The sequence below is a fragment of the Asparagus officinalis genome, chromosome 7 (assembly GCF_001876935.1).
Source record: "Asparagus officinalis chromosome 7, Aspof.V1, whole genome shotgun sequence".
NCBI lineage: Eukaryota > Viridiplantae > Streptophyta > Magnoliopsida > Asparagales > Asparagaceae > Asparagus > Asparagus officinalis.
Genome location: NC_033800.1, coordinates 86767223 through 86839311, shown reverse-complemented (window position 1 = coordinate 86839311; position 72089 = coordinate 86767223). Strand labels below are relative to the sequence as shown.

The window sequence follows — 72089 nt, the reverse complement described above, 5'->3', positions numbered from 1 at the left end:
AAATATAATGTGTGTGTATATTTAAGCTTATAGAATTAACACACATTATATAATTCTATACTAAGTATACCAGAAAAGAATCTTCTGAAGCTTGGACTTGGATTGATTGACTTGATATGCATAGCTCTAATATATCTTGTTTAGCTCGATTTCCTGTATATACTAAACAACACAAAAAAAATACTAAAAATAATATTAGTTGTAAATTATTTGTAAATCATTATCAAAACAAGGAGACCCAACAATCTCCTCCTTTTTTATGATGATAAACAATTTACCAATATGCATAAAAAGTCAAGAAACCAATTGAAAATGAATACTATATACTCATAATTTTCTCCCCCTTTGACAACATCAAAAATGGGGAAAATATATTGAGAGCTAGAAGCTCCCCCTACACATAAGCACAGGTGAGAAATATAGAAAATAGGGATTCTTCCCCAAATTTAAAAGCCTGTAAGAATGGTTATATATATATAAGCAAAATTTAGAGTTTACAACACTCACATGTTCAAACACCAGCCAAGCTTACACAAACAAAAAACAACTTAAACAACCAAAACAACTAAACATTTAAGTGACATACAAACACAAATTAAACTTCATAACAGAAGTCACTACATCAAAATGTTTTTCAAACCATAAAACAAGTATATAACAAAAATTACTACGGGAGAGTAAATGCAATAAAAAAGAACTTAACACAACTCCCCCTATCAAAATGCCATAAACAATATATGCAATAAAAATCATGGCAACCATGTGAGTAAGCATAAATGTAAGATATGCTAAACACAACTCACATACGAAGATAGACCAAGTGAACACATATACATGTATCATGAAGATAAGGTGTCAAAAGAGTCTAAAACATAAAAGCCAAAAAAAATTAAAAATAAATTAAAATCAAACATCAAATGAAAAAAATCTATAAAATATCAATCATAAATTATGTTTGATTTAGAACACGTATAGATAAATGATGTCTCAATACATAAACAATATGAAAACTCATGAAAAACACAAATTTTGTTCATGAAGAAACAATCATGAGAATTCATGAATAAATGAGACCAAAAGAGAATTCAAGTGAAAGTTCATGGGAAAAAATATAAAATATTATTTTAATGAAGAAATGATCAAGAAAATATTTGAGTTCAAAAGACAAGAGTACTCAATCATTCTTATAAACAATCTCTTGGCAAAAAGTTTAGTTAAAGATGTCCACTAAGAGATATTTTGTATCAATTTGAATATGAGAAACATCTTTACTATATGCACAATCATGCCAAAGATAATGTCAAACAATTTTCGATTGCAATAGGTGCAATGAAAAGGTTAAAAATATTTGTGTTGACCAATTTATTGTGCATAAAAAACATTTGCAAAGATAGATTTATCTTTAAAATTGTTTTGCAAATGGGAAGTTCTTCTCAAATCGAAACAAAACTTGGTCAAATGACCAAAACGACCATAAAAATATACTTATACACATGAGCATGTTTATGATTATCACTATGTGTGTGTACATGTGTATGAGAAGAGGAAGCTTGATGGGATGCACAAATATGATTTGGCTTATTAGGCTTTGTGCATTATTACAAAATTTAGCAATATGGCATTTTCAGCCGCAAATAGAATACTTGTAAATTTTGTTATACATGTGTGCATAGTGAATAGATTTCTTAGAAACATTTTCATGAGACTTTACATACAAGTCCATAAGCTTGTTGCTATTAACAATGCAAGTTTTTAATGTTGAATCTAAAGATGATATTTTACTTTTAATATGATTCAACTCATTATTATCCACACAAGCATTGTTGTTAGAAGTAGAATATGTATGATCAATTTTGAAAGAATTAAACTCTTTTCTAATATTCTCAACTTCTAACATAGCATCACATTTAGCATGAAACAAACTAAAATTTTCAAATTTTAATTTTTATTTGCATTCTTTAATATTTATATTTTCATTTGCAATGAGATCAAACTTAGTGGCTAGTATTTCATGAGAGGATTTTATTTCGACATGCTTGCTTTTTAAGTTAATGTAGCTATGTTGCAATTTCTTATAATCATGCATCAATAATTCATAGCCATGTGCGAGTTCATCAATAGTAAGATCATATTCGTTATCAGACTCGCATACCTCACTAGGGCTATCGCCTAGTGGCCGTGTGCATGATGAGGCTCATTGTGAACTTGAAGAGGGAACCGTCAAAGATCGTCGGATCACCTCCAAGTTCCCTTGATGTACTTCATAATTTCTAAATTGTATAAGCACTATCAAAATAAGCAAAATCGTTAGAAATACATGGACCTAAAGCATTATGCATAAATTCTAACACTAACTTGTTCATTGTAAATATTTTCTTATCATATTTGCTCCACTTGGATTTCTTTAAAGTGGGGACAATATAAGCATTGTTAATAACTTCCCATAAATGTATATTTTCAGATTCAACAAAAATTTTGAATCTACACCACCATTGTTCATAAGGGAAGTTACTATATCTAGGAGCAACATTTATATTGTAGCCTACACCGAACATATCCATAATATATGAGCAAGCGAATTTAAATAATACCAAAACAAGATTAGCAATAATATTAAAGCTTGGACCGTTAACTCAAGGTGATTAAACCTTAAATCAAGAGCACCAAGCTCTGATACCAATTAAAAGTACCATATCTTATTAGATATTAAATATCGATTAAAACTTATTAACAAATTATTCTTACAAGATAGATATATAATATGATATGATCAAGAATATAAACACAAGTGAAAAACAAACAAGAGTGATAGTGTAATGTAAACAATGAGCAAATGCGAATAGACTAAGCAATAGGCACAAATGATACGCCAATGCAAACTCTAACACACAAAGATGACCATGGAGTTTGGACTATCTGTACTACGTCTCAGCTCCCCACTCCCTGGGAGAAATCCACATTCACAACCGGGTTTTCTATGATCACCCGAATAACGTTTACACCTCACAACTCGGTTTTTTAGTTCACCGAAAACTTTACACCTTACACAATTGCAATTACACTTCACACCCTCTAAGTGTTGGCCTAGCCCGTGTTACTTTCATCAAGTGTTCAGAATTACCACCTCTCACTAGGCTTTACTACCGACCCCACTCCTCTTGGAATCGATCTCATCTCTCACCAACCACTTTTCTCGGTGTCTAAGTGTAATACAATGTGCAACTCACAATAAAACTCAATTACAATAAAATGTTCTCTAATTGGATGAGAACTCAATGTAAGCTCAATCTCACAAATCACAAACTACAATAAAATGTTCTCTAATTGGATGAGAACTCAATGTAAGCTCAATCTCACAAATCACAAACCCATAACCCAATATATGATGTATGAAATCGATGAGAACTCAATGTAAGCTCAATCTCACAAATCACAAACCCATAACCCAATATATGATGTATGAAATCCTACAAGCTCAAATGGGGTGTTTGTGATAAAATGAGTGTAAATGAAACCTAACTCGATTAGCAAACTAGCAATAATAATAATATGAAAATCAATAATAAATTGCTAGGGAAAAGAGTTAGAAAAACTTCTCTATAAACACAATAGAGGATGAAGAAGATTGAGGATGAATTCCTCAATTGAAAGAGCAAGCCACCTCTTTGTAAACTCAAACTTAAACACTTAAACAATCTTTTAAGCACTTTTAAACTCTTGTTAAAACCCTCTTGAATAGTTCTTCTATTGAGAACAATAGGGGTTTATATATGAAGAAAAATTAAGGCACAAAACCCAATGAAAACCAACAATAACGTTAAAATACTCAAGGTTGGAAAAATAGTCATTATGGCTTATTAGTAGACTGACGGAAATCATCAGTCGACTGATGAGCTGACCGTAGTAGGCGTCAGACAGCTCATCAGTCGACTGACTGTCTTTATCAGTCGACTGATAGATCATCAGTCGATTGGTCAGTCGACCAAAACAAAACAGAAACTTTTGAAGATTACAGGCACATTCTTCAGTCGACTGATCAGTCGACTGATATCATCAGTCGACTGATCAGTCGACTGATAACAGGTTATCAGCTTGAAACAATTTTTGAATATGAGTTTTTAGGCTCTATTAAAAATAGTAAATAAATTCTAAAAAATGTAAAACTTTGTGAAAAGTTTATAATCATGAATATGAACATGTTGGAAAAGGAATTTTTCAAATTGCTCTTACCACTTGTGAAAACTCAGAAATATTCAAAAGTGCTAAAATACATGTTTTCAAATATGTTGTTTTTGTCATTTTAGCTCAAATCAAGTTCTGAAAACTTGTGTAATCTTTTTATGGACATAATAAAAAATGTTAACATAGTTTGTATAGTCTAAAATATATTTGAATGTATTTTTCATAAAAACACTTATTTTCATGAAAATTCATAAATGTAATGTGTGTGTATATTTGAACTTATAGAATTAACACACATTATATAATCCTATACTAAGTATACCAGAAAGAATCTTCTGAAGCTTGAACTTGGTTTGATTGACTTGATATGCATAGCTCCAATATATCTTGTTTAGCTCGATTTCCTGTATATACTAAACAACACAAAACAAAATACTAAAAATAATATTAGTTATAAATTGTTTGTAAATCATTATGAAAACAAGAGGACCCAACAACTACCACTTCCAGATAACGGGGAAGTTTAGGCTAATCATTGGCCTTCTAGATTTGTATAAAGACTGGAAGGAAAATTTCGTCTGGGTCGTAGGGGATGACCTGGAGTTGGGCTGCGCCGACTGGCCCGAAATAAGGAGGAATGCTCTCATGGGCCAACTGTTTGCTAATGAGAAGATTGGGCTTGATCAAATTAAGGCGTATACTGGCTCTAGGCGATTCGAAGATTTGCTCGACAAGTTAGTTTTGCGGGTCACCGGGGTATCGTTCGTGTCTTTCACCGACCGAGATTATGATAGAACCTCAACTCTCATTGTAGGGTCAAGGGAGGCGACAACAGCGCCTACGGCTCCTTTGGCTGATCCGCGGAAGGAGTCATCTACTAGACCGGCCAAGCGTCTTTGTCGAGACGTTCCTCCCATGGAGGCCTAGGTAGCCAAGGAGGAGGCCGCTCCCCTCCTCGTCCATAGAATGAGGAACAGGAGGTACAGGCGACGACTAAGCCTGTCAAGGCCGACATCATCCATTTGGACGAGTCATCTTCTGGAGGGAAATCTGAGGCTTCCCAGGGAGAGGGAGCCGAGACCAGAGCTACTTGAGAGGCAGAGTCGTCTGGTCATCATCATGAGTCAACTCGTTGGGGAAGGAGCCGGTCGAGGAAGGGATGTTGGCCTTCTTGTTTTGATGGTGATTTAGCAAACAATTTATATCTAATATTGTTTGTCTAGTGTTTGTGTTTTCGTATTTATTCTAGGCAAACAACGTGTTGGAGGATGGATGAAATAGCGCTTCAACGATAATATCAAATGGAGGTTGGCGGAATTGTTGGGTGAAGATTATGCAATTCAAGTTCAAGATCCAAGTTCAGCTTTATCCGTATAGTGTACCAAGTCAAGCTTATTGAAGATCAAGATTGCTTGGGTATATTAGTTTAGATTTATATTATGTGTGTTAGATACTCTAAGCTCAATATCATATACACACACATTTTATTGGTTTCCTTGTATATATATGTAGTCATATATATATATACAACACAAGTTTTGGTTTTTATGTTTATAAATATGAAATTACATATTTCATATTTATTATTGTGATTTGGTTTAACTACTTAGATATGAAACAAATATATTTTCATATACATACTCATATGTTTCATTTTCTATTGTATTTGTAAAAATATTGTACTCTTACTTTTTGGAATTAATAATAATCATATACATATTTTATTAAGTCTACATAATCATTGTGCAAAGTTTCAAAACATGGTTTAGCCAAAATGTTAAAATTCACATGTTTACATTTTCATGTTTTAGCCTATTTTGTAAAATGATGATATTTTTCATTTGGAAAGTTCTTTTTGGAAACCAGTCATTGTAGCATGTTTATTATCATGTCTACAATCATTCCCCAAAGTTTTACATTTTTTAGAATTTATTTGATATTTTTAAACATTGTTTTTAAATCAGCAAACTATTTTCAAAACCTGGATTTTCATATATCAGTTCACGATCGACCGCCACGATCGACCGCGCCTGAGTTCTTTCGTCAGTGGGCAGCAGAGACTTTTACGGTCGACCGCCATGGTCGACCGTGAGCTCGAGATTTCCCACGGTCGACCGCCACGGTCGACCGCCACGGTCTCTGGAGCTTTTCCTGTTGTTTTTGTTGCTCGCGGTCGACCGCCGTTTATCCCAACGGCTCTTCTGGTACAGAATCAAATTTCTGATTCATGGGCTGTTTGGTCTTTTCCCTTGGGGTTTTTGTTGTTGTTTCCTCTTCCTATATAAACCCCCAAACCCCCTTTTATTTCAGCAACCAATGGGATATTTTAAACAAGTTTAAAAGAGTTTTAACTGGGGTTTAAGTTTGGTTTAAAGCTGTTTTAGTTGGTTCACAAGTGGAGGAGATCATCTACATTGTTTGAACTTCCTTTTAATCCATCTCTCCATCTTGTTTTTCAAAGAAGAATTCCTAAACTCTATCTCTAGCTATTTATTATTTTATTCATAATTTCTATATGCTAGATTTTGTTTGAGTTTAGTTGTTTTGATTCACTCATTGTTTACACATACCCACTTAAGCTTATTGTATTTGCATATATTGTATATTTGGGTTGGTGAGAGCTGTAACAATTGAGTGTGAGCTTTCATTATGTTCTCATCCATAGTAGAGAACAAACATTTATTGTATTGAGCCTAATTGTGAGGATACACTTTATAATACACTTGTACACCGAGAGGAGTATGTGGTGAGAGTCGGGGATCGTCCCAAGAGGAGTGGCGTCGGTTGACGAACCTAGAGAGAGGTTGTAACCGAGCACTTGAGGGAGACACGGCTAGGTCCAACACTTGTGAGGGTGTAGAGTGGGTTTGCAAGAGTGTGAGTTGTAGAGTTTTCGGTTAGCTAGAAAACCAAGTGTGTAGAAGTTTCGGCTTCCAAACCGGATTGTGATAGTGGATTTCTCCCCGGGAGTGGGGAGCGAAGACGTAGGACGGAAGGTCCGAACTCTGTGATCATTTGATTGTGTTTGAGTGTGCTTTGGCGTTTATTCTTATTTGTGCTCATTGCTCATATCGCCAACAGGGCACAGTGCCTCCTCCCGAGCTAGAATATCCTTTTCCTCATAGCTTGGCTGACGTCGGAGATGAGGAAATATCTCATCGGTCTCATTGGGGTCGGTGCTTGACACAGTCAAGAGTCTGACCTAAAATATCACTTCAACCCTGATCAACACCTTAACATCAGGAGGACTGTCTTGGGCTCACACCGGGTCTAGCAGAGGGCGGTAGAGCAATTTTTGCTTTCCTAGGACGATGAGTACTTACAAGGGGCCTCGGATATCGGCCTCCATCATATCCTCCGAAGCTATTTCATTCGAGGTGCTTTGGTTGAAACAGAGTTATATTGCCGGATGGATAAGGTCTGGAACGCTGAGCATAGGCTCCTTGGGGAAGTTACTTCCTTAAGGGTCGAGAAAGGAGTCGGCTCAAAGCAGGCTGCTGAGGCATCAGCCCCAGGGGCTCCCGAGGTCGACAAGCTCAAGCAGGAGTTGGAGGAGAACCAAAAGAAGGCTAAAAGAATGGAAGAGGTCCTTCAAGAGAGGGATCGTGCTGAGGTGAGGGCCAACATGGAGAAAGATGTGGCGGTGCATGCGAGGTGTCGACTGGGCGAGGAGCATGCAATGCTTGTCAAGCTCTAAGAAGAGGTCACTCACCTTAAGTCTGAACCTTACCGACAGGAGATCATTGATAAATATCGCTAAAGTTTAACTAGGAAAACCGAAGTCGCGATAGCCTACAAAGACGTGTATGATTACTTGGCGGCTCAGCTTCTGGCCAAGATGAAGAATCCGCCTGATCACTTTCGCTATCCTCCTCTGGTTGTCAACTGCTTGGATGAGCTGAAGGAGGTGGAAGGTGAGGACTTGATCTGGATGAGGATGAGGATGACTCAGATGAAGGAGGAGACTGCTCGACTCCTCCGCCGACTGCACCCAGGAGCTCCCGGCCTCTGACTCCAGGAGCTGGAATGGACTTCCCTTAGGACTCTTAGGAGTCTCTTCTACTCTCATGTTTGTTGTATATATTGTATATTTGGTAATCTTGTAAGATACTTTATCAATGAATAAAAAAGTACCCTCCTTCTTCTTGAACTTGGAATTGCATTTTCTATATTGCAAAATTTCAAAGTGTTTGCTAAATGACTTAGCTTCTTCATGGACTTGAAAATTCCATCTGGTAACTCGAGGCCCGACTCTCCTTCTGTTAAAAAGACATGTCTCGAACGCGAGTAATCATCTGATGCTTTAGTTTTTAGTTTAAGTATAGGACTAGTAAAACCAATTGGGTCGACCGCTTGCTAGTCGGCGTTTGAACGTCTTGAGACGAGTGCCTAAGCTAGGCTTCTTGGTGAGCGAGTTGGCCAACTCATTGCTCTGCAGGCTAGATACGCGTGCGGACATGGCGATTGCACTCCCTGGGTCATTGACCTCTAGTCTCTTTGCCTGAAATATTTTTAAGTAGGCTCGGAGACTCTCTTCTGGTCCTTGCATCATCTGGATTAACACATGAGCGGGGAGCTTCTACTTGGTGTCAGCCAGGAAGTGGTGGATAAACTTTCAGCTGAGTTGTTAGAAGTTGCTGATGGACTTCTTCTCAAAGGCATTCCACCAGAGCTTGGCATTCCCTGAAATAGTGATGGGGAAGCATCGACAGATGATAGCTTCCGATGCTTGGAACATGCTCAACACATCATAATAATTTTGAACATGCTCGGAGGGGTTTCCCTTTCCTTTGTACTTCTCCATATGAGGCATCTTGAATTTCTTACATTGGGTATTCATAAGGTCATCGGAAAGAGGTGTACTCCCCCTATGGCGTCTGTGACATGTTTGTACACTCGGTCATATCTGGAAGCTCCTATGCTAGCTGAAGGAGGTGGAGAGGTGTGATGATGGGAAGCCTTGGAGACTACTCCCTTAGCACGCCCCCTTGTGCTGGCTTGGGTCAGCACGAGCCTCTCCTCATTATTTATCTTTGCCGCACTTCTGTTTATGTTTATTTCACCCTTGTGTTAATTTGTTATAATCCTTGCAATATATCCATAGTTATACTCATTGCTAGGATATAACTCATTGTTCATATTGCATATTCTTGCTCATATCATATTGTATATCTATCTTGCAAGAAATAATATTTGAATTAGTTTTAATTAGCATAAATTAGATTAGATTAGCATAGAGACCCTAAGTCACCCCCCCCCCCTCTAGGTCGCAAAAGCCGATCGATGAGGCGGAGGGGATGCGCACTCAATGTGATCCCTCATTTGTTTGACAATACCATGAGGAGTCCGAGGTTGGACTGCTCATTAGGCCCTGGCAAGAGAATGAGTCTCCGACCGCCGATCTCCAAAAGGTGGAGGGAGAGCTGAGGTAGCTCGTTGTGACTGTGGAAGTCGACTGAGAAGTTTGTCTGTAAGGATGGAAAATTTCTCTATGAAAGACTGAGAGAGCTTGTGAGTTGTTTCCTCAAGTTGATCTCGAGTAATGTAGCTCTAATGTCGTTCTACGGGGTGATGTTGATCAGACCCTTGTTTAGAACTTGACATGTTTTCTCAAAAAAGAAAAGATGTCCCATGGTGGATGCCAAACTGTTGATGTTCTAATGATCACACAGTCAATTATGTCCGTGTTTGGACGAATTTATTGAGGATTGATGAAGGGGCCACTTTCTTTCTTGATTTTATGTCTAGTTCTTGATTTGGGGTTGTTTGGGTCAAAAATCGTTGTTTTTATCGTGATTGAATCTATTACAACTTTAATCGTTTACAATAAACTCAAATAAAAAGGTTAATCTTTTTATAAGATCTCCTTATATAATGAAAATATAAAAGATACGACTCTTGTCAAACAGCGTAACGGACGTTTATCACCCGCTACTTGTGTGGAAACTTTGCCTGTACCAGGGACGTTAATATCCGTGGACTGCCACAGATCAGATCCGATTGACAGATTGATGATCAAAGCTCTTACTTCGCGAAGGAAGTAATCACTGCAGCGATGATCTCGACCAAGCGAGATCACGGCTCTTCTCGAGATTTAAGACCAAGCTTAAATCCGGAGGAATAGGGGACGGGTCTCAGATCTCTCGAATTCCACTCTTTATACACAGGAGATCACCAAGATCTGCTAACCCTTGCTGTAAATTCGTGGCTCCACTCTCCAATTCGGTAGCGTTTCGCCCTCTTGATGTCCAGCCCTCGAGAAATGAGCACCCGAGCTCATATTTATAAGCTTCGGAAGTGGATATTTTGATAAGAACGAGGGATTCTTTCTTATCTTCTGTTAATAACTGAATAACCACAGTATCAGATCAGTTAGGATGCTTAGGAATAAACAAATTCTAAGAAAAACCGTCAAAACCGAAAAATCATCAAATCTGACCGAACCGTCACCCGGTGGCTCGGCCTTGCCGGGCCACCAAATGGTGGCCACCGTTTGGTGACCTAGTTATGGGCTGAACCACTGGTTCGGCCGAGTCGGTTTGATGTGACTCGACCGCTAGCGGCTTTTATTGGTTTTTCGGGTTTTGACTTGTTCCGTCGTTAAGCGTATTTCGTCGTTTCATTGACTTATACGCTTTCCCGATTCGTTTCGCGAACGCATGGATAGCTTGACGGTGGCCGACAGGCGTGAGGCCTCTTGGTTCGCTGTTTAGCTGGCCGATGAGCACGCGGGCCACTTGGTTCGCCGATTTGGTGGCTGATGGGTGTGCGGGCCACTGGATGGTGGCCGGTGAGCACGTGGGCCACTTGGTTTGCCGGTTTGGTGGATGATAGGCGTGCGGGCTACTGGATGTGGCCGTGAGGCAGCGGCCCTCCTGGTTCTCGCCCGATTTGTGCCGATGAGCACGCCACTGGATGGTGGCCGGTGAGCACGCGGGCCGCTTGGTTCGCCGATTTGGGGGCCGATGAGCACGCGAGCCACTTGGTGGTGGCCGGTGAGCGTGCAGGCCACGTCATCCATAGTTCGTTGATTCGCTAGTCGGCGTCGGATAATCCTCTTTGACTTAGATAATGACGTTCATCACTTTCTCTCTGTCTCGAGCTGTATTCGGGGACCGTAATTTTTGATGCCTACAGGGGTATCTGAAAAATCTGTACAAGTAGAAATTCGTAAGAGGGTGGGGTTTAGTTCCCCTATTGTACCTTCGACGATCAAGTAAGATGATAAACTTGAGTGGGGGTAAATAAGAACTAAGAGTTCTTGTGCATGTGATTGCTTAAGGATTAGATTTGAAAATTAAGATTCCAGCCCCTTGTAAGGTAGAATAGTACATGTATATATACTTAGGATGTAAGGGTAAATTGGTCACCTTGACCGGGAGCAGAGAGGCGGTGGTGAAGTATGGGACTGGCTGCCTCGTCAGTACTTTCTTTACAGGTATCGCGGATAGCAGAGTGGAGGAAAGGTCGCTTCGGCATTAAATGACCGGCGACATGGCAGGGCTCACGTGGCCTGATGAGTCATGAAGACTATCTGGGCTAGAGTCATGATAGCACCTATCATGCATTAAATGCGATGTTGACACGTTGTCATAGAGGGAAAGGCTCGAGATGAAAATAGTCCTTTAGCTTCGTCGAGAAGTAACACCTTTCGAGTCGACTTTGCAAGGCGTCTGATAAGTGGTCGAGTGGACTCGTGGCGAGTTGTCTTCAATAGAAGGGAGTCGACTAGCACCGCCTTTCGTGTCGACAAGCACCACCTTTCGTGTCGACACTAAGGTGTATCGTCTCGTTAGGTCGGCTGAGTTGTCATCCCCAATTGTCTCTAGCCGCCAAGTTGATTAGGGCATAACATGTAGAAGTACACTTATCAGCTACTTGGTATTGAGTTGTATTTTGGCGAAAATGGGAACACTATAACAAATATTTTATATCATAAAATACTACAATAATATTTTTATTCTAACTAATAAAATATATACTAAATAATATAAAGTAATATTATAATAATATAATACTAATATTATAATAATATAATACTAATATTATAATATATAAAATATTATTAACCAATATGTAATAATGATATATAATAATATTATAATAGATAATATTATATAATAGTTTATTAAGAATTTTATAATATAAAATAATTAAGATATATTATATTATAATACAATTAATATATATTAGATATTTAATAAATTAGTGCTTCAAAATTATCTCACTTTCCTCATGATTGTCCCAAAGTTAAGAATGAAATAATTTTTGGAAGTTGGGACAAAAAGTTTGTATAGAAGTGGGATAATTTTAGGAAAAGTGTGGGTAATTGCCCCAATGAATAACATATTAAAGTGAAATCTCAATCTCATTGTCCCAATGAATAACACCATAAAGTAAAGTCCCAAAAAGCATCCCACCTAACCCAAAATTACACCAACCAATAACCAAAATAGTAGAATAGCTTTTCAAGATCGTTCAATTAGTTTGCACTTCCCGATATTGGACTAACATCTGCCTCTCCTATTATCAAATGTGAAAAATATTTTTTATATTTAAGTATGGTGTGCATGTTTGATATTGAATCCAATTGAAGACTAAGGAATATTCATATTTTTCTTTAACCAGAAGATAAAGCTCAAAAATGTAATACTGTGCTAATAGTGTGTTAAGAAATACTTCTTAGAGCTAAGAAACTAGTTCTTGAGATAAGAAATTAGAGAGATAAAATAACAAGAGGGAACTCTCTTTATTCACTTGTCTCTTTGCTTCGTGCGTTACAACTGATACCTTTGTAACACTCTTCTTAGTTTTTGCGGATGTGAAAGGAAAATCTTGTCACACGTTCCTCAAGTCCAGCCACAATAGTCCAACCTTAAAGTACCTATCATTTTGAATTTTTTAGAAAATTAATGTTAAAATAAAAATATCATAATTTGCACCACCACCCCCGATGTCCATGTGGAATCTAGAGACCAAGCTGGCTATCGGCCAAAAAACGACAAATGATGTTTTTTTTTTCACCCCAAGCACTCGTGCTTGTCAATTTCCCTTCTCGCATAGATTTTATATACGATGGTAGTCAACTTAGAAGTTTTAGAACAAGATAATTACAGGAATTAAGATTAAATAATTAAAATAAAACAGATCTCAAGATGATTTTTCGTAATTGGTGGTGGATTCTGTCGTTTGTTGGAGGCGGGAGGGTCTATAGAATATATAGGGTGAGAATAGTCCAGATTTGAAGATACTTTCCCCTCTCTTTTTATTTGCAATGTTCATCCATTGCTGTTGGCATTACTAATTTAAGGAATCTCTTTAAAGAAAAAATATATGGTCCCAAAAGGCCTTTTATCTATAAGCTACAAGAAACATTTTTCATCCATATTATGTTTTTTCAGAATTTTAAGAAAAACAAAAAGCTTCGTCTATAATAGTAATTTTCACTTGTACATAAGGTTGGACATGAGACGGTTCGAACCGTGGTCTGAACCAGCCCAACCTGGTTTGGGTCTAAACCCGGCCCGACCCACATTGGTGATGGTTCATGGGCCGAGCTGGGTTTTAATCTAGACTCAGGACCAAAGAAGTAGACCCAACCCACCATAGGCTCAGGCCACTGATGACCTAGCCTAGCACAACCCTGCCCGGCTCAGCCTCGCCCTGCCCGACCAGACTTTAATTATAAACATTTAGTTTTTTAGCAAAAGATAAATGGGCCTCACGTAGCTCAGTGTTCCTTCGAAGTCCAAACTATATATATCTTTGCGTTTGCGATATTTTTCTTTATGATGTTTATCTTTGTAGAGCATGTGTGTGTGAGTGTGTGTGTAAATATACATGCATACATATATATAGTAAAACTCCTATAAATTTTAGTGGATTGAGATATTTCTCCACTAACTTTTTTATCAATTATATTTGCTTTGAGTATTTGTGAAAAAATATAAAGGATATATTCGAGATATTGCATGTACCATATGCTAGCATAAATCTCAAAGCAAATTTAATGGATAAAAAAATTAGTGGACAAGTGCTTCTATCCACTTAAGTTTATAGGAGCTTCTCTCTCTCTCTCTCTCTCTCTCTCTCTCTCTCTCTATATATATATATATATTTTAGTATTATATAATTATATATTGATATATTATATATTATAATATATATATATATTATAATATATATATATATATATATATATAAATATATAATTATAGTTTTTATATATATAATTAGTATATAATTTAGCACTTTAATAAGATTTGATATAGTCAAAAATAAATAAATATAATTTTATAATAGAATACAAGATTAAATAGTTAAAGTGAAAATAAACAGTCGAAGAAATTCATTGTCGAACATGATCATGACGTTGGTCGGGCTCGACCGGCGAACCTAGGTGGTTCATTGGCTTAGGTGATCAAACCTCGACTACATTAGAGATAGGTTGCCACCTGACACTTGTGCTGACAGGGGTCAACCCTGTCCTGAGCTTGAACTGATGGTCGGTCACACGAGCTCAACGACCCAACCACGCCACCTCTTGTACAACATCTACAAACTAGAATACGTCAACAATAGTGTTTTTAAAGTTTTTACGTGAAAATTGCAATTCAATAACTTAAAAATAGAATTGTAGGGCAGAACAAAGAGGGTTAAAAATCAAGAGATATTTGAGAATTGAAAAGGAATGAATTGTGAAAATGCTAGTTCTTGGAAATGAGAAAATAGAAGTTCAAGTTCTATCACTAACATAGAATCCATCCAATTTGGATAAAAATTAATAATGTTATTTTCTTTATAAATATTAAGAGACTACCTTTTAATTCATTTAAATAGGTGAAGTGGTAGATCTCTCGTTTAGAGGAATTTTGTTATTTTGACGTAAAACACACTACGGTTATATTCATGGAGAAACTAGACCGTCAGAAGCCTAAATGCGGGTCAGGCAGAAGAAAATGGCTTGCAACAAAAATCACGTATTTTTTCGAGACAGGGTCAACGAAAACAGATTGGTGTTCGATGTTAGAGTTTTTTTCAGTTTTTAACCATTTTGAGTCATGTTTTAGGAGACTATTTTGATTAGGAAATAAATCCGATTTGATTTTAAATTTGATCGATTTATTTCCTTAAAAGACTCTTCTAATAAAAATTTTATTATTTCTACTTTTGGTAAAAACTCTAACATCGAACACTTTGGTATAAAAATAGATCACTATAAATGTAAAGTTAAACTTTGGTTTAAGTTAAAATTTCCGAAATTACCCTTATTGGTGATTTATTCATTTTTCAGCATGGAATAAAAAATATTACTATATATGTAAAGTTTCCTTGCACATAAGCAGTATCAGGAAATTGGGTCAAAATATAATTATTCAAAGCACACGAATCACATATTTAAAGTACAGGGCATCTTCCTGTCACGCCAAATCGGCCTCACGTGGTAGGGAACAGCCAGAATGCCAACGGCTATCCGGACACGACGCAACGACTCGCTATGGGTGCATTAGTTTATCATGCAGGCGTGAAATTTAATCTCGGATCTCGCGCCCGGATCCAGATTCAAGTGTCATGTCATGTAATCGTCCCAAAATCAAAATATGTTTGCATTTCATTAAGCCCACACTAAAGTTTAGATGTATTGAATTAAAACCCCAATATTTTTGAAACTTATCACTAAAACCCTGATGACTTTTTTGATAGAAAACTCTTGAAATTAATATGATTAGCTCATGTCTAGTCAACTCATTAAAATTTGACAGAAAAGCCCCAAACTAGTTTTACATTTTATAGTTTTCAAATTTTTTAAGAGGGTTGTTTGTGATTATTAGATTTTTTTTAAGTCGTTATTTTTCATTTTTGGATTTTAAAATGGGGTTATTTCAAATTATTATTTTTTATAATTTTGAAAACACTTGGGATATTTTAGTAAAATTTTAGGGTTTCTTTCTAAGGTCTTTGCAACTTTTAGATTTTTAAGGGGTGATTGCAATTTCAAATTTTTTAGGGTGTTGATCAATTTTTTATTTTTATGGGTTTCTTCTATCATTTTCATATTTGTAGGTATTTGTTTTAAATTTTTTTAAAGAAGTTGTTTGTAATTTTTAAAAATTTTAAGGGGTCATTTATAATTTATAATCTTTAGATTTTAAGGGATTTTTTTGTAATTTTTAGATTTTTTTTTAAATGGCTATAACATTTATTTTTGAGGGATTTGTGTTGTAATCTCCTGATTTTTTAGGATTGTTTGAAATTTATAGGCTAACTCATAAGTAGGAATGATCTGAGAGGAATTTATCGGTCTTGAGGGTTAAGTTTGAACGATGTAAAATTATGAGATAATGCCATTATGAAGATTAAGTGAAAAACCATAACATGTTGGGGTGTTTCTTTTCGCTAAAACTCTCAAATCTGTTGTGGGGTTTAATGAGAGTTACAAATTTTTGGGGTTTAGTCCTAAGTGCCCCAAGTTACTAGAGGTTTTGTGAACTTTACCCTGTAAAAAATATGGAAGACCATGTGAGATTTTTTTTAAAAAAATGCAATATTAATTAAAAATGTAAGAAAAGGAAAATAGTGGAAGAAATTGAAGGAAAAGAGAATTAAAAATGATTATTAACTTTTATATTTTAAAAAATGGATGGTTGTAATTTGATTAGGATTAACAAGTATTTGATTATTATATTTTTAAATTATGGATAAGAATAGTTTTAATTTGACAAGAATTCAGGTGAAGATAGAATTACTCATAATACTTTCTAATAGGATAAGGTGACACATGTCAACTTTTTATTTGAGCATTTGGCATGTGATATTTGTACATGCGGAGTTTTTTAGTGTCTTTAAGAATAGTTCACCAATTCCTCTTAGTGTTGTGAAGTTTCACAAGCTATCTTTAACTTTTGGTTAATAAAAATTTCACTGGAAACTCCCCAAAAATTAGGGAATTTTTCTTTATTTTCAGGATATTTGATCTTGAACTCTTTAACAATTTGAAATGGGTCCCTCAAATTAGTAAATTACTATTAGAGACTCCAATTCTTTTACCGTGTTATGACTACTCTTGATCGGAGAGAGTACATTATTATTTAAAACAAGCATAATAAACTGGGGGCTTAATAGGAATTTTAGTCGTCAAAGGGACTACTCTTAAACAAAACTAGTTTCAGGCCCGTGCGATGCACGAATTTATTTAATATACAAATAATGATAATATATAGTTTGAAAAATATAAATGTGTAAAAACGGTATTCAGAAATATGGTGGGAGTTATTTTATTATTTATAAGGTAGAAAAAATTTAAAATTAAAGTGAAATGTTAAAAAAGTACCAATAATGGGTAAACTTATAAAAAAATTGAAAAAAATGAAAACACGGGAAAATAATATTTGAACATTTTGTGCGAGTCATGTCAATATTTAAACCGTTGATAACTTTCCAAAGAAATTGGTAAAATAAAAGTGAAATATCAAAAAACAAAGAAAATATAATACCTATTATATAAGGGGTGTATGACTTCCACTTGACGAAAAAAAGAGACAATGTAATACCTAAATCACATAAAGTCAGTGTAAGAAAAATTGTATATGATTGCAATTTAAGAACATCATCAAACCATAAGAATACGGCATAAGAAGTACTCAATTAGTTAAATAAAATACAACTTTCACATACTCCATATTAACATAAGAAAGAACAAAAGTATTGAAGTGAAATGCATTGTCATTGGAGAAAAATAACAAAATATAATATAAGAGAAATACATTCTAGTAAGATTATTCATAATTGAAGTGAAATGCATTTCTTCACCCAACAGATTTAAGTCTTGTGCATCAAAGCGTTCAATCCAACAACAACGTTAAAAACTCCGAATCTTTATCTTGCAAACAACAATAAAAACACAAAATCAAATCATCATTTATTGATATTCATAATTAAATAAACAAATAACTAAAAAAAGCATCTCATAAAATGACAAAGAAAGAAAATACAAAAGCAACCAATAACTTATCAGCCCAAAAATTAGGGAACTTTTCTTTATTTTTTGGATATTTGATCTTGAACTCTTTAACAATTTGAAATGGATCCCTCAAATTAGTAAATTACTATTAGAGACTCCAATTCTTATACCGTGTTATGACTACTCTTGATCGGAGAGGGTACATTACTATTTAAAACAAGCATAATAATCTGGGGGTTTAATAGGAATTTTAGTCGTCAAAGGGACTACTCTTTAAACAAAATATAACCTTTGGAGGGCCTAACGCCACTATCAGTAGCTTGACAGACACTTCTAGACATTGAATACTTAAGGGACTGATACTAAAAAATCTATAATTTTTATGGATTGATGTAAATCAATCCAAAATTGAGGGGGTTGCTATAATTTACCCATTGAAAAGACGCATTAATGCCCCTATAAATCTCTCCTTTCTAGCGTCAAGTGACAGTGGACTAGAGAGAGGGAGGTGGGGAGTGAATCTCTCTCTCAATTTAATTTTCCCGTTGGAGGTAAGAAATCAGTGCTTCACACACTTCAAAGTATGAATATTTTATATATTTTATACATTCAATGTCAGATTTCACTACAATTTTCATCTATTTTTGTCTGATCAAGAATTTGAGAAAACGAGGAGCTTTTGTTTGTTTTCGAAACCCTAGCTCACGTTATTTTGTATCATACTTTATATTGAAATCAAAAGTTAGTTTCTTTTGATTGATCCGATTGGAGTTGAGCTCCTTTTTGTGGTGGGTGAGTATAATTTTTGAAGTGCCAAGTCCGTTGAGCTGAAAGTTTTGGGGGCGTTTACTTTTAAAGATGTGTTCTTTTATATTTTTGGAGAAGTTTTGTTAAATTATTAGTTTGTTCTTCCTTTTTAAGTACTTGATTTGGCTTTTGATGGGCTTTTGAGCTTAAATGTAAATAGCCTATTACAGATCTGCGACTGTGTAGATTAAGATTTCTTTTATGATCATTTTTGAGATTTTTTTCTGACATTATTGGTCTGTTTGAAGTTTGTTGAGTAGTTTCTTAATCTGTTTTTAGCTGTTTACTATTACTTTTTCCTAATTTTAAGATTTTAAATTTGCTTCATAATGGTGAATTAGGTACTTGTCGGACTTATTATTATTTTATTTATTTATTTATTTATTTATTTTTGTATTTGAAGCATTGAGATCGTTTCAGAACTGCATTTTAGCTGCTTGTTTCATGCTTCTCATGCCAATGTAATTGTGTCAATGGTCCACAATTGACACTAGTATCCATCTTTGCAGCAAGATTGTTATGCATCTGTGGGGTTTTAGTGGGTGTAGTGTGGCCAAACTAATTGGAGGGATTTTGTGTAACTAAGCACCTTAATTTTTTTAAACAAAAACAATGAATGTATATATATATATAGGGAATTGTTACACGGGAAGATGTAAAGTTTTGCAAGTAGATTCTGGTTTACAGGGGTTTGTAAGAAAGGAGCTTTAATAGAAGGTACAGAGCAAAGCTATTCAAGTTCGTTTTTAGTTGCAGACAACATGGATGGATATAAGTAAAACGAAGAGCAGTGCATGTTATATCGGTCCTAGATCTGTATTTATTTTTGTTTCTTCTAGAGGGCTTATTGCAATCTAGCATGGTAACATTTACCTTGTTGTATAGAGTAGAGATATTCAGGGGATAGTGGAGTATTCATCTGTACCTAGCTTCATGAAGAAGATCCATCGAGTGCACAACCGTAGGAGAGTATCCACACTTCTAAGTGGCAACTAAATTGTTATTGACCTTTTAAGCTTGAGGTAGTGGACATGTGTATAAATAACTCAAGTTTTTTTTATCCTTAGTGTTTATACTTTTAAGTTCATACAAAGAGATTCTACATCTAAGGTCAATATTCTCTCCAAGCATAGAAGTTTTGTCTGATCTGCAAAATTCTTTGATACTACTAGGTGAGCTTTTCTTACTCAAATAATGTAGAGGATGTAGAAGATGCCCATCCTTTAATCGAGTATGTTACTGGTTCTCAAGGTGCCTGCAGGCCTTTTTTTTCACCCTCCAAAGTAAATTTGATGTTAAAGATATACGATTATAGATCTTTCTTAGTAAATAATCTTCAGATAGGACACTTGTTGGAGCAATTCATGGTATTTGATTCAAAATTCATGATTTTCATCGGAATTAAACTTAAGTTTGTTACTCTTTTTCCTTGCTGGGTGAGTGATTGCATGCACATTTCTGTATTCACTCTACGAAGTTACCGGGTTTCATTATTTGACCTTAATCCTGGATATAAAAGCATTATGCACGCATATTTCTACTGCTCCTATTCATAAATTACCTTGCCTTTGTACGGAGTATTGTCTGGTGGGTGAGAATAGGAAAAAGTATTATATTCTTAAGGTATATACTGGTTAATCCTCTTTTTTTTTTCTTCCTCTCAAAGTAGTTGATTTTACCTCAGTTCAGAAAACTGAGAATGAGTCTGGTAACTTTACAGCATATAACGGCGCCTATAGCTTGCAAAAACCAGATAATGGTTTTATGTCTTTTATACTCTCTGATCTTTTTATTATTTTCATTTCAAACAGCATGTGGAAAATTTTTAGCCATGTAGGTTTTTATTATCACTTTTCTTTTTGTTAGTCGTCCTTGCCACTACACCAAAACTCCAAAGTTATTAGGAGGGTTGAGGGTTTAATTTAATTATACTCTAACATAACATACCCCTACTGGTTGAACTCCCTTTTTATGGGCCTAACCTAAACTCACGCAACGGTTTTTATTTTTATTTTTTTATTTTTTTTGTAAAGCCCACTCTAAATTCGTGGCCTGTGGGATTTAAACTTGGGTTGCTTTGGTACCCGTCAAAGGCCCCCGCCACTACACCAACTCCAAAGTTATGGTGAGGGTAGAGGGTTATAGTTTATAGTCAACACTTTCATATAGCGAACGTTATTAAGGGGGATACTGGCTTAACCATTTGTTAATTGAGTTTGGGAGTCAAAGATTGTGCAACAAGAATTATATAATTTCCAAAAAAAGACTCTCCTTCCCATGTTGTATTTGTCATGGTGTTTGCTGATCCACCTCATTCACCCATTGGTAAAAAACTGGTGGACTGCAGCTTTAGCAGATGGTCCATCTACGTAGTTGCCAAGCACCACCTATTTCTAGTGTATTTTCTGGTGCATTCCCTTTAAAAGTACTGTTTTTTTTTTGGTTTTTGAGTTGCTGTGCAGTTCATTTATATTAGTCTACCTCTTAGGAGCTAATGGCTCATGCACGCTATAGAGACATGCATCCCTGTAGATAGTACAAAGTTGTATTGTGGTTATCAACTCCAAGTCTGCATTCAACCCTTATGTTTTAAATTTGTATAGACTTGTTGGTGCCCATCTTCTACAAATGTAGTACCTCAAGGAGGTCTATCCTATTCATCTGATCTAGCATAACTAGTTTTGGTACATTGTGTTATCTTGCATTTTCCCCTGAGACATATCTCGCCAGAATAAATCTAAGATGTGCAGAACCTATTTCTTGTTAGCTTATAGTTACATATAAAATCTACCTATAAGTATTAGAGCAATGTATGAGTTCGCATATAGATGAACAAGTGCAATAACTTTCTTTAATGTGATTAGTATATTTCATGTTAACCCATCTAGCTTATATTCTCTCAGCTTATTACTATACATAACCTTTTTGTGGATTGTTCTAATTATTATACTTGTTCAGCCATTTGCATTAAATCTTTTCAGTTATGATCTGTATCTGAAGTCATTGCCCTTTTTTTTAATTCCTCTCGGAGAAAATGTCTGATACATTGTATATTAGCCCAGCAGCTAAAATGTTTGTACTCACGCATCATATTTAGCTTCCTCTATCATAGAGAACTTTTATCTGTTCCCCGAAAATGAAATCAGTTATTGTTTATATTATAGCTGTTCTCTTACGATAATGTTTCTTTCCTCTTTGTTTCAGAATTCAAGTTACAACCATGTCAGATCTGCAAACGCCTCTTCGTCCCAAAAGGAAGAAAGACCTAGTGGACTACCTTGTCAATTTCCGATGGATACTCGTTATCTTTGTTGTCCTACCCGTCTCTTTCACAATCTACTTCCTCATATACTTGGGTGATGTGAAATCTGCAATGAAGTCAGAAAAGCGACGACAAAAGGAACACGACGAGAATGTGAAAAAAGTCGTGAATCGTCTCAAACAAAGAAATCCAAAGAAAGATGGCCTTGTGTGCACAGCCAGGAAACCATACATTGCTGTTGGTATGCGCAATGTTGATTATAAACGTGCTAGGCATTTTGAGGTCGATCTCTCGGCATTTAGACACATCCTTGAGATTGACAAAGAGAGAATGGTCGCGAAGGTTGAGCCTCTTGTTAATATGGGTCAAATTACTAGGGCTACAGTTCCTATGAACCTTGCACTTGCTGTGGTTGCAGAGCTGGATGATCTCACAGTTGGTGGTCTCATTAACGGCTACGGCATTGAAGGAAGCTCACATATATATGGCCTTTTCTCAGACACAGTTGTTGCGCTTGAACTTGTACTAGCAGATGGACGTGTTGTTAGAGCGACTAAGGATAATGAGTACTCAGACCTCTTTTATGCCGTTCCATGGTCTCAAGGAACAATTGGATTCCTAGTTTCTGCGGAGATAAAGCTCATACCTGTTAAGGAGTACATGAAGCTAACTTATACACCAGCAAGAGGGAATCTCAGGGATCTTGCACAAGCTTACGCCGATTCTTTTGCACCCAGAGATGGGGATTCGGCGAAAGTGCCAGATTTTGTTGAAGGAATGATATATAACCCAAATGAAGGTGTTATGATGACGGGTAGGTATGCATCTAAAGAAGAAGCAAAGCAAAAGGGGAATGTTATCAATAGTGTTGGGTGGTGGTTTAAACCTTGGTTTTATCAGCATGCACATAAAGCTCTAACTAAGGGTGAGTTTGTTGAATACATTCCCACGAGAGACTACTATCACAGGCACACCAGGTGCTTATATTGGGAGGGGAAGCTGATATTGCCATTTGGAGACCAGTGGTGGTTTAGGTGGTGCTTTGGATGGCTGATGCCACCAAAGGTTTCATTGCTTAAAGCTACCCAGGGTGAAGCTATCAGGAATTATTATCATGATAGGCATGTGATCCAGGATCTCTTGGTTCCTCTATATAAAGTTGGTGAGGCGCTCGAGTTTGTTCACCGTGAAATGGAGGTAGTTCTCTTTCCCATATTTGAGTGATAGCTGGATTGTTCTCTACTTCAGTGTTTCCATTCATTGGAGTTTTCTTTTCTTGCAACCTTTTTGTCATTGTCCTTGTGAGAAAAATAAAATATGAATGTTTGGCTTATATTCTTGCCAACATCATATGAGAGAGTGATTTTCAGGCCTTCTTTGGCTTGAAAAGTTAAGTAGTTTAGATGTTATCGAGGTTAGGCATTCTTGAGAGAGAGTGTTTTAGGGTCAGACTGAAGGTCACATGCCACTCTTAAGTTGCGGTAATAACGCCAAAGCTCGTCCTGTTAAGATGAGGACAACTTGCGTGTATATTTTCAAACTATGCCTAGAGTACCCCTGACAGAAAAGCAATTGCGTTTTCTATTGTTTATTTTTAGGCATTTGGCAAATTTTGTAGGTTTTACAGGTGCTACTACTTGCAAACTTTTTTTCCTTCTTTCTGCCTAAAATAGTTGGTCCTCTCCAAACTTATGTTTAATTACGCTTACCATTATGTGGTTACATAAATGGGTTTGAATTTATTGCGAAGTGCACCCTGCAAGGTGATCAGTGACTGTGTCTAACTCAGTCCTAAAACATCTTATTAGAGAAATTTCAAGTAGTTAAAAACCTATTTAGTTCGTTATACTTTATTTCGGGTCTACATGAATCAGATTCTTCCGTTCCTTTCTGTTACGGCTATCTCCTCCATTAACTATTATCACATCCTCATTAATTGCTTCCTAGCAAGTTCTCTTAGGCATACATCTAGCCCTCCTTGCCCATTAACTGTAATCCTATCACTTCTCCTGACCCTGGTGCATTTAGTGGTCTCGGTTGTACATTAACCAGACCTTCTGAGTTGATTCTTTCTCGTTTTATGCTCAATGGGAGTAACATCTAACTTTCAGTTTTGTCCCATCTCATATCTCATCTCTTAGTCTAGATCTACAAGTCAGCTGTGACATTCTTATCTTTATCACTCGATTTATTGTACTTGTAGTTCTCTATATTGAAAGGAAGGTTTTATTTGTTTGTATTGATACTGATACTTCCTCTTCTGCTTTTATTTGCGTGTATTGATACTGATACTTCCTCTTCTGCTTCAGGTGTATCCTATCTGGCTCTGCCCGCACCGTATCTTCAAGCTCCCCATCCGAACAATGATCTACCCGGAACCTGGTTTCGAGCACCACCAAAGGCAAGGCGACACGAGCTACGCCCAAATGTACACTGACATCGGCGTCTACTACGCCCCCGGCCCCGTTCTCCGAGGTGAGGAATTTGACGGAGTCGAGGCTGTCCGTCGCCTTGAAGACTGGCTGATCAAGAACCACAGTTTCCAACCACAGTACGCCGTCTCTGAGCTCAACGAGAAGAATTTCTGGAGGATGTTTGATGGTGGTCTCTATGAGCAGTGCAGGAAGAAGTATGGAGCTGTTGGGACTTTTATGAGCGTTTACTACAAGTCTAAGAAAGGGAGGAAGACTGAGAAGGAAGTGCAGGAGGCTGAGCAGGCTATTGCTGAGCCTGCTTATGCCGAGGAGAGTTGAGGTGGAATGACGAGTAGGTGTGTTTTAGATTTGCGGCTGCTTGTTTTATGTTTTAGGATCAAACTGTTAGTTAAATTTGGATCACGGTAAGGATCTACAGTTTGATGGAGCAGGTATTTTATGCCCAGTTTGAGGTTGTGGGCCTCTTTGTATCACAATCTGCGTGACTTGTTCCTGTGCTATTTATGTGCTTGGATGTTTTTTTTTTATTCCTCCTCTTTTTTCCCTCTTTCGTTACAAAGTAGTTTTATATAGGGTTAATTGCAATTAGACACCTGTATTATCTTGATTTCGTATAGATTGGCCAGATAGATCCCATGAATGTTTTTCTTCTCTCTCCTTGTTTTTATTCTTTTACCTTCAACAGCTTTATTTGTCAAAAAAAAAAAAGGATTTCCATCTGTAACTGGCCGATTGTACAGGGTGTCCATCCACAATTTACCCTCTTATATAAGCATAAAATTAGAATTTTCTTATATATGAACATGAAAAGATATATATTTTTATATACACTAAAAAACTGCAAAATCTTTTTTGATTCTTGCATCACTCTAATGATCACATGTTTTTGCAGAAGCAAACACACAAAAATCTTATTATCCCAAAAAACAACTAAACTTGTGATGAAGATAAATCACATTTATCTGAATTATTTATGAGCACGCATGTTGGTAAATTTCCGCGTATTTTCGTCCATCAATATGTTTTAAAGCTAAAATTGCAAGATATCTGCCAGTTCCCACAACATTAACTAACAGCAACGTTATCAAGAAAAGACATCACAATATTTATCAAGATATGATATATGGAAAATATAAAGGTCGGGAAAAAGATTGAAAAAAAAAAATCCTAATGCTTCCGTGAAACCGTCTTTACCAATTTTCACTTGGGGGGATCCTTGGTAATGAACATTAATTTTGAAAGGGGTTTTTAGATATTACTCCTTAAATCATACCTATGTTGATGTTAGTCCCTCAAATCTTCATATTTTAATAGCAGTCCCTCAAATTGCATTAAGTTGTTGATATTGGTCCCTCTGGCTAGCTTTTTGATGTTAAAAACGCAAGAGAATATTCTGTTAATTTTAATATTGAATAGTAATGTACAATTTATGCCGCATAACAAAAAACAAACCCACACTCAACTCAACGAACGCAAACCTGTCAAGAAGCTCAATCTCATATTCTTCTTCGTTCACGAATTAGGTAATTAACCGTATGTGGTTAAATCTAAGCTAACTAGGATTAGGTGGTTTTTAATAGAAAAGTTAAGAGAGGGGCCAATATCGATATGAATAATTGAGGGACTAACATCAAAACAGAGATGATTAAGGGACTGATATGTAAAAACCCGTTTTGAAAATGTTTTTATTATTTATTTTAAAAAATGTGCACAATCTCCTCAAAAATAAATAAAAATACCAAGGGAATGAAAAATTATCAAAGGACCTAAAAGAAGGGACCAATAAGAAAACACGTGAGAGGTCCTCCTCCTATTACGTAATGAGTTGGTCATCATAAGTTTTGACCCCACTCTAAGTTTTGGACACTCTCCAAACTTTAATTGAGGAGTTAACGGGACCGCCCTTGGGCTAAAAAGGCACCGAGTTTTGGCGGGAAAATCCTTCCGTCTTCCCCCCATTAATAAATATATTTCCCGCGCCCCAATTCTCTCCCATTTCTATCGCTTTTTCCTATTCTCGGCTACGGTCTCAAATTTAAGGTTTCCATCAAAATTTTCGTCTACGACGAAAAATGATGTTCTCGAGCCAGCATGATAGCGGATTAACGCAGTCTCAATCTACACAAACCCTAGATTCTGGCTCCAACAAAGTAAGTAAAAAACCCCAATTTCTAGGGCGTAAGTAAAAAACCCCAATTTCTAGGGCTTCGTATTTCTCTTTCCGTTCACGTTAAATTTCTAATCTCGATTGATTCTTTGTCAGAATCGCCCAGTTCAGCCAGTGCTCCCGCTGACAGTGAAGCAGATCAGCGAAGCTTACAATTCCACTGATGATAAGTCCAATCTCGTGATCGATGGCGTTGACGCCACCAATGTCTGCTTTTTCTCTTTCTAATATTAGACTTTTGATTTTTTTTGATGAAATTATAACCCTAATCTAGATTTTACTATGTGCAGGTGAAGTTACTAGGGATGGTGATGAGCAAGGAGGAGAAGAATACAAATGTGACCTTCTCTCTTGATGATGGCACTGGGCGCATCGATATCATCAGATGGTGATACTTTTGTTTTAAACCCTTTTGTTGATTTATTTTAGGGTTAATTGCACTTTAACGCCCTAAAGTTTCCATCAGTTTTTAATTTTGATACCCTGAAGCTTAAACTTGCCCAAAAGAGTACCAGAAAGCGTCAAAAGATTTTTACCCTATTAACTACCATTACATTACCTCTCAGAATTCTGTTTTGACTGAATATTGTTTGGCAGGGATTATTTTGCTACATTTCAATGCCAAATTTAAGTCGTTTGTATTTGGGAAAGTGAAGAAATGAGTATTTTTACTTTCAACTGGTTTAGAGTTATAGCAGAGGGAGAACTTGAAGGGGATTTGGAGGGATTATCTTTTCAGTCTAGTGCTATAAAAAGTTCAAATAATATTATGTGATAGTCACGTGATGCATTTTTTAACAGAATTCTGAACGATGATGTCCGTAGCTGTTAAAGTTGAAAAAGGTGAAACTATAAAGATTTTCTTAGTTTAAACGTCAAGGTTGTAAAATTGAAAATTCGTAATACTTTATTGTATTAAAGTGCAAGTATACCTTTTGTTTCTGGATTTTGGTTTAAGGTTTTGATGCTTGGCTTTTTTTTGGTAGGGTGAATGATGCTTCAGATTCTAGTGAAATGGCTGCTGTTCAGTAAGTGATATGAATTTTGCTACTTTGATTGGTTTCATGGAATTTGACATTATTTCTTGATTACTTAGGAATGGTATATATGTTACGGTCATTGGTTCTTTGAAAGAATTTCAGGGCAAAAGGCAATTTGGTGCCTTCTCTGTCCGGTAAGCAATAGCATGTTGCTCATGTTTCAGTTCTTTTTCAGCACATGTTTTCTTTTTGATGGAATTTTAAGCACATGTTAAGTTTGATGTTTTATGTAAACTGATTTATTGGTTGCTCAAAGCATGTCTTGTTTTGATTTTAACAAAGATTACAGCTTTGCTTTAAAAATGTGTTGTTTATTGAATTAGCTGTATTCAATTGGTTATGGCCTTTCTATATGTTGTCACAAATTGTATATATTGCTAGCTGGAACATTCTTAGTCTAAAAAACAAATCTATTAATGATTGGTTTATATCATGCAATGATGCCAACATTGAGGAATCAACTTCATTATTATAATTAAGGATAGAACGTTACTAGCATGCGCGCCTGTGATTTATTGCAGTATGCGTTGTATCTTATTCTCCTGACCAAACCCTATGGTGTAAGAATGCTGTGTTGTTTTTATCTTGAAAACTTGCTCGACGGTTTTGTTCTTAATACTCTAAGAACACTTTATCATTGTTCCTAATAAAAAGTTCACTGTTTTGGTCTTTGTAAAGAGGAATTCAGATACTTGGACTAACATCCAGATAACTAAATTTGTCAGAAATCTCAAAACTTCTCTCTCCATTGTAGCTACCTGTGTCTTTTATTTTTGCCAAATCTGATAATTCTTTCTATTAAAACTCCTGTGCATTCATTAAGGAAACCTGACAAGATTATCCCCTTTGAAAAAAGAAGAACATAACGAGTCTTTGAAATAAGGCGACACCAAAGTGCCTAACATGAGAACCTTCCAATACTCTTTGTTGGTGAGACAATGCCATATTTTATACATAAATATGCAAGTATTTTTATGTACTCAAAGGTCCATATGGCCAATGAGTGCATTGTTTGCTGAGATCTTTACTGGAGATGCGTGTAAGCTCAAAGCTATAAATTAGCACTGTCATCATTTGATGACTCAATGTTGATGGAGTTTCCTAAAGTGTATTCAGTGTCCGGTGTGTAAGGCCACAAAGTTGCTATTTTTAACGTCCAAATAAGATTGTTGCGCATGCATGATCATTTAGCAAATCTTGGTTGTCAACATTTGGTTTCTCTTCTTCCTTAGTCCACAATTCGTGGCCACTTGGCAGAAAGTTTTGATTCCTATACAAAGGAACTTTATTCTGAGTAGTGACACTTAACGTCCAACCATTGCAAGTGTCACCTTATACGCAGTGCAACCTTTTCTTTTTTTTGTTACAACCTTATATAAAGCAGCCAATTAAGAAACTATACAGTCAGCAGGTACTTAGTTCTTGGGCATTTGGGAATTCCAGACATGCATTTGTGCTAATGTGCATGTTCAACTGCATAAAATTTTTATTGGAAATATACTAAAGGTGTTTGGTTGGAGTAGCCTCTCTAGGATACATGCAGGCTTTACCATTATGCATGTGCTTAGGCCCTAGGGAAAAGACTCATCATTTATCGTAAGAATGACTAATGTACAGAATTGCTACTGTTAAAAGTTGTGTTCATTGGACATCACGCTTAAAATTCATTTCAATGAAAATGATGGATTGGCATGTATTCTAATTTGATCACAAGTGAGAAAAGAGCAGAGTCAAGGTCATGATTTCCTGGTTGGAAAATTCCCCCCAGTCATGCCTACTGAGACACTAAAGTAATGATTATAGTGCTCAAGGCGCAATGGAGTTGCGTTAGTGCAGATCCTTATACTAGTCTGTGTAAGCACTTGTAATTAAGGGAGCACTATTCAAGACAATGGACTGAGCCAGCATACACCATTGACTTCTTAAACTGAAGCCATCATGCATCCAAGGGGACACATTCACATAAAGTAGCAATAGCAGTATAATGAATAGACAAAGTATTGATCAGTCGACATTGAGGTTGACTGCAGTGGAGTAAAGAAACATATACGCCTTCTATTGATACCATCAAGATGGAGCTAGGAGTTTTAAGACGATAGTATGTATGAGAATTCAAATAAAATAGTAGTTATCTGAATGTGTCAGGCAAGGGGTCCCCCTCCCTTTAGGAAAACATAATGGTCAAATGTTTTTCTTACATATCACTCTTGTACTTTTATATTTTGAAATTGATGCATGCTACAACAACTTAATTGGTTTACATTAGAAGAGATCGAAAGTAGAACATGAAATTAACCTAGTTGTTCATACTTGAAGTCTTCAGTAATGGAAGTTGAATAATACCATATTCTGGTGAAACAGTGTGACTTATTTATGGTTAACAGCCAGAATCAGCCAACTCCTTTCTAATTCATAGTCCAATAGGTCGGTACATATTTTGCATGGAATGTGGAGATGACAGGAGCAACTGCAGAACCAGTGAGAAAATGAACTTGATTAAGTTCAGTTATATTTACAAGTACTGAACCCAATCATAACAAGGAGTTGGATTCAAAAGAGATGCACTGCAATAAATATTTTCCCCCATTTTTAGATATTTATTCCTGCAAAAAGTTTCCAAATTCTTTCGTCTTTTCAACTTCTGTTCTGAGCTGCTTATAACCTTTTCCAAATTTCAAAACAGCAGACAATATTTCCTTTATACAATTACTCTTAAATGTTTGATCTTTTGCATAGAGTGTTTTGCTATAAACTATACATGTTTACTGGTTTTGTATTAAACTGCGACATCTTTTTCAGGCCTGTGGTCGATTATAATGCCATCCACCACCACTTCGTTCAGTGCATTCACGTACATCTAGTGAATACTGGAGCAAAGGTACTCTCACCCTAAATAATATGGCCCTAAATGACTACTGTCCCTGGTTATGCAATTAAAAAAAAAGAACTAGAAGAATGGAGTACAATAACCCTTAAGACTGTTTTAAATTGGGATGCAGGTTGGAGCCTCTACTCAGCAGCAGACAACTGCAGCCAATTCATCACCTATTTTGGGTGCAGTAAAAAAAGAGCAAACTCCAGTGCCTAGTCAAGTTCGTCAATTTTAAAATTTGGATTTTCTCTCTATTGCTCCATCGTGAAAAATAAATGACCTCAATTATCACGTATTTTTGTACTCTTTTCTTTTTTATCTAGGTCTCTGCGCATACAAGCAGTGGTGGATCTGAGACTGACATCTACAAACTGGTCCTGGATGTTTTCCAGGAGCCAGCAAACCTGTAAGTAAATTGCTAAAGTTTTGGTGCCATTAATTTTCAGTTCAAGTTGCAATTTTTGCATGTGATTAAAACATGAATTCTCTTAAATTTTCCTTAAGATTGCTATTCTAGGTTACATGGACACTTCATCTAGATTTCCGTATCTGTGTCCAAGACATCACCGTATCCGTGTCAGACACTCCTTGGACATTTTATTAATATATTATCTACATGCATTTATTCAGTCGTCTATTCAATTACACATGTTTTAATTTATAAAACTCATGGTGCACTTTTTGAACATATATCATACACTTCACCTTAATTTATGCAACTCGTTGAACGTGTGATAAAGTCATTTTAGCACATACCTAGTTCATATGTATGATTTTAAAGGGTCGTTTTGGTATCTCGTTCAAAAACAAACAGTTTTTCAGTTTACAATCTACTCAATAAAAGAAACATAAAAATGTTATAACGATTTTATATCTCATAATATGTGAATAAAAAAACTATATCAATCTTATATAGATTATTGTAGGCGTCTAAAAATGTCTATAGGTATCCACGCACAGCTCGAGACAGAGAGAAGGTGATGAACGCCACTATCTAAGTCTAAGAGGATTATCCGACGCCGATGAACACATGAAGCGAAACGGCGAACCGAATAGCCTATACACTCACCGGCCACCTCCAAGTGGCCCGTGTACTCACCAGCCACCAAATCGGCGAACCAAGTGGCCCGTACGCTCATCGGCCACCGACAAACTATCCATGCTTTCGCGAAACGAATCGGGAAAGCGTACAAGTCAACGAAACGACAAAATACGCGTAACGACGGAACAAGTCAAAACCCGAAAAACAAACTGCTCTGATATTGTTGTTAGACAGTTGCTAACTGAAGATAGAGGGAATCCCTCGTTTTGATCCAAGAAAACCGCCAACCGAGCCTATAAATAGGGGCTCAGGTGTTTATTTTTTGGGGGGAGAGGAGATCAAGAGGGCGAGGTGCTGCCGGTTTCTCAAGTGCATAGCCACGAATTTCAGAGAGGGTTAGCAGATCTTGGCGATCTCCTGTGCATAAAGAGTGGAGTTCGAGAGATCTGAGACCCGTCCCCTATTCCTCCGGATTTAAGCTTGGTCTTAAATCCCGAGAAGAGTCGTGATTTTGCTTAGTCAAAATCGCCGCTACTGCAATTACTTCATTCGTGAAGTGAGAGCATTGATTATCCAACTTCTACTAACCGGATCTGATCCGCGGTGGTCCACTGATATTAACGTCCCCGGCACAGGCAAAGTTCCCACGCAAGCAGCGGGTAATAAACGTCCGTTGCGCTATTTGACAAGAGTTGTAATATTTATTTTCATTGTGTAAAGGAGATCTTATAAAAAGATCGACTTTCTTTCTTTTTTTGAACTTATTGTATGGCTGAAAATAAAAAGATCGACTTTCTTTCTTTTTTTGAACTTATTGTAATGGCTGAAATTGTAATGAGTTCGTCACTAATGAAAATATCAACTTTCTTATTGTAATGGCTGAAATTGTAATGAGTTCGTCACTAATGAAAATATCAACTTTTGACCCAAACAATTATTAATTTTAATTTGTATGTATATGACAAGTGTCTTCGTATCCTACCTTTTTACAATTTTGCCGCGTCCTATACCCGCACCTTATCGTGCAACATAGGTGCTATTACAAAAGAAGCATGAGTATAGAAACTTAGTTTAGACTGGTTAAGCCTCCTGCTCTATCCTTTTTGTTTCTAATGAAAAGTGCAGGTAAGAAAGTTATCTTAGAGTTTTCTTCTTATTATTTAATGAGGGGAAAAACAGAGATAATTGCCCTCTATAGTTTTCATCTTGGTATTTTACTTTTTACCTCCATACAAAAATTGAAAATATATGATCTCTTTCTGCAACGCATCATGCATTGATGTTGTCTGTGACATGTTTCAGCACACTTTAAGAAGTTTTACTTGTAATATAAAGTGTCCTAACTTCAGTTTCAAGGTAGTGCTGAACTATATCTGCAATCGTTAAATGATGAAGTTTGTATGAGCTTTCGGTGGATTAATTATTCGTCTAGTCTCAGACTGAAATCATTCTAGTGCAGCTTTGGTGAAAGGTTCTCAAGTAAAGCGATATTCACTCGTATAATTATTAACGTTTCTTATTTGTTTGAGATTCATTTAGCATATAAAATGTTGGTGGTTAATCAAATGCTTGATCTAACATGAAATGAACTACTTATATGAAGTGAGAGCGATCATGGAGTTCATGTGGATGAAGTCGTGAAACGACTAAACTTACCAGAGAAGAAGATCAAGTATATTTCATTCGCTATCTCTGCCTTTGATCTAAACTTTGAATTTGTATCTATACTATGCCCCTAACCAAAAATGACAATTTCCAAAATGCAGGGAAGCTATTGACTATCATGTAGATGTCGGGCATATTTATTCTACAATTGATGACCACCACTTCAAGTCAACTTAATGTGTTAGTCTACTTAGTAGTGAGTTGTCATCTTTCCATCAAAGTATGATCAGATGACCAAAGAAGCAACAATGGCAGTATTCGTGTTCTTTAATTATTCCTTTCAGAAGAATGCCTCCCGTGTTGAAATTTGTTGATTAATGGTTTAAAAGCATCATTTTGTGAAGTCTGTTTATAGGTTTCAGTTTACTTTGTAGCTCTACCGATATCTTAAGTTAATTGCGTGGTCCAGTATTCATATTATTGTATGACAATCTCAGTGAATAGTGTAGCAGATTATGTTGGTCCTTTCTTTGACTTGTGAGACAAGCTAATTTCAATGATTTCATTGTTGTGGTTGTCAGTTGTGTCAAAACATTCAATTGACCTGCTAAATTCGTAGGGCTCAAACTGACTCCGTACCTTCCTCTTTTATGGGAATAGGAATGCTCTAATAAGATTTTTACTCTATGTCCGGGTTTGGAATAACCCATTCAATAAAAATTGCACTTGTGACGCAGAAAACTTAAATGCGAAGTTCAAAATTACATTTCTGTTTAGGGCTTGTTTGTTTGCACCGAAGTAATTATGAAATAGCTGAAGTAAAAGAAGTAGATGCTATTTCTGCTATTTCCAAGCAAAAAATTGTGTTTGGTTCTTTGAAAAACTTACTTCAAATACTTTCTTAAACGCTTATGTGGCGTCTACGTGTCATCCTTACTTCCAAAATATTTTTCCAATCCTTAATACTTAGAAGTAGTTCGGAAGTAGTTGAAATGCATATTAATTAGGAAATAAATAAATTTTTTATTAATACTTCCTTTATTAGTTACTTCTAATAACTTTTCATTGATAAAATTACTTCATAGTAATATTTCCAAATGTTATCCAAACAAAAAAAGTAAATGAAGAGGAATAAGTTCTACTTCCATTACTTCTAAAAATATATGAAAAAAAAAAAAATCTATTTCCACTGCTTTTAACTTTATAGTTTTAAAAGTTACTTCTATAACCTATTTTTTACTTCCAATACTTCTATTATCCAAACGGGCCCTTAGGCCCGTTTGGATAATGAAAGTATTAGAAGTAAGAAGTATGTTATAGGAGTAACTTTCAAAGCTATGAAGTAGGGAGTAGTGGAAATAACATTTTTTTTATTTGTTTCATATATTTTTAGAAGTAATAGAAGTAGAACTTCTTTCTCTTCATTTATTTTTTTTGTTTGGATAACATTTGAAAATATTACTAGGAAGTAATTTTATCATTGAAAAGTTGTTAGAAGTAACTAATAAAGGAAGTATTAATAAAAAATTTATTTATTTCCTAATTAATATGCATTTCAACTACTTCCGAACTATTTCTGGATATTGAGGATTGGAAAAATATTTTGGAAGTAAGGATGACACGTAGGCGCCACATAAGCATTTAAGGAAGTATTGGAAGTAGGTTTTTCAGAGAACCAAATACATTTTTTTGCTTGGAAGTAGTAGAAATAGCTTTTATTTCTTTTACTTCAGCTACTTCATAATTATTTCCATGCAAACAAACAGGCAGTTTGAATGAAAGTGGAGGAAAAAAAAAGAAAATAATTGAGAAAATGAGTTTTTATTGTTTGGTAAGCAAAAATAGTTTTGGAAATATTCATTTTTTGTTTTCTTCACCGAAACATAAGGAAAACAAAAGAAAATAATGTTGCCTAGGAGTCTAGGACAAAGCCGATAACTCCCTCTCCGCGAGTTCTCGCCGAGTTGCTCTTGCAAATTTCCATGGGGCCCTCACTCACGTTATGGAAATGGATACAGACGAGATATGTGGCAGATTAAAATAATTGAGAAATGATGCCTTTTTTCAACGTTAATCCCTGACCTTTTATATTTTGAAAGTAGCCCTCAAATCATTGGAATTGCAATTTGCTACCAATTCTCATAAATTGCTTCAAATTAATCCCTCTGATTACCTATTTTATAAAGAGAGGCGTATCACATATTTCATGTCATGAACTTATATATTAAAAAACGAGTACTCCCAATTTTTACACTTTTCCAAAAATAAAAAACTTATGAATTAGAAGTTCTAAAATTAACATGCGAGTGTCGCATGAGAATTTTCTAGGGAACGTTTGCTTTTGAATTATAGTTGATATTTATATGAGAATTTTAAAAATTTCCGGGTGTATAAGCGCGAAGAAGGGAAAAGTATAATGTATTTAGGTAAAATTAAGCTTAATGAGAACATAAATTGGTTTACACCGCAAAAGATAGAAAAAAAGGAGGAAAAAAGGAAAAAAGCCCTCATAGAGAAAGTGCTAAATTCGTAGAAAAATCATGTATTAAGAAATGAAATGCGTCTTAATATTTATAAATTTAGTTATTACACAAATTTGTAAAGTTCATATTGATTTAATATTTTTTATATTAATCTATTGATTATTTGTACTAATTTGCATATTTTTTCTGAGAAAGTACTAATTTGCATATTGTTTGTATTGATTTAAGATGATAATGAAACATTTATTCCCCCCACCACCACCACCACCACAAAAAAAAAAAAAACGGAACATCTCTTCTGCTTCTGTATCCTTTTATCACATCCTCCTTCAAATTTTTTTTCCTATTTTTTCTTCCTAACCAAGAAAAATCTAAAAAAGTTCCAACTAACACATTTGGTTGACAATTTCGCAATAACATTCCTCCACATCCCATGTCATGTATACAATTAATAAACAAATAGTCCTAATGAGAACGTATTAAATAATTGTCAATCTATGTACTAAACTTGCATCAAATAAATGTTACTCGTTTAATTATTAGATTTTGAAATTCATGCATACATCTAACATTGACATTTTTATACACATTTAATGTCATGAAACAGGTCTATTGGGCGTTGTCTAGAAAGGTCATAGTCCCTATTTACCCCCAACCCTAGGTACGATTTTGTTAGTTTAGGAGATAAGTACGAACTTCAATAGTTTAGGAGGTAATACGAGACTAAAAATAGTTAAGAGGATAAACATGAATCTAATTTAATAGCTTATAGGGCAAAACAAGGAAAAAAAAAAGAAAATAGTTCAGAGAATATTAAGAGACAAATTCTGCAGTTTTGGGAGGCAAGTGAGAGCCTAAGAGGTGAAACAAGCATTTAAAGATTAGACAAAATTTCAAAACAGTCCCAATTACAAAAATATTCCTAAAAATGATATGTTTCAACAACATTTGTCAAAACCGACATAGTTCAACCATCGGGCTGAAACTGAGTTGGTTTTGACTAAAGAAGTTCCCAAACTTCACAGGACTCGAAGTCTCGTGAAGTTCTAGTTCTGAAGTTGTCTTGAACTATGAAACTTCACGGGACTTGAAGTCCCGTGAAGTTTAGCAGCTTAGTTAAATGGCTGCTAAACTTCACGGGACTTGAAATCCCGTGAAGTTTTATAATTTTTTCGTCAAAACCGACTTAGTTTCATCTGAAACTACGTCGGTTTTGACGAATATTGTTGAAAAGGATTGTTTTTTAGAAATATTTTTGTAGATGGACTGTTTTAAAAATTTGTCCATAAAGACTTCAACATAACCAACTGCCGCCTCTCTCTATTTCTATAAATATTTTTTATCGCAGGTTTCGTCAGCCCCTGGTTTTTAAAATCCCGTTCCGTTGTCCAATTCTGCCTCCTCTTTTTCAAGAATTTTCATTGTTCCGCGTTCTAGGGTTTTCCTTCTCGGCCCATTTCGGTTCACAGAGCTCCGCTAAGCTATCAAAGGTGGACCTTCTTCATTCTTCTCTCCCGAATTCGATGATGATTTCGTCTTGTGTTGGGAATTCTAGGGTTTTGATCGGTGATCTGATTCGTCTTTGCAGGTCGCCATGGCCGCTAAATCTCGCGCTCTTCTGCTGACGAATATCGTCGCTGTTCCGATTGGAGCGGTTCTTTCTGCGATTAAGGACTCTGGAAGCCCAATTGTTGATGAGGATGATGTTCTTGTCATCACCCAAGGCGATTCATTGAGTATATTTCTTCGCTTTCATCTATTTTGTTGGGAAAAGTTTGTTCAATGTGAAAAAAAAACACTTTTTGCTAGTGGTTTATTTACTGGTTTAGTCATGATGAGAAGCTTTTGCTAGCTGTAAATTTATGGGAAATTGTGTATGCAATTTGAAGATTGTTTACCTATTAATTAGAAATTGAGCTTCTTTGGGTAATTCGTAATTTGCTTGATTTGTGCAAGGCTATGAACGTGAGAGGCCACAAATTTGCATATTTTGCATATCTTTTTTTTTTCCATTTTGAATTTTCTGTATGCATGCCACCTGAAATTTTCTGCAAGTTTTTGTTGAAGGGGGGAAAAAGCTTTTCAATACGGGATTTTTTGTTTTTTCTGATTCGACTTCATTTAGTTAATTAAATGCAAATTATTAGCTTTGTTTAGAAATTGAACCTATTGAAGTAATTTTAATTTTGCGTGACAATTCACAAGACTACTTAATGTGTTAAGGGTTTGGGAAGTCTGAACTTTAAAAAAAAAGTAATTGATTGATTTGAGGGGAATTCTTATAGGAGGGAAACTGCCAGTTGAATCTGCCTCTGTGGAAGTCGTTGTTTCTGTTTGGAAAGCTCTTGATCTTGTCACTGAGCAGTTGCTTGAAGAGATTGGTAGAGTCTTGAAACCTGATGGAAAGATCTTAGTCCAGACATCTTTGGCTTCTAACGAGGATGGAGATAAGGTAATATACCGATTTCCCAAAGATGAACCCATCACCAAAAAATTATGAGTTCTATTTTAATGGTAACAATAACAAAAACAGAGTTAATACCCCAAATCTTTTTGGTCCTTTTATGAATCCTTTTTGTGACCTAAAGCTCTTTTAAGAACCATCCACCTAGCTAAACTAACCAGTGTCATTTTACCCAATGTTGTTTAGGCCTACATAACCCCATTAGCGATATGTTATTACTTAAGGTCCACCTTTTGATCGCCGTTGCGCATCAATTCTCCCACATTTCTCGTAACAATAGCAATATCTAACATATTATAGGATGCTTATTTCTTTTCTCATCTCTTAGAAGATACTTAATATTGTTTTCTTACAGGAAAAGTCTACTTTAGAGCGGAAACTACTCTTTGCAGGGTTTTTAGACGTAGAAGCGATAGATACTAAAGCTCTCTTGCTGCTTGAAGGTGAACAGCCCCTTACGGTGAGTGGAGATTTTGAAAAGCCTGATTAATTTACCCTCTTAATTATTATTTTTTGCAGATTATGTCTGTTTAGTTTTTGATTGCGGCAAAATTATGTCTTAACCAGATCAAGGGTAAGAAGGCTTCTTGGAAAGTGGGGTCGTCATTCTCCATCAAGAAAGTTACAAGAACTGTTCCCAAGATTCAGCTTGATGACGAGTCAGATCTTATTGATGAAGACGGTCTCCTTACTGAAGAAGACTTGAAAAAACCACAGCTTCCAGTTGGTAAGATATAGTAACTAGTGTTGTAAAATAGGGTTAATTGAACATAGGCCCTCTGTAGTACCACTGTTTTGAACATAATACCCTGTAGTTTCATTTTTGCATATAGACCACTAGGTGAAATGTTTTCTACGCTTGTACCCTCATTTAGTTTCACTAATTTCACTTGGAGGCAATGTGTGTCAACATTTTGAAGTAAAAGAGTTAAAAAAACAGGGTTACAAGGGGGTTTATCTGCCGAAATGAATAGACGGTAATGACTGGGGTAATGAAACCCTCGCCAATTACCACTTAATTCGAGAGGATCCGAGTTCAAAGGGGTAGTTAGTTTGTAAACAACAATGCTACAGGGCGTCTATGTACAGCAACCCTATATTTTGTGTGATCCTTTTATCTGCTTCGTGTTAGCAATTATCTTATTGCCCTAAACCTTGTGCAGTTGGGGACTGTGAAGTTGGAAGTACAAGGAAAGCTTGCAAGAACTGCACTTGTGGCCGAGTGGAGGCAGAGGAGAAAGCAGTGAAGCTGGGGCTTACTGCTGATCAGATAAATAACCCTAAATCTGCATGTGGAAGTGTAAGTTTTATTCATTTGCTATATGAACTGCCGACTAAAAGAACTCAAGAGGTTTAGCTGACTGACTTTTCTTTGAACATCACAGTGTGGTCTTGGTGATGCCTTTCGTTGCAGTGGATGCCCTTACAAGGGTCTTCCTCCATTCGAGCTGGGTCAAAAGGTAATCACAGAACGTGCATCACACACATTTCTGAAACTCTCTTTCATTATGTGCAAGGTAATGTGAACATTCGAGTGTTTATATCTTATACTTGAATATGTGATTGTAGGTGTCACTACCGCAAAATTTCCTCACTGCTGATATTTAAGAAGGAAGGTTGCTCCATATCAGGATGTACTGTGGCTATGTATCAGTGTTAGAACTGAGGTTATATGCACATATCCAATTGACAGACAACTATATCAAAGACTGAAGAACAAGAATGACGAAGTTATGCTGTATACCTTTTTTTATTTTGCTCCTTATATCATGTTGGTTTTGTTTAATGCATTGTAAGAACCTCAAATCCATAGACTGGCATGCTAATGACTATTATCAAAATTTTTGCTTATTGGTCTCATTTCTGAACAATGTACATGCTCTTACAATCTTACAATGTGATTGGTATTGGAAATAAGAAAGGGTTTTCTATATTAGCACCTTAAATCTTTCATACTTTGAAACTAGCCCCTCAAATCATTGAATTTGCTATTAGGTCCTCCAATTCTTAAGTTATTATGGAATTAGTCCCTCCAAGTCGAGAGCAGAAGTAGCAATTAGAGGAATTAAATTGAAACAAATTATGAGAATTAGGGGACCTTATGGAAATTTCAATGGTTTTGAAGAACTAATTTCAATAATTGAAATGTTTATGGACTAATATCGGGTAAAAGCCCAAAACAAGAATTCGCTCTTACTTGTTAACCAGTCTGTACTTGTTGAGATAGAAGAACCAACAATCCCTGAGGACCAACTAAGATCTCATTCAAGAAGCTTATCAAGCCAAACCATACCACAGGAGTTACATCGACTCCACCAAGAGGCGGTATTACCTTCCTTGTTACTCTCAGAATTGGCTCTGTAGGTGCATAAGCGAAAACGTATGGAAATTTTCCTACGGGGAGCTTCGGATACCAGGACATAACTATTCTGAGGATGAACAGGAAGCCGAATGCTGATAGAAAAGGACCCATGATGCTAATGGCTGTCTTTGCTGCTGCCGGATCAAGATCGGCAATCAGGAGATCTTGTATGTAGCTTGAAGCAAATATGTGTAAGCTCTGGGGAATGGTAGTTGCAAGTGTTTCCATGTATCTGGTTGCTTCAGAAGTATTGAGAAGTGTTGGCTGGATGCTGCAGGTGATCATTGTTTTGTTCAGTTGGCCTTTTGGTTTGGTGAATCCCTGAAAATGCTTATGTTAGTGAGTTGCGTCCGCGACAATGAAAGGCGTTGCAGTTGAATAATAGTAATATGTAAAATACCCTGTCAGAGACACAGAGATTACTATGGCATTCTATCAAAAATATTTTTCAAGTGATTGTGTTCATATGTGCCTATCAACAGCCAAAATTATGAATACACACTATATAGTACCTGAAGAAAAAGCAAAAGAACATATGGATGATGTTAACCATATTAGGTAGGAAAATGGGACGACATGTTTGAGGACGGCATAGGAATATCTGAAACTTGTGGTTATCACTAGAATGGAGGCAAAATCAAAAGGCCTTGATATCTAGGGAGCCTCCTTCACTGGGTTACCTGGACATGTCATTTAGGCTCTTGTATCCGTGTGCGACACTTCCCATATCCGTGTCTATGGCGGACACTTTTTGAATATACACATACATTTATTCAGAAGCGTACTCAATTATATAACGCGTGTTTAGTTCAAAAGCTATTGATATACTTCTTGAATGTATATTGACCTCAAATTTATTCAACTTGTTAGACTCAGGACAGGTTCGTTTTAGCATATACCTAGTTCATAAGTATGATTTCAAAGGATCGTTTGGGTATCTAGTTAAAAAACAATCGATTTTTTCAATTTATAATATACTCAATAATTGAAACATAAATATTGTATAAAGATCTTAGTTCTCATATCACGTGAATGTAAAAACAATGTCGACCTGAAATATATTATTAATCTTAATATGTATGTATATAGCTGTGTCTCTATATCCTAACTTTTACAACTCGCCGTGTCCCATATTTGCACTCGTGTCCATATCCACACTAGCACCCTTATCCGTGCAACATAGCTTTTTTCTCCTTATATGCATGGTATTATATGCTCAATCTTGAATGAACAATGTAGGTAACTTCCACTCTGGCCTATAAATAGAGAAAATTCATCTAAAACTTGTTGCTCCGTTCGTCGATTCTGCGATCATTTATATTTCAATGTTCTCTATGATTTGAGAAGAGTGCTCTCGAAGAGGAATTAGTCCTTTTCGTTTTCTGATCTTTCATCTCATCTCCTCCCATACTTCTTCCTACATCCTTCCTCTTCATGTACCAGAAAAGGGGAATGGGAGACTCTAAAGAATTAAGTTCTCTGTGTATCAATTTTCTCTAGCTGAGTTATTTATTAACTAGAGAAAATTTGGCATCAATTTTCTCTATTTTCAGAGATTAACTAGCACGTTTTCTACTTCATTTGTACATAACGAACACCGACAGGAGCATCACTAGAACCAAAGTAACTTGGGTTATAAACTTGGCATTTGAACAATTTCACCATCATTCATAACAAAGAAAGAATAAACAAGCGCAACATATTGTGAGGGTTGGAGCTCGAGTAAACACGAGAGAAGAATGAGGGCTTACAGATAATTTCAGATGATGGGTTTTTCCAAGAAAGCGTCCTGCAAGTATGAGGAGTAAAAAGAATTAGTTTTTTTGGTCAGTGGAGACGGAGAATCATTGGAGTAAATGAGAGGAAGAGCACGAAACCTTTAGAGCTCTGGAAGCAGTGGAGGTTGAAACGGGCAATGGAGGTGCAGTTAAGCGCCATGAGTTCAGATTGAGAGAGAGAGAGAGAGAGAGATTGCGTTCCACGATTCCATTTTATCCTTTGGGATATTTCTGTATGGTTTTGTGGACCTGACCCAAATTGGGATTCGAACCGGTTAGGATTCAGGAGTATTCGGGAGTCGCCTGGTTGGTCCCCAAGAAAAAAAAAAATATATAGTTTGGGCATTTGACATTTAGGTCTCAAAAAGGTTAAGCTCTTGCTACAGCCCAATTAATTTGGAAATGTAAGAATATACCCAATACGTTTGTTATTCATGGGTCAATTGCACACTAGTCCCTTAGATAATCCATAGTTGCAAATTAATCACTCAAATCTCAATTTCGCTCGTTAGTCCCTTAAATCCACATTTCTAGCTTTTGTAATTTTAGCCCCGTTTCTAGCTTTTGTTTAACACGGTTGACTCTTAACTCAACATCTGCAATTACTTAAATACCTCCTCTTGTTATGGTGCTTTCAGTCGCCAAAGTACGACCCTTTGCTAGCAACGAACACGTATCCCCTTACATGCACCGCTCAAATCAGATTGACGGTCAAAACCACCAAGAATCTCAACTTAGTCGACCCGCCGAGTCGACATCTCCTTAGATCGACTCGAATGGCGGTACTTATCGGTCCTCTTGTCGAAGACGACTTGCACCGAGCCCACTCGACCAGTTATTCGACGCCTCGCGAGGTTGACTCGAAAGGCGTTACTTCTCGGCCAAGCTAAAGGACGACTTTAGCTTCGAGTCTCTATCGTTGACAGCACGTCGGCGTCACATTAAATGCTTGGCAGACCCATCATACCTCTAGCCCCGATAGTGTTCATGACTCATCGGACCATGTCAATACCGCCATGCCTCCGATCACTTCTCATTTCATGTTGAGGTGATCTCTCATCCACTCATCGACCGACACATGTAAAGTAGGTGCTGACGCAGCCGCCAACCCATGCTTATTTACTGTCATCCTGTGCTCGACCGAAATGACGGCTCTACCCTTTCAACACCACTACAAATAGAGGTACTATTCTCAACATAAGGAGGATCATTTTTTCTGCCAAGCTATGGCTAGGATATTTTTCCAAGCAATATCTGATAATTATACTGCACTATACTAAAGAACTCACACAGTTTTTTATTTTTCTACTTAAGTTCACCAACTGACTTGATAGTCAAAGGTACAACGGGGGAACTAAACCCTGCCCTCTCACGAATTGCTATTTGTGCAGGCTGAAGCTACTAAACTCAAGACCAGATATTCGAAGAAGTGAGCGCCCCTAAATCAATCTCACCCCTATATATTTTACTATTTAATTGCTTAACATTAACAGTTTGTCACCCACCGTTGGGCCTTCTTTCTTCTTCGAGCAAGCATGTCTGGTTCTGAGCATAGGGCTGATCAGTCTCACCCTGTAGAACCACACCAGAGCTACGATACTCAAACTCAGCTTGACAAAATAGCTCAGAAGATCTCTCAGTCCCTCCAACAACAAATCCCTACCTTCACCAGCAAGCTCGCGACCCTGCTACTTCATTAGTCGACTCACCCTGAAGAGCCTCGTCGACGTCTTCTCCCTCATCCCGAAGTCACCGGCGAGAGTTCCGGCCCTGGTCACCATCGAGACTGCATTAGGGGAGAAATCTCTAAGAGTCTCCCCATCACCATGCCTCTCTAGCCCCCTCTACTACCGTAGGGCCTCTGGATAAGACCGGTTGTACAGATTGGTCGCAGAAGCCATCGAGGGGAACACCCCCTTTCTGATGATCTCATGAACGTACCATGTAAAAAGTTCAAGATACCTCACATGGAGAAGTATAAGAGCGAGGGAGACCCCTCAAAGCATGTTCAAAACTACTATGATGTGTTGAGTATGCTCCAAGCATCAGAAGCGGTTATCTACTGATGCTTCCTCATCACTCTTTCGGGGAGTGCCAAGCTCTGGTGGAACGCTCTTAAGAAGAAGTCCATCAGCAGCTTTCAGCAACTCTGTCGAAAGTTCATCCACTACTTCCTGGTCGACACTAAACGGAAGCTGCCCTCTTATGTGTTAATCCAGATGAGGCAAGGGCCCGGAGAGAGCCTTCGAGCCTACTTCAAGAGGTTCTAGGCGAAGAGGCTAGATGTCAACGACCCAGGGAGTGTGGTTGCTATGTCTGCCCTTGTGGCTGGCTTGCAGAGCAACGAGTTGGCCATCTCACTTTCCAAGAAACCGATCGCCAATTATGAGTAGCTGATGGCCAAAACTCATGGGTACATAGGCATGGAGGATGCCCGAGCTTATAAGGTGGCAACTAGGGCCGCATAGACCTCCACAACCATGACTTTAGCACCAGCACTGCCCGCATCCGCAATAGCACTGGTGATAGCGCCAACACTAGAGTTGGCTAGAGGCCCCTCTGCGATGCAGGAGCGGCCGAGATACCCTGAGAGTCGACTCCCGTTCCAATCGGTCCGATAGGAGGGACTGACGGAGGGACCAGGGGCCAAGGCCTGCTCTCACAGTCCTCAACACCTCCCTCATAGAAACTCTCACCATAGTTCAGAAGGAGGGGCACCTCAAAGAGCCTTCTCCCAAGATGAGGTCGGATCCCCGGGGCTGAAACATCAGGTAGTATTGTCGCTACCACAAAGATCACGGCCACCTCACCAATGACTATCATATCCTAAAGAGGGACATCAAGGACCTGATCGAGAGAGGGTACATGAAGAAGTTTGTCTTTCATAGAGACCAAAGAGAAGCTAGCCCAGGCGAGACCGACAAGAGATCCCGCTCGCGGTTGCCTCGTCCTCGATCACACTAGGATAGCCGACCCTCGGAGCCAAGCCATAAGGGGTCATCAACATAATATACTTTCAATAATTTTGTACAAAAATTTCATTCATTATCAATGAAATCCTTTTTGAAACTGACTCTTATTTTGCACTCTCATAGTGCCTAATTTGTGCAGGAATCCTAAGCCATTGGTGCCTTCGCAGGGTAAACCCAAGGCATACTTGCCATTCGGTCGACTTCTGCATTTACGACTTAACCCCAAGTGGGGTGATAAGACCTAGGCGTCCTCATTAAGACTTAGACACCTAACCTCCAGGTTGTTATTTTGTCGAAAAGACCTGGGTACCCTCATTAAGACCTAGACACCCAACCTTCGGTTATCATTTTGCCGAAAAAACCTACGCATCCTCATTAAGATCTAGGCACCTAACCTCCAGATTGTTATTTTGCCAAAAAAACCTAGACGTCCTCATTAAGACCTAGGCACCAAACCTCCGGGCCACTTGCAGGTCTTCTTCGATAGAAAAACCTGGACATCTCGCTAACAAAAGGCCTAAAATGAGCCAGTCATCCTGACCCTCAACACTCGGGGTCATCACAACACGACCGACTCATAATAATCAGTACTTGTTCTCTCAATCAGAACAAAGCTAGAAGCAACCCAAGACAAAAATAACAGAAACAACTACTGGAGTTCAAGACGTGTCTTCTCAACAAAGGACTAGTCCCCTTGAGTCAGCAGTCAAGTTCAAGTCTATGATAGAGCTAATTCATCTAGAAGATATAAATTGAGATTGCACAACACAAGAAAATTAATTCTAGCTTAAAAATCTCTCTTTATTTATTTATAAGGTATCTACAAGGTACATATGTACATATATACAACACAAAAGCGAGAAACATGAAAGCCCTATGAGACTAAGAGAGGTACACTCCTCCTCCTGGAGTCATATGCAAGGAGCCAATGGGAGCAGCTGGCAGAGGAGTCGAGCAGTCTCCTCCTTCGTCTGACTCTCCCTCTTCCTCGCTAAGGTCAGGTCCCCCCTCCAAGTACTTCCACCTCCACCAACTCATTCAGTCACTTGGCTATGATGGGAGGATAGTGGAAGCGATCAGGCGAGTTCCTCATCTCGACTAAAAGCTGCACCGAGAGGTATTCGTACCCAACCTTATAGGCTATTCCTACCTCTGTTTTTCTAGTTAGGCTCTGGTGATACCCCTCTATGATCTCCTGATGGTAAGGCTCAGACTTTAGGTAGGCATTTTGACTTTGGGCCACTGCTAAGGACTCCTGTAGATGGACAACCTCCCCTTGAAGCTTGATGAGTTCTGCATGCTCCTTATCCATCTGACGCTTTGCATGTATCACTGCCTGCTTCTCAGCGTCGACCTGCACCATAGCATGGTCCATCTCCTAGAGTGCCTCATCTAGTCTCTTGGCCTTCTTGTTGCTCTCATCCAGCTCTTGCCTGAGCTTGTCGACCTCGAAAGCTCTTCGGGCTGACAACTCCGCAGCCCGTTCTGAGTCAACCACTTTGCCGGCCCTCAAGGAAGCAACCTCCCCTGTAAGCTTGAGATATAAGGTCTGGATCTGCTCCATCCAGCCGTATATCTCTTGCTCCACCAAAGCGCCTTGAACTAAGTAGTTCCGAAGACTTAGGTGGAGACCGGCATTAGGAACCCCCTGCAAGAACTCCTCATCCCGAGGAAGCGAGAACTACTCGACCAACCTCGACTGAGTCAGGCGAGAACCAAGGACCATCCCCCTAACACCAAGGTGGTGAGCATGCTGGTAGCGGTGCGCTAGGTCAGGCTTCTATCCATATTGAGGGCTAACCCTCGAAGTCCTAATGAGGTACCGCCTCATTCTTTCCCATTCTTCCTCCCCGATCTCAGCAACACAATGAGGATAGTGTAAAACCCTACAAATTTGAATATTATGTAATAAATAATATTTAATATGTTATACTATGCTAAATAGCATATTTTGATATTTGAGTACATTAGGAATTGATTTAAGATCATTTTGGCTATATATTCTCGAATATGAGAATGAATGAGCTTGCACAGACCCTTAGTAGTCTACTAATGTACAGTGTAGTCGACTACTAAGAGCCCGTAATCAATTGGCAGAATCTTATATATTACAATGTAATCGACTACTAAACAGGAGTAGTCGACTATCGGGAATTCCTAGACATGCCAGGTTTCAGTTTTCGGGTCGGATTCGTGTTGGTTTCAAACCCAATTGATCTTCAGTTTTTAAACACGTAAAAACCCTAATTCCCGAGGGAACTCACAAGAGTTTACAGCCACCTCCTCCCCCCTAAACACTAGAGCTAATTTTTGAGTTCCTCGAGGCATTTTGAGATGTGACACCGAGCAAAGGGAGAGACCGAGGGTTGTAGCTGAGGAAAGGAGGTTGCACACATTCAAGAGATCAACACCGTAATTGAGGCAAGATCTCATGCATCCAAACCTTACCCATAGTGTAGATCTTGGGTTTATTAGGTAATATGGATATTTTGATTCTTAGATCTAATTGTTTAACATAATTAAAAGAGGATGTTTGATATAAAACCTTAACCCGATGTTAGATCTATATATTTTGCTTACTGTTTATAATAGAAACGTGATCATGATCATTAAAGGAGTGTAGATCTTCATTTGTATCTTGTCTTCTATGTGTTAATCATGCTCAAAACCCTAACCTTGTGATGTAAAGAGCTTACATGTTAATTAAGTCCGATTAAACCCTAGGTTTTGGGTATTTTGGATCTGTAAATGTGAATAAATGAAATTATATAAGTTTCAAGTTTAATATGCAAGCATGTTCATGCTAGTTTAATTGATAACTAGGGTTATGTAAATTTCTTGATTAATGAGAAGATTAAACCTAATTAGTTGAATTAAGGGTTTAAATAATCATTAAGTTGATTCTTTTGTTTTATTATGACTTTCTTTGTACTGTATTAAAGCATGATAAACACGTGACGATTGCTAAGTGTTGTATGTACACGGGTGTGTGCACATTTTTGCTTAGTAGTCGACTACTAATGTTCAGTTTGTTCTACAGAATATGTTTGATTACAAAGTAGTCGACTAATATACAGTATAGTCGACTACTAATTGTAGGCATTCAAAAATGCCAAACTTTGAACCATGAAGAAAGTGATAAAGAAGACGAACCTCGTCTCAATCCACGATGAGGCTCGTCGATCAAAACCCACTTCATGAACAAGGGGCGCCATGTAGCAAAGCCTAACATCAAAAAGCGAAGCTTGTTAGTGAAAAGTGAGGTTCGCAGTTTATTGTCTGAAAACGAGACTCTACAAAGCTGGTTGTCAGACTCGAAGCTCGTCAATGAAGACGAGGTTCGACAAAAGTATAGTTACAAGACTTATTACGCAGTTGGACTCAGCTATCGAAGATGAAGTTCGTTAGTGAATATGAAGCTCGTCAGACGACGTCAGTGAAGACAGAGTTCCATGTACTGCAAAGTTAGCCTTAGAAGACGAACCTCGCTGCGTATCGAGGCTCGTCCAGTTTGACAAACTCCATTTAAATCAAAGATGAGGCTCGTCATCCACATAAGAATTAGTTGTAACGGCTCTGAAGATTTAGTCATCCATGTGGGCTAATCTTCGGGAGCACATTACCGCGTGCACTGATTTGGAGGAGGCAGTTACAACCCATGATCGTAGCATGTCGGTTATGTGCTTTAACCTTATAAATAGCCATGTATTGCTACAAAAAAGACTTTTTTTTTGGCAATTTTGACTTCGAGAATCATCATAGATCAGAGCTTCTGCGTATAGATTTGGGATTCGAACCTCGGTTCTAGCAGTCTAACGAACATCAGAAGCTTCAGTGATCTTGTTCTGATCGTCAACGGGAAGCAAGCTCGATTCAAGCATCGAGAGAAGCATCCTTTCGCTACCAAGAGCCTATGTTAAACAAGGAGGAGCTGAATTAATCTTCTCTTCATCTGTAATCGAGAGAGAGTATGAGCAATTGTAAGGGTTTTCGTACCAAGTGATCGAACCCAGTTTTCTTAAAACAAGAGAATCAATCAACTTAAAATTTTTGACCCTACAGAGGATGACGACCACAGTGGGAGAATCCATTCTTTCCGACGAAATGGTGGTGGCGCAGTCAGACAAGATTGTAGTGGGAACTGAAGTTGAGACCCTGGTCATCGAGTTTGACCAGACCAAGTACAAGGAGTTTATTTTCTCTGAAGCATCCAGTCCCATGAAGGTACATAAGTGCCATCGAGTCTCATATGAGACTTCAGCCCAAGTAACTTCTGATGATTCAATTCGAGTTAACCTTGAGGAAAAGTCTATGCCCCTCAAAGAGGAGGCTCCAACAACTAGCCGTTAGGCTAAGAAATAGGTTGTCAAGCAACCTAGCCGAACTTCGGCTTCTACTAGCCAAACTATGGCTTTTGATAACGAACCTTGACTAGCTTTGGCTGAGACAAAAGTTCCTGTTGGTCCACTGTCGAGATGCGCTCGACAACATCAGCGCCAGAACCAAGCTCTCCGTAGGGCTCGAGCTTTGGTCTTGCTAGACGGTTCTCACTATCGACCGGGAGCTGACTAGCCTAAGATCAACAAGTTTGACGAAGGTCAAGTGACCGAGGAACGTTAAAATAACGGACCTCATCCTCATACCTGAGTAGGCTCAGAACACGAACCTCATCCTCAAAAAGAGGTTCAGCAAACTCAACAAGTGGTTCATACCGAGATTCGTCAAGAAAACGAACCTCAAATTAAGAACCAATCAAGAAGGCAGGCTCGCCAAGTCCATCCTATCAACGAACCTCGTCACATGAATGATGAAGTTTGTCAGCCTACCCAAGTTCGTCAACCTCTATCATTCAGAGGGTCTCACTCGGGTAAGGCTAAGATGACAGAGTCAGCTGGGGGTTGTCCTGTTGGTGACCTTCGGGATTATCTCACACGCAAGCATAATATAAATCAGATGCAATCTTATTGCTACTATGAGGAGCTTATTTCTATAGTACTTTCTTAATGCCCATGTGGAGAGTCAGTACATAAATCTTTAGTATTCGAATGGTTGACTGAGCCGTCGACAATCTCATCATCAAGAAGAAGGCGCTTTCGTCCGAAGAAACAAACACCCAAAAATCATCACCTTGAAGTGATGATTAACATGGTCAGTAAGGCAAGAGCAAAGCCTTAGCTGATTCTTCTGAATCTTCTAATCCTGAATACTCTCCAGAGTTAGGTGAAATACTTGTCGAAGGACAAGGGGTGTATCAACACACTCGTACTCATACTAGTGTGGTGACCCTATTTGATTACCGACGATTAGCGGGCATTATTAATGAGGCTGAGGAAGAGCCTGAGAACTCAGCTATTGCAACCTCCCAGCCTTCTAACACCGATCAAAGTGAACAAGCAAGTGCTCACATGGCTGGAAGTGAAGAAGACATGACGAGGCAGATGGAAGAGTAATAATCAACCATTCGTCAACAACAAAAGTCTATCAGACGCTTGGAAGCAATGATAGAGAAACTCCTCGGGAGAAAAAAAAGAAAAAGAAAGTCTATCCCCAAGCCTCGGGATCAAGGTTTAGGCGACCTTCACACGCTGATGAAGAGAACAACCGTCAGCATCAAGATGACAATGACGAAGACAACAAAGAGGAAAATTTCATGAGGGTTCATTCCGAATTGTCTGAAGCTGAGTCCAATCCTCGTACGAAAGACGGGACCAAAAATTAGAGGATTTCCAGAAGCAACTTGATGCATTGAAGCTCCAAGGAAACTTCAAAGACCTGGGGGGTAGCCTGGCTTTATCCAGCCGAGTGGGACACCGTCCCATATCCCCCAAAGTTTAAACCACTCAATCTAGTGCGATTTGATGGTAATGGTTCTCCTACCCAACACATCTATTATTTCCAGGCACAAGCTGTACACATAGTGGGTAGTGACTCCATTATGACTTGACTATTCATCAGTACCCTAAAAGGGGTAGCTTTTGAATGGTTTCGCAAACTCGAGCCCGGATCAATCAAAAGTTGGAGGGATTTGGAGAAGCTTTTCCTAGCTCGATTCTACGATGATGACACTGTAGTGTCCATAGCCACGCTATTGGCCGAGAAATAGAAAAAGACAGAGTCTGTTAGTGACTTTGTCAAGAGATTCAGAAATCGATCATTGCATTCGCGTGATCAGGTTTTCGAAGCTACTCTTTTGGAGATGTGCTGCAATAATTTTTCTATCAATATCTTGTCTAAGATGGACGTTGTTGAAGCCCGTTCATGAAAAGATTTAGTTTGGTAAGGAGAGCAGGTAGGGAATATGCTCAAGAGGATGAATGCTGAAGAAGCTCAGGATTCCCAACCTAAGAAGGGAGGGGGTAAAGGTAACTATAACTCCTAGAAGCAATCAAAAGGGAAGGATACTCTAGCTATTGAGACAGCCTCATCCCTTAAATCTTCTGCAAAATAGAAAGGAAATACTTCTGACAATCGTTTTTAGAAAAAGTACGATTTCAAAGATGAACATGTGGTTTCCATCCTCACATCTTTAATCAAAATGAAGAAGATCAAATTTCCGGAGGTGAAACGGAGCGAAGAAGTGTCAAGGATTGATGATCCTAACTATTGCATGTACCATAGGATGGTGCATCATCCAACCAAGACATGTTACATCCTGAAGGATAAAATCCAGGCTTTGTTAGATGCAGGTGTGATGACCCTTCAATCCAAGCAAAAGAAGGTATCTGCAAATATGGTCGCGCTACAGTTTGGAGATTTTGCCCAGGTGCAAGTCCAAGATAGCGTGAAACCAATTTCCCAAGCAGAGACGAGGGTCGTAAACCTTGACCCTCATCAGAAGAAAAAGAAGGGAATAGTCCCCTACACCACCTCTAAAGGTGAAGTCATGTGGGTTCATCCTAACTTACTAGTGGACGAGCAATAGACATCGGTGAACTCGAAGAAGCCTAAAGTCAAACAAAGATCTTGCAACACTGTTTCAGCCATCCCAGATGAGGGAGTTGAAACTACGTTGCTTAGCAGTTCTGAAGAGGAGCAGCCAGTATTCACCACACAACCTGTATATATATCAGGAACATGCGGAGGAAAGGAGTATTTGAAGAAATACCCTAAAATAACAGTTGCACCACCCAAACCAGGGAAAGAAGTGGCGGGGCAAACACAAACGATTCTCAGTGATGCCAAAGTGAAGGAACTTCGTTATAGCAAAGAACTCAGGAAGGATGCACCAGACAGCTCGAAAGATCCTTTTCGGTTTGATGTACTGGCTCAGCTAGCCAACATCCCAGCAATGATTACATTGTTTGAGCTTCTGCGTTTATCCCGATCAATAAGGGAAGCTCTTCATGAAGCATTGGCGGATAACGAGACTTTCTCACCCACTTTCCACCAAACCCAGCCGAAGCAACGCTGGAAGAAGCTTGTTCTCAGTGTTATCAAGTCTTTCAAGAAAGAATGTCGTGCATCACCTTTTCTCAAGAAGATATGCACGTGAGAAACCCAAAACACAATAGACCATTGTACTTCACAGGGTATATGGTTCTATTCGGGTAGACAGAATTCAGGTTGATTCTGGTTCTTCTTTGAGCATCATACCATTGAGGCTCATTCACCACCTCAGAGTTTCGCTGCATCGTTTATCAATGACGGGGACCACTATTTATGGCTTTAATGCCTCTAACACTCGTCCCATTAGCAAAATCAAACTCAAATGCCAAATAGGTGACTTAAAGATAGATGTCATCTGCTACGTCATCGATGCAGAGACATCTTACAATTTGTTATTGGGTCGACCATGGATCTATAATAATCTGATTGTTCCATTGACTCTATATCAATGCATGAAATATGTAGATGAGAGTGGTAAAGTCAAAATAGTGGTCACAGAAAAGCAACTATTCAAAAGAGTAGAGAATTATTTCACAGATTCCATCCACTACCTTGATGGTGAGCCATTTGAAGTACTACTGGTTGAAGAACTAGATAGTGGTAATAAAGCCGATACCGAGTCTAAGTATGATCAGGGTCTTATTTTTTTAATAATCTAGAACCCGTCATAATTGGTCTTAAAAATCTGGATGTAAATGATCTTGTCTACAAGGACAATAAAGTTATCTTTAATAATGATGATGATTTAGCTTACTTATCATGTGTTGAATTTAATTCTGACATGCCAGATACAAGCGCCAACATATTGGCAGATCCTCTACCACAGTTATATGTTGAAACAAATTTATATATGCCGATTCAATCATCTTTTGTGACAAATCGACAGCGAATCGAATCTTTGCAAACAATCTTTGTAGTGCCGGCCACGGTTAATGGCCAAAAATACATCATCTTTAGGAAGAGTGATGGCCCATTGCAAACGCTTTTGGAAGAATCCGAGGAGGAGGAGAAAGATCCTCAATTCTCGTATTTCACACCAACATCCCGAAAGCTTATGAAGAAAATTAGATATAACTTCATCCATAAAGAAGGCTTAAATTTTAGTAAAGGGATCCGGAGGCCAATTCGGTCCGCTTATGTCCCGGACGGAAAGTCGGAGGATTACTATCATAAAACTCGTAGAGGGTTAGGTTATGAATCCCCGCCGTTCACGTTGTGTTTTGGAGCAATGGAGAGTCGGATGATGATCCTTGTAGCTCATCTTCTGGATCTATTTACTGGGAGTCTGACACCAGTACATGAGCTGTGTTCAAGGCACTCATAACCAACATGACCTCGACATATCCGGTAGAGAATAAAAAAGATGACCATTTACCTCTGCTTGATGATCTGCTAAGCCGGCAGCTTGGTATATAGTGGGAACACCACTTCAAACAATGCGAACCCCCTACAGATGACAAAATGATCCAAGTGAACATGGGAGACGAGGATAACCCAAAACCCATATTCATAAGTGACAGCTTGTCGCCTGAAGAAAAAGAAGACCTCATTACTCTAGTGCAAGAGTATATTGATGTCTTTGCTTGGAACTATAAAGACATGTCTGGTCTCGATCCTCAAGTGACTATGCATTGCTTAAATATCAAACCAGACATCAAGCCTGTTAAACAATAGCAAAGGCGATTTCGGCCCTAAATTATAGAGGCAATTGAAGCTGAAGTTAAGAAGCTCATTGAGTTAAGATTTATCTGCGAGGAACAACACCTTGACTGGGTAGCCAACATTATCCCTATTCTGAACAAGAACGGTAAGATTCGAGCGTGTATTGACTTCCGAGACTTGATCTCGGCTTGTCCTAAAGACGATTTTCCTTTACCCATCACGAACATCATTATTGACAATATGTGCGGGTTTGAAAGGATGTCTTTTATGGATGGATTCTCAGGGTATAATCAAATCAAGATGTATCCTGATGATGAAAAACACACATCCTTTCGAACACCTTTAGGGATATACTGTTATACAGTAATGCCCTTTGGATTGAAGAATGCTGGTGCTACATATCAACGTGTCATGACCTCTATTTTTCAAAAACATCTATGGCAGATTGTAGAATGTTATGTGGATGACCTGGTTGTTAAAATTCATGACAAGGAAAACCATTTATATGACTTGAAAACAATGTTCGACCTCATGCGGGTACATCAACTGAAGATGAACCCAACCAAGTTATTTTTAGGAATGACTAGTAGTAAATTTCTTGGGTTCGTGGTCACAGCTAACAAAATTCTCCTTGACCCAGACAAAGTCAAAGCCATCTGAGAGCTGCTACCTCCTAGAAATCTCAAGGAGCTTCGGGGTTTACAAGGACGATTGACATACATCCGCAGGTTCATTTCCAACCTATAAAGCAAATGACAACCATTCTCAAAATTAATGAAGAAAGGGGTATCCTTTATATGGGATGAAGCTAGTTAGAAAGCATTCGAAGAGATTAAGCAATATCTCTCCAATCTGCCTGTGTTGATCGCGCCAAAGTCAGGTAAACCCTTCTTGATATACATCCGGGCTACAGATCATGCCTTGGTAGGACTCTTAGCGCAATATGATGAAAATGGCCATGAACAAGCCATCTACTATCTTAGTAGGACTTTATCGAATGCTGAACCTCATTATCCTCCTATTGAGAAAGAATGCTTGGCTTTGGTTTTCACAGTCCAAAAGATGTGATATTATTTGGCTGGACAAACCATACATGTCATTTCCCAGATCAATCCTATTTGGGTATTTATGACACAACCCAGTGCATTGAATTGACGACTCGCTAGATGGGCATTATTACTCTCCCAATATGATATTCACTTTAAACCTCAAAAGGCAGTGAAATGTTAATCTATTTGTGATCTTATGGCCAACCATCCATTGAAAGGGAAGGTCGAATTATACCAAGACATGCTCGGATGAGACATATGAAGCTAATGTTGTTTCTAAAGAGGAGGTATGACAATTATACTTTGATGACGTAGCGAGAGCAAGCCCTACTAGTCAAGTTATTGCCGGAGTGGGGGTAGTCTTTATTTCCCCATAAATTCATGTGTTACCATGAGCTTTTTCTTTAACAGAGATGTGTTCTAATAATATAGTCGAATACAATGCTTTGTTGGTCGGCCTTGATATAGCCAAACAGCTGGGGTGAAGTACCTAGAAGCATATGGCGATTCACATCTCATTGTTAATCAGATGAAGGGTGAATATGAAGTTAGGAATGAGGATCTCATTCCCTATCATACCGCAGCCATTGCATTGGCTGATTCCTTTGAATGCTTCTATATTGACTATGTACCCCGTCTCAAGAATACCTACGTTGATATTAGCGTCACTTGCGACCACATTGGCTCTACTTGAAGGAGCTACCTGGCAAATCACAGTAACAAGCAGATAATTATTCAAGTCGAAGTATGCATTGTAGATCAACGCAGTTGAAGATGAGCCCACAATGCTCGAACCTAAAGATTGGTGATTTTTGATCATTGATTATGTCTTATACGGCTTATTGCCCAAAGACATCAAAGAAAGAGAATCTATTCATAGACGAGCACATAGATTCTACTATGATTTCCAATCCTAGACTTTGTACCGAATGTCGTATGACGGACTATTGCTTCGTTGTTTGTCAAGTAGAGAAGCAAAAGAAGTTATGAAGGAAGTTCATGATGGCATCTGTGGAGCTCATCAGCCCGGCCCTAAATTGTGGGACCGACTACGCAGATTGGGTTATTATTGACCTAACATGGTACAAGACGTTATTGCTTATGTCAAACGATGCCACGTCTGCCAAATACATGCTAATTACATGCATCAGCCACCCGAGCATCTTTACCTGTCAGCCACTTCATGGCCATTTGAGACGTGGGGTATGAACATTGTTGGCCCAATAACTCTATCCTCTTCCAAGGGACATCACTTTATTTTGCCGATAACTGATTATTTCTCTAATGGGCTGAAGCAATCCCGTTGAGAGAAGTAAAGGCGAGTGATGTTGTTAATTTCTTAAAACACTACATCGTATACATATATGGTGTCCCGGGATGTATCATCAATGACAATAGGCCCCAGTTCGTTAGCCAAGCCTTCACTCGATTCTGTGATAAATTCATGATCAGAAATTTGGCCTCAACACTTATAACCCTGCTGCTAACGGGAAAGCTGAAGGTTTTAACAAGACCATCGTCAGAATTCTCACTAAAGTGGTCTCGATGAACAAAAGAGACTGGAATGAGAAGTTAGGTCAAAGCTTGTGGGCTTATCGCACAACCGTTTGTACGCCGACAGGTACGACACTATACTCTTTGGTATATGGATGTAAAGCTGTATTACCATTGAAAATCCAAATTCCGTCTCTGTAGATAGCACTTGTAACTGGCATGAAAACGGAAGAAAATCATCACCGACGTCTCGAAGAACTTGAGTTGCTAGATGAAAAGCGACTATAAGCTCAACAACACATCAAATTTTATCAAGCTTAGATTTCTAGAACATTTGATAAAAAGGTTAGATATCGCACATTCAAGGAATGTGACTTGGTTCTCCCCGTCTGACGTCCAATGATTCTGAACTCCAAAAAGAAAGGAAAGTTTAAACCAAAATAGGAGGGACCATTTGTGGCAGAAATTATCTACTCAAACGGAGCATATCGTCTCGTCACTCAAGATGGCGACAAACTCATAATGCCTATCAATGGTAAATTTCTGAAGAAATATTACCCATAGGCCCCTTGGTCAAATACATCTCATGGCAAGGGAAGAAGCAAATAGAGGTAATGATTTTCTTACTTCATCCCCTCCAAATTTCCCTTGCTAACCCTCTTCAATAGGATAGTGGGACCATAAAACTATCATATTAATGATTATCTCTGATAGTCAATGTTTAACTTCTGTTCATAAATATCTTTCCAATAGTAACTTACTATATGATGTATTACCATGTTTGATCTTCCTAACGTCGTCATTATCCTAAATGACGTTCGTTTTCCAAACATAGGCCTACCATGTGATGTGCCTTTGTTTCTATTATTATCGTCATACTCCTAAGTCACTGAACGACATGATCTTCCTAACGTCGTCATTAACCCAAATGACGTTTGTTTTCTAACATTAGCCTACCAAGTGATGTGCCTTTGCTTTCATCATCGTTGTCATACTTTTAAATTACTGAACGACATGACTTTCTAACATCGTCATTAACCCAAATAACATTCGTTTTCCAACATTAGCCTACCAAGTGATGTACCTTTGTTTCCATCATTGTCGTCATACTCCTAAGTCATCGAACGATATGATTTTCCTAACATCATCATTAACCCAAATGACATTCGTTTTCCAACTTGACCTACTAAGTGAGGTGCCTTTGTCTTTATTAAATGACTTAATCATCCCAACGTCATCATTTTCATAAATGACATTCGTTTTCCTAATGAACTTGTTATGTGTTGAGCTTCGTTCTTAACACTTAATCATAACTTAAACTTTGTTATCATACATCTGATGTAAAGTCTAAAAAGGGCTAAGGATAGAAGAGAAATCTTAGCACTTAAGTCTAAGAGAAACTCTTTGACAACTCATCATACTGAGGGGAAAAGTATGGCTAGTCCAACTCAAACGATAGTTAATAAAGACAACTCAAGTCCGTTGATAGTTGAAGATTTACTAAAAATCCTAAGTTGAAAATTTTCAATTGCACAAAAGAATGGAACAATATATGGATAAAACATTCAATTTTATTCATATAATAGCTAAAATTACAAATACAGAAAGGCGAACTACACTATGAGGTTCGGTTACAAGTTCTTTCAATGACCTTCGAAGTACACTACGAGGTTCGGCTGCAAGTTCTTTCAACGATCTCCGAACTACATTGTGAGGTTCGATTATAAGTTCTTTCAACGACCTTAGACAAGGCCTTCTTATGTAACTTATTAAGTCTTTTACAATAGTGTTGAACTTCGGTTCTTGTTGTTGAAGTTCCATCTTTTGTTCCTTGGCATAAAGTCTTCCCTATGCCTAACTTTTAACTTTGGTGCTTGTAACACACGCCTATCTACTTGGGTAAGCTGAGTGCTAATAGAAACACCACAACCTCTGAGCATAGGATCAACACTTTCCCCATCTCCGTAGAATATGGATGAGTTACAGAGTGAGGAAACAACTCTAACATTATTGCTGACTCTTATAAAAAGAAGCACTTTACTAAATCCGCCAAGATGCCACATAGACCAAAGTCCAGATGAAGGATTGCATGCTTGGGCGTGCATGGCATGTCAAAAAAATAAACATGCTTGAACTTGGGATATCTCTTCAGGGTTACATTCAAAAGTCCAACAAGTTGTTGAAGTATATACTGACTTCTGTTCTAAAAGATTAAGAAATCCCCAAACGAGCAAGCCACTACAAAGATCAATCGGTCAAAATTGCATAAAATGAGAACTTGAGGTCTGTTAAATAACTGAACCTCATCAAACTTTCAAACAGCAAGAGCAACCATCAGATCAAGGACCAAAAATATTACCTGAAGTAGTGACATCATAAGTTTTGTCTTCCTCACTGACGACGACCATCAAAGACAAGAAAGCTTGAAACATTGCAGGAGAAAAAGATGGGAACATTAAAAGACAGAGACTCCTCTGAGTCAATTTGAAACAAGGGTCAAAGAAGAAGAAGATGGATCTTCTTGAAAAGCGATTTCCTATTTATAGGCAAAGAAGTCAACCAAGCGTCCAAGATCCGTTACACGAATCCCTGAGCACCAAATTGCCAAAGGGTGTTGGAAATGAAGCAACATAATTAATTGCGTTCGTAATTAATACCGACGAAAACATGGCTCGAAGCGACGCATTAAGTACCAAATACTTAATGCTGACAAAACGAAGCGATGGTTCCATGTTGATCAATAGTTTGATGTCTATTAAAATTAGATTAATGTCATTCAACGAGATTACTTTCGTCCCAAAGTCAAAAGTGACGAAGGTCGCTATTTCAATTAAACTCGAATGTCGAGACTTAGTCAAAATTAGTTTGAACATCGTCTTTAAAGCTTATTATGACAAAGATCATTTACCTAATTGAGATCAAACTTAGAGCCTCAATTAAAGCTAACTTGAACCTTGTCTTCGAAGCTCAATGCGACGAAGGTCACTCCTCTAATTAAGCTCAAATATTATGACTCAATTGAGATTAATTCGAACCTCGTCTGATATAACGAAGGTCACTTATCTAGTTGAGTTCAAATTCTGAGACTCAATTGAAAGGAGTTCGAACCTCGCTTCATAACTTCAGACTAACGAAGTTCATAAGGTCGAACCTCAATTGAAAATGTAAGATTTGAAATGCAAGATGAAGTTTGCATTCAACCTCGTATCAAAGTGATAAGATTTGTACTTCAAGTCTTAAATCTTAAGGCAATGAAGTTTATGAACTTCAATATCAGACTAATGCAGAAGAGTCATGCGTTTTGAGACGTAAAGTGGAGCTAGTGGATAAAGAAAGCAAAAGTTCTACTATTATTATTAAAAAAACTACAAAAATCTGGAGGCTAAATAAACCCAGTGGTTCGGCGAATCTCTACAGCGAGCTTGGCTAAAGATTCCTGATGTTCTGCCTCAACTTCAGCCAAAGCATGTCGGCGTAGCTCCGCATTAGAATACACACTCACATCATTAACAACCTTTTCTACTTGTTCCATTTTATCAAGTTCTACTTGGAGCAAGGATTGATGTTGCGTCTGTTTAGTCATCAATGTCTGCATCATATCCACCATGCCCGTCAACTCTACCTCAGCTTCTACCAACTTAGTCTGAAGAGCTGCAAGTTGAGCTTTAAAGTGCTCAACCTGACGTTGTTTTTGAAGTTCAACGTCTGTGACCTTTTTACCCTCACGGGATAAATTCTCTTTGATCTCTCTAAGCTCCTTAACCTATTGCTTGGTCTCAAACAACTGACAGTAAAGTTTGAATAAAGAGTCATCCCTTTGTCGTATAGTTCTAATAGCTCGTTCTTTAGACAGAGGGTAAAGAGATTGAGATCGATGATTTTGTCATTGCCTGAAAAGGTCCTCAACATTAGTCAGATACAACTAGTAGGATAGCACTGCAAAGTCAGAGGTCATACTTTGCATTAAGTTGAGGAAAGGCACCAGCACCTCTTTAACTTCTGCAAAGTCCCCTCCACGATCCAAGACTTGAGCAGGAGATTCCCTCAAAATGCTGAGGAAGTTTTACAATATTTTGGATACGGCAAAATATCTCACTAAGACGATAAGAGAAGAATGTGTGCTACCAGAGGACATCATTTCAAGATGAGCTACAGAAGAAGCCGTAGTTTCTGTGAAAACTGTTGGCGCAGTGCACACAGCAGGGGTAGCAATAGTCGTAGAAGCAATCGCAGTAGTGACAGGAGCAGTAGCGGTTATAGTACTTGATGCGATGTGAACTTTAGTTACGACAATAGAACTGGTAGACACAACACTTGTGCTCATAGTAACTTTGGCTTCAGATATAGTAGTCAAAGCAAGTTCTATTGTGGGCGGGGCGGGGGGGGGGGGGGGTTATTCATTGGTGTAAATATTGAGATAATGGGATAATTTTTGGAACACCACTTTTTGGTGTTATTCATTGGTGTAATTGGCACTGGAGTCAACTTTATGGTGTTATTGGTTTGTTTGGGTTATTGTGGGACAAATACACCACTTCCCCAAAAATTACCCCTACTATATAAACGCAGCTCAGATCCCCTCCTCAAAATTACCCAATTTTTTCCGCTGGAACAAGATGGAACAAGATTGGGGTAATTTCTCGAGGACCTCCTCCTCGATCTCCTTTGCCGCGACACCTCCCTCTTCCTCGAGCGATATGGGTCCCACCTAACGGCCGACGAGCTTTTCCCCTTCGAAGCCCTAACCTCCCTCTTCCTCGAGCGATATGGGTCCCACCTAACGGCCGACGAGCTTTTCCCCTTCGAAGCCCTAACTACTGACTACTCCGTCAAATTCCACCTCTCACGACTTCAATCCCTCCTGAATCCGACCCTAGAAGACAGTGATGTCGAGGCCCAGGGAGCGGTGGTCGGATACTTTGTTGAGACGGTGTGAGGAGGAGGAGATTACGGAGAAGATACGAGGGGAGCAGAGGAGGAGAGGGGTTGATCGGAGGGAGTGGGTCGGGGGTGGCGATGAGATACCCCCAAAGTTCAGTTTTGCTAATTTGATACCACAACGTGCTACAATTTCTACAAAATTTCTTAAAATTTCAGATTTTGGAGATTTGGGGAAACGAAGTTAGGGCTTGAGTTCCAAATTGACAATTGAAAAAGGCTGAAGCTTTGGGGTATTAGTATGCAAATAGGGCTTTTTCTATTGCTGTTGATATATGTAGTTTGCTCATTGCTAATCATTTCAAACATTCATCAAATATGTTGATTAAAGCTTGTTCTTCGGTCATAAAAATTTCACTGTTTGCGTTATGCAGTCATAATTACACTATGGGTGTTGTATTAATGGTGTTTTATTTGTAATAATTGAGATTTTATCATAATAATTGTGTCACTCAATTTATCCCATTACCCCATTTTACCCCACTTTATCCCACTTAAATTATCCCAATGGGTAAAATTACTCTATTGGGACAATTAACCCAATTTGTCCCAAATTACACCAATGAATAACCCCCCTTAGCTACATCAGGATCAACAGTCGGATTATCAGCCATGCCCATTTGCACAACTGATCTGGGAGACATCCCGCTTTTAGTAGAGTCACTAGGAGCTAGTTCTGCCTTAATACCCACATTAATAGGGGAAGCGGCATTTGTGGAAATAACTAAATACAATGAGCAAAGTTGTTAATACCTTAAAATCCAGAAAGGTAAATGGATGTAAGTTTATCTTACCAGGATCAACGGGAGCGTCTTCAACGTTGGTGCTTGACACCGGACACAATTCGATATGAAGTCGGGCTAAAGGAGCTTCATCCTTAGATTCTGATTCTGTTTCAACTTTGATTGACTCTGTCGAAGGGGTCTCGGTCAGAGAAATGTTTCACTTTTGTTTCTTAGCGAGGTGTTTAGACTTGCACATTAATCCGAGCTCTTTAGACTTTTCCCCCACTTATCTCGGGGCCTCAACTTATGCAGTTCATTCTGTATAAGAAGTATCAGAGGAAAGTAAATCAAAATTAAGATAAGTCAAAGCTGGCATACCAGTGATCCCTGTGTCGGGACGTGGTTCTTCAAGAGCCTGGGATTGCTGATGAGAGCCTTCTGCAGTGGACTCAATAGGCGGAGGAAAATTCTCAGAAGCATCATGTTGAGGAGGCTCATGAGGTTCATCAGTGGGAGCAAAATCCTCAAATCCGTAAAAATTTGCTCCATCTCTAAGAGCATCTCCCATATCGGAAGCAGCAGGCATATGGCTCCTGTACTCATCAATGTGAGGAGATCTATGAAGCATATCCTCCTTCAAAGCCGTGTCTATCTCTTTCTGAGTTTCATGAGGATTGGAAAGGCGAGATTCTTCCACCTTAGCATTTTCCTCAACATACAAGAACTCTTTGAGTTTCGGTATACGACTTTGTTTAGAAGCATTCCCGGATCTGTACCGACGGTGAATGAGTAGTAGTCCCGAAGAGTTGACGTTGAAGTTTGGAATCGCTACATTCGCCAAGCAATGCCACTTGCAATAAGCAAGTGTTGTCCGAGGCTGAGGATTCTATTGCGGGAGTGAGAAACAAGCACACGTACTTCCGATAATAGTCCAATACTAAGCTCTAGCTCTGATAGTCAGGCTACAACCCTCAGATTTTAGTTGAGTGTTGGGGTTGCCGATGTACAACTGAGCGTAGCCAAATTAGCGAGCAAAGCGGCAAGGCAAGTAGGGCTCTAACACACACACCGGGCCAACATGAAAAATATAATACCTAGGACGAATGTTCATGAGCCATGTAAAGCAACCGAGTGATAAGGTAGTGTAGCCCTGACAGACGGCCTATCCATAGCTGGTCCTGGGAAAATGAGGAAAACACCGGTTGAATTTCCATTTCTTATGGTCTTGGAGAATGCATCTCACCAAGGCCATATAGTGTTTCTCCCAATCTGAGTTCTCTAATCTCTGAATAAAAGGAGTAACTTGGCCCTCTATATGAGCAGAAGGCATGCTCATAAGGGATGGGCAGCATGACGACCCACGCCATGAAATAAGTGTAGGGTAACCCTACATTTGGATTCTCATTGCCACGACAAAATTGATATACATAAACTCTGCAATCCATAATGAATGCGAGCAATCATGGTAGGAAGGAGGGCATAGGAACGGTCATACGTCAAACATACGGCTGGGAAAACTACTTCCATTGACAACATGTGAAAGTTTCCATAAGCAACAACAACTTGTTGAAGCCATAACATGAGATATCCCGCCAGCAAAGCCTTGAAAGAAATTGGCTCTCCATATTGAAAAAAATAACTCTCAAATGTGGTACCTACAGGGTAACTTTGTTCATCCAATTCTAGTACGTGATGCAAGGGTGGATAGGCGAGTAGCCGTCAAGATAATTCACCTGCCTTACAAGGACTCAATGGCACTACTGGATCCTTCTTGTGTTTCAGATTCTTGAAGAGGTAATGCGCCCAAATGTTATAACTGAGGAGCTTTTCATCTCTCTTATTAAGTCGTCCTTTCACATTCATGCAAATGTGATAATGGTACACTACCTCCCAAAAGGTCTCAACCACTTGAGGGTGTTCTTTTTCTAGATCAATTAACTCCCAGTGGCTTCGAATGTATTCCTCATATGTATATTTCCCATATGGCAACCCAGAGACTTCCTCCATATCATGAAGAGCAATTCCTATTTCCCCGTCGGGATTAAAGAGAGTACGGGTTGTAGGGTTATTTAACTCTAAAATATAAAAAAAAATTTGGTGGGAGTTATTGCTTAATCCGAACTATGTTGCCCTGATAGGTGCATAAAGACCAAACCTTTGCAGGTCTTCCTGATTCTTCTGCAAGATGTATTCGGTGCACGAGTCCACCATTGCAAAGGACTCCAATAAGACCACTCGGGGGTTCTAAACTCTTTAGCAGAGAATTGCCCCTTTAGTCTAAAGAATGCACGGCTGAAAGTATTAGCCTCCTCAACAGTCTCACCAACAGGAAGTTCCTTTTGAAAATCCCTAGGTGTAATCCGGTAATATAACGACTACCACTATCTATCTTGGCACCGCTCTGAGAAAAGTAACATCATGTAACGCCATCTTGTGTTGAGGTTAAGTACCAATCCATCTTCCTTGGGGCTAAAACAATCTTTAGGGTAGTAAGAGAAACGTCACGCTCCATTCGAGGTAAGAACATGTTTCATCCATTCACAGTCCTAAGCCATTCATAAGTCCTAATATCCAATAAATTTGGATCCTGTGAAGAGTCTCCAAACAAGAGAACATGCTTAACGATGTGTTCATGATTAACAAATTCTAAAGGAGCATCCGTGATCATACACCTAAATGTGGAAATCGAAGGTTCAGAAAGAAGATCCACTTCTTCTTGCTCTCGTTCTCTGAACAAAGAAATACTCTTAAGGGTAGGATAATATGAATGATCTGCCACCACGTGAGTACCATCCGCTCTGAAATCACCACGCTGGGGAATTGGAATAGAGGGGTATACAACTGCACAAAGGACAAACAACATTGTCACCCCGCTTCCCAAAATACCTGGGAATCGGAATGTGAACAAGGCCGCGACGTATTAGATTAAGAAGAAATATACACTATTATTTTTTTGCTTTTATGTTCTTCTCAATCTAATACGCTAAGCGTCAAATACATAAATCTCAATCACAGGTCCCCGATCACAATAGCAAGAATATAAATACAATCTATAATAAGAAATAAACATATCATCCATGGTAAATCATCCCAGACATAAAAATATGGGTCAAACATACCCTTATTACAAAAAAAAACGGTTCAACTAGGAATAAAATACATAGTCTATAATAAAAGAAAATAACGACAAAATAACTAAATCCATCATCAAACTAAGGAAAATACTATAAAAGAGTTCTAATGTTCATCAGCTACTACAGAAAAGAAACCACGTCTAGACTTCAGTTTGTTCTTCCACTCTAACGGAAGGACACTCCGGCTGGGCATACACCGGTTCTGCTGTATCATTGAACTAAACTTGCTCGTCCCTTAAGTCTGACACACACCCGAGAAAATAGATGTACGTTAGTGTGCATGGCACACGACAAGATCTCACATGAACAATTAAAATGGTCTAATGATCCATGCTATGACAATAATAATACTAATAGAAAAGACAATGATGCATGCAACTGGAAATCTACTAAGTCAAAAAGTAATCCTATACTAAACATGATAACATACATCCAAATACATACAGTAACCGGGTCAAATACTAATTATCTTAAAACTCATTGGTCCACATCTCACACAGAGTCAACGTTCCTATCATCAGATAGTTGACTGTTCACAAATCCCCTACGTGCACCCAATACACCGCTATACTGGATCGGTCAGAGAGCTACACGCAATCCGATTTTAACCTGGTTCGAACTCAAGCTAAACTCGGGTGAATATCAAATTCACGGACCAAAGTGACTACACTAGCTTCACTTTGACCCAACAAACTAACCCCAAGCTACACTGGATCATGGGACGAGCCTTGAAGATACATCAACAGCTATATCCGATCACATGAACATTAACTTCCCCATCCCAACTCTTCTTGTTTTTCTAAGTCAACCATAATCCTCATTGAAACTCGGGTTCACCACCTAAACTCAGTCAACACACCCACACATGTCACTAGGTCTATTCATGACACACAAGGCCACTAAGTCATGAACTACTAAGGTTCTCAGTTACTACAAGAGGCAATAAATAAAACTAATCATATACAAATGATAACATGACATGTCGAACATGATTAAGCAAGTTCATAAGGCATGAGCTGCGAACGAAATACAAAATGCATGAACAGAGTCTACACAGCATAAAAACACACGTAAATAGACTTCATTAATAACTTACTACTGAGGTGTCCAAACTTCTTATGCAAGCTATATGTAATTAAGTAATCTCTAACATAATAATGCAGAAAAAGAAAACCGTAAACCGACGTCGTTTTGCACACGAAATGTCATACTCCACGATGATCAGTCATACCATCATAAATAATAAATATTTTTTTTCAAAAATTATTCTTTAAAACTATTTCTCATAATAACTAATTTAAAATAAAATATTTATGTACTATATATGTATGTTAATTCTTTTCTGTATGAATAGTAAAATTTTCCCTATTTTATAAATTACCTTTACTTTATTTTATTTTTTGAAAATATATCATAAATTCTAATTTTAACACCTAACATATCATTTCATGTCCGTAAATACTTAGATATAAATATACAAAATTATAAACGTCTCATAAAATCTATTTACAACACATATGTTTATCATTTCGTGCTTGTTAACTTTCAGACATAAACTAGTGATACACATCATCATTCCACACAAATATTCAAAAATGCATATTAACCACAATAATGATATTAATCATAATAAATATCTAACTAAGATAATTAGCAATAGTAATTATAAAATAGTTACTAGTCAAGCAGTGAGATCTTGCCTCGGTTCGTCGAATAAGTCGACGTCGACGGCACGGGTCGGATCGGACACGGTGGAGCGTGATGTCGGAAGAACTCTGGCGAGGGATAGCGGGTCGGGGCTGACGGCGGCGATCAGGCAGAGGCGAGCTCGGGTCGGCCGTCGGGTTGGACATCGTTTGGGGAGGCGCTAGAGTTGAACAGCGAGATCGTCAGCGTTCGTCGATTTGACGACGACGTGGCTGTCGTTAGGGGGGGTCAGCCGTGACGCTGATGGAGGTGCAATGGTGTTGGGTGCGCATGTGGAGAACTCGCAGGCGGCGAAGGCATGCTGTTATCTGGCCACGGCATCTGCCGGCAAGGTGGAGACGACGGGCGCCTGCTGACAGACGAGGTGGTGGGTTAGGATGGCGAGCGGGCGGATGAGGTGGAGACCAGCGGCTGTCGGGAAGGCGGCATGGGCAAGAAAGGTGATTTCCGACGGAGGCGGCGACATGCGGCGCGAAAGCTGGTGGCTGCAAGGCTGGGCGTGGCGTTCGCGGTGGCAGCGAGGAGATGGGCCCGACAGCTGCGGAGGAACGTAGAGGCCGGACTGGCGGGTTGTCCAGCATCGGCAGCCCAGGCTGGCGGGGCCTCATAGCTGAGGTTGACGAGCGGTTCTGGTGGCTATAAGGGAGCTTGGGCTTGGGTCTCGGGTGGAGGAGGAGATTGGCCAACCGACTGGCAGGAGGCACGAGGGCAGGCAGAGACTGAACGGGGTTGTCACCCGCCCCCCCGCTCGTTTTGCCAAAGGCGGTGGCGGACATCGTGGCTGAGGGTGACGGCAGTTTGTTTGGGCGTCTCGGGGCACTAGACTGCCCGAGCGTGGAGGGGAGCGACAGATCGTGGACTGAGTGCTAGGCGGTTTGTCGGGTGGTGAAGGGAGGAGCGATCGGTGGAGCTTAGGGTTGAAGGAGATGAATGGTGTGGTTTTGAGGGAGAGAAAAAGAGAGAGGGGGGTGTCCAGCGTGTTCGAGAAATGAGGAAGGGAGAGGGAGCTGTATACATGAGTATTTATAGGGTTAGGGTTAAGGAATAATTAGTAAATAAGAGAAATAAATAGGGGAAAAATTGGAATAATTAGGGAAAATTCTTATAAAAATAAACAATAACAATAATAAAATTAACAATAATACAACAATATTAATTTAAAAGTTTTCACTATGACTAATCAATTTATAATTATCAAAATCATTAAATAATCATAAAATTAGGTTTTTAAATCGTGGAAAATTCTAGAAAATCGAGAAAAATACAAATATTCTTTAAAAATAATAATAATTAAATATGTTAAAATATCAGAAACTTATTTTAACTAGTATCAAATTGCACGGTCATTACAAAAGTTAGTCCAAAGAAGGAGTCATGGCCAAATGACACGAAGGTCACTTCAGCGACGAACTTCGAACTTCGTTCAATTAGTAGACCTCATCTTACAACGAGCGTCAGACTGTGAACCTTGTCTTACAATGAATGTCAAACTTCATTGGCCAGGCTAACTTCATTTGCTTAACAAACCTTGCTGGTGCGAAGCTCGTTGATGAAAACAAGGGTCACAACTTATTATTTGAAGACGATGTTTGTCAATTCAATGAACATAGTCAATGAAAGACAAAGTTCATCATTTAAACAAATTTCGTTTAACAAATCTCAAGGAAGCCCCTCGTCAGAATAAGCCAACACAATTGGACATGTGAGATTCATTCAGCAAACGAGACTAATCATGATGATGAACTTCCCTAAATAAAAAAAAAATACATCATCTTTATGATGAGTCTGATCTCAAAAAGAGAGAAACTGTTCATCTCTCTCAAGAAACCCAAGTCTAAAATAGATAAGGTTGATTTCTTTCGTAACGAAAATCGTGCGTTTAGATCTATTACCTGAGAAGGCAAGTAAAACAGTGGGTTCATATGAAGAACATGCAACCTTCTTACCCTTGCCCTTGCTTCGGTCTATGATGGTTTTAGGGGCCATTGATTTTGGTGGGAGAGCTTGCGAAGAAAGAGAGATTGAAACTTTGGAAGAGAAGAAAAGACTTCTTATACGATGACACCAAATATATAGGGGCGGGAAGAAGTCGAATCAAGGGCCACGATCTTCAGCTAAGATCGTTGGATAAGACCCCTTCCCAACAAGATCTACGGACGAGATCTACGGAGATCTCGAAACACCAGTTGGCGACCACTTATTGGGTCTGGAAATGTGCGTAACAACATCGCTGACGAAGCCACAATGTGTCAAGTGACTGTTGTTCTAACAAAGATCGTATAGAGGGATGAACTCCAGGATAAACTTTGGGGTAATATCGACGTTGAATCTTGGAGTGAAGATGAAGTTCATGACAAGACTAAGTTTGTCAAATAAACTTTGCAAACTCATGATGTTTGTAAGTATTCAAAGTGTTTCAGACTACATATAACCCAATGAAAGTCTGAAAATTTTGAAGGGGTCTTATAGGCATTCAAAAATACCAAACTTCGAACCATGAAGAAAGTGATCAAGAAGATGAACCTCGTCTCAATCCAAGATGAGGCTCGTCGATCAAAACCCACTTCATGAACAAAGGGTGCAATGTAGCAAAGCCTAACATCAAAAAGCAAAGCTTGTCAGTGAAAAACGAGGTTTGCAATTTATTGTCTGAAAAACAAGGCTCGAAAAAGCTCATTGTCAGACTCGAAGCTCGTCAGTGAAGACGAGGTTTAAAAAAAGTACAGTCACAAGACTTGCTATGTAGTTGGACTCAGCTATCGAAGATGAAGTTTATTATGGATACGAAGCTCGTCAGATGATGTCAGTGAAGATAGAGTTCGCAGTACTGCAAAGTTAGCCTTAGAAGACGAACCTCGCTGCGTATCGAGGCTTGTCCAATTTGATGAACTCCGTTTCAATCAAAGACGAGGCTCGTCATCCATATGAGACTTAGCTATAATGGCTCTGAAGACTTTGGCAGCCACATGGGCTAATCTTTAGGAGCACATTACGGCGTGTGCTGATTTGGAGGAGGCAGTTACACCCCTCTACCCGTGATCGTAGCACGTCGGTTACGTGCTTAAACCTTATAAATAGCTATGGATCGCTACAGAAAAAAATGACTTTTTTGGCAATTTGGACTTCAAGAATCATCAGAGATCAGAGCTTCTGCATATAGATCTAGGATTCGAACCTTAGTTCTAGCAGTCTAACGAACGTTAGAAGCTTCATCGATCTTGTTCTGATCGTCAACGGGAAGCAAGCTTGACTCAAGCATTGAGGGAAGCATCCTTTCGCCACCAAGAGCCCACGTTAAATAAGGAGGAGCTGAAGTAATCTTCTCTTCATCGGTAATCAAGAGAGTGTGTGAGCAATTGTAAGGATTTCGTACCAAATGATCGAACCCAGTTTCTTAAAATAAGAGAATCAATCAACTTAAAATTTTTGACCTTACACTAATACTGATTCATGTTTTACAGAGTCTGAGTAGACTCAGTGTAGTCGACTACTAAGCTTAGTAGTCGACTACTAAAGCTGATCTTCCTAATATTGTGTTGTTTTGATTTGAAATGCGAGCTTGAGGCTCGAGTTGCATGATAGTATATATGTGGTCATAATTATTCATGAATAGTATTGTAGTACACGTGTTGGTACCCTATAGGAGGATTTTGGTTTATGGTTGTGAGTACACTTTTCCATTGACATCGTATCCGCACGAGCGTGCGTTGATGTTGGTGAACCTATGTTATTATATCGGCAGTAGAGTGTGTTGAGGTTGGTGAACCTATATTATTGTATCCACACGAGAGTGTGCTGAGGTTGGTGAAACTATGTTATTATATCCGCATGAGTGTGCGTTAAGGTTGGTGAACTTATGTTATTATATCCGCACAAGTGTGCGCTGAGGTTGGTGAATCTATGTTATTGTATATGCACTAGAGTGCACTGGGGTCAGTGAACCTAAGTTATCATATCCTCACTAGAGTGCGTAGAGGTCGAGGAACCTATGTCATTGTATCCGCATGAGTGTGCGCAGAGGCAAAAGAACCTATATCTTTGTTTCTGCATAGTTATGCGCATAGGTTGGAATGCTTAATTGTTGTCGTGTACAGGGGTGCTATTAGATGAGAAGAATCAAAAAAGATAAATTATATGACTTGATAGTCCAATGTGTTTGGCGGACACTAAATGTGATATAAGTCATTTCTTGAGTAGTTTTACATCTGAGAGACTCATCTTGCTAGAACACGAGACATATCTTTTACTCTGATGTTGAGTATGATGTTATGCCTACATGCTTCTACTTTAGTCATTATTGAGTTTTTATTTATTAGTTTTAGGGGGGAAAGGATTTCTAGGTAGACTATGTTTAATAGATAGAGCCTCCACTACATGTAGTACCCTTTCTCCTTGGGGCGGATGAAGATGATCTTGCTTTAGCACTCTGATGCTTTTGTTATTGCTCTTTTTATTTTAATTTCCCTTTCAGGCAGTTTAGAGCATCAGAGAGTCGCATAATAATGGAGTTCATGCATAGTTGTCGTCATATGAGCTAGTAGATGAGACTCCACAATAGACTGG

At 38.3% G+C, this 72089-nt stretch overlaps 4 protein-coding genes across 5 annotated transcripts; 3 read left to right on the top strand and 1 right to left on the bottom strand.

Annotated features, from left to right (window-relative positions):
- On the top strand, positions 18554–25176 carry LOC109848066 (delta(24)-sterol reductase-like). 2 transcript variants are annotated; one of them, XM_020417376.1, is made up of 3 exons: positions 18554–18693; positions 22154–23408; positions 24521–25176. In XM_020417376.1, the coding sequence occupies exons 2-3, from the start codon at positions 22170–22172 to the stop codon at positions 24962–24964; spliced, it is 1683 nt and encodes a 560-aa protein (XP_020272965.1). In that variant the 5' UTR covers positions 18554–18693; positions 22154–22169; the 3' UTR covers positions 24965–25176. The 2 variants fall into 2 exon arrangements, with proteins under 2 accessions (XP_020272965.1, XP_020272967.1); XM_020417378.1 differs by lacking the exon at positions 18554–18693 and adding an exon at positions 18838–18934.
- Positions 26628–33948, top strand: LOC109850670 (replication protein A 32 kDa subunit A-like). The gene is made up of 10 exons (XM_020420726.1): positions 26628–26796; positions 26910–27020; positions 27104–27201; positions 27800–27841; positions 27910–27987; positions 30653–30731; positions 30853–30945; positions 31049–31131; positions 33371–33439; positions 33534–33948. The coding sequence occupies exons 1-10, from the start codon at positions 26719–26721 to the stop codon at positions 33607–33609; spliced, it is 807 nt and encodes a 268-aa protein (XP_020276315.1). The 5' UTR covers positions 26628–26718; the 3' UTR covers positions 33610–33948.
- Positions 37198–40170, top strand: LOC109849894 (anamorsin homolog). The gene is made up of 8 exons (XM_020419778.1): positions 37198–37345; positions 37444–37591; positions 38141–38307; positions 38675–38779; positions 38887–39046; positions 39483–39619; positions 39705–39779; positions 39889–40170. Exons 2-8 carry the CDS (start codon positions 37450–37452, stop codon positions 39925–39927), a joined length of 825 nt encoding a protein of 274 aa, XP_020275367.1. The 5' UTR covers positions 37198–37345; positions 37444–37449; the 3' UTR covers positions 39928–40170.
- Positions 40130–42677, bottom strand: LOC109849895 (protein COFACTOR ASSEMBLY OF COMPLEX C SUBUNIT B CCB3, chloroplastic). Its single transcript, XM_020419779.1, has 3 exons — positions 42559–42677; positions 42433–42470; positions 40130–41002 (listed from the first exon to the last, which is right to left on the bottom strand). Exons 1-3 carry the CDS (start codon positions 42617–42619, stop codon positions 40520–40522), a joined length of 582 nt encoding a protein of 193 aa, XP_020275368.1. The 5' UTR covers positions 42620–42677; the 3' UTR covers positions 40130–40519.

What these genes read in the sequence shown, in the direction of transcription:
- LOC109848066 (XM_020417376.1), top strand. Translation starts at nt 22,170, where the DNA reads ATGTCAGATCTGCAAACGCCTCTTCGTCCCAAAAGGAAGAAAGACCTA. An exon ending in TTGTTCACCGTGAAATGGAG is followed by an intron (nt 23,409 to 24,520) that starts GTAGTTCTCTTT and finishes CTTCTGCTTCAG; the next exon opens with GTGTATCCTATCTGGCTCTG.
- LOC109850670 (XM_020420726.1), top strand. Translation starts at nt 26,719, where the DNA reads ATGATGTTCTCGAGCCAGCATGATAGCGGATTAACGCAGTCTCAATCT. An exon ending in TAGATTCTGGCTCCAACAAA is followed by an intron (nt 26,797 to 26,909) that starts GTAAGTAAAAAA and finishes ATTCTTTGTCAG; the next exon opens with AATCGCCCAGTTCAGCCAGT. An exon ending in TAGTGAATACTGGAGCAAAG is followed by an intron (nt 30,732 to 30,852) that starts GTACTCTCACCC and finishes ATTGGGATGCAG; the next exon opens with GTTGGAGCCTCTACTCAGCA.
- LOC109849894 (XM_020419778.1), top strand. Translation starts at nt 37,450, where the DNA reads ATGGCCGCTAAATCTCGCGCTCTTCTGCTGACGAATATCGTCGCTGTT. An exon ending in AAGGTGAACAGCCCCTTACG is followed by an intron (nt 38,780 to 38,886) that starts GTGAGTGGAGAT and finishes TGTCTTAACCAG; the next exon opens with ATCAAGGGTAAGAAGGCTTC. An exon ending in AAAACCACAGCTTCCAGTTG is followed by an intron (nt 39,047 to 39,482) that starts GTAAGATATAGT and finishes AACCTTGTGCAG; the next exon opens with TTGGGGACTGTGAAGTTGGA.
- LOC109849895 (XM_020419779.1), bottom strand. Translation starts at nt 42,619, where the DNA reads ATGGCGCTTAACTGCACCTCCATTGCCCGTTTCAACCTCCACTGCTTC. An exon ending in CTGCTTCCAGAGCTCTAAAG is followed by an intron (nt 42,471 to 42,558) that starts GTTTCGTGCTCT and finishes TCATACTTGCAG; the next exon opens with GACGCTTTCTTGGAAAAACC. An exon ending in CCCATCATCTGAAATTATCT is followed by an intron (nt 41,003 to 42,432) that starts GTAAGCCCTCAT and finishes AAGCATTTTCAG; the next exon opens with GGATTCACCAAACCAAAAGG.